Source organism: Nicotiana sylvestris, chromosome 2 (assembly GCF_000393655.2).
Source record: "Nicotiana sylvestris chromosome 2, ASM39365v2, whole genome shotgun sequence".
Taxonomy (NCBI): Eukaryota; Viridiplantae; Streptophyta; class Magnoliopsida; order Solanales; family Solanaceae; genus Nicotiana; species Nicotiana sylvestris.
The window spans coordinates 21,672,974-21,745,062 of record NC_091058.1 but is presented as its reverse complement, the minus strand read 5'-3'; the positions used below and the strand labels follow the sequence as shown (position 1 = coordinate 21,745,062).

Genomic DNA, 72,089 nt, shown 5'->3' with positions numbered 1-72,089 from the left:
AATCCCGAATCGAGGAAAAGAATGACTCTGTTAACAGTCTGCGAACCAGAAATCTGGATAAGGAATTCTGTTAACCTGGGAGAAGGTGTTAGGCATTCCCAAGTTCCGTGGTTCTAGCACGGTCGCTCAACTGTCATATTTGGCTTAAATATCTGATTTTATACAATTATGAACTTATGTGCAAATTTTAACTTTTAGCCACTTTTATTATTATAAGTTTTTTTTAAGGGTGTGAACATCGTTTAAAACATGTCTTTGGATTGCGTCACATGAAATGCACCCGCAATCTGGAACACATCTTATTCAATGTTTTGGGATTTGGATTTGGTCGCATGAAATGCACACCCGAGTTTAAAAAGGTAAAATTATTAGAATGCGTGCCTAAAACGACTAGCGCGTGGTTATTTTTGGAAAAAGCCGTGAATTTCGCTAAGCGGCCGATCCCGAATTCTAAGTAATTAATACATACATTTATGAGAGCCCCGCAATCTATACGTTTTACTAGGCGAGACTTATTTCATTTTTTTTTTAAAAAAACAATCCTAAAATGACTACATTTTTCTATTAAAATTAGTTTCTAAAATAAAGAAAGAAAATCCTAATTAATTAGGAGCTTTCAAAAATTAAGAAAACGTAACATACTAATTGCTAGATTAAGACAAATATTAATGGAAAGGAATTTTACTAAATAAAAAAAAACAAATTTTAAATCATAAATAAAATAAGAAATTCGACAACTAATATTCAAAAGAAATCAAATATAGCTAGATCGAAACTCGCATTGTTATATAAAAAAAACTATTGGAATTAATTATTCACAACCATTTGAAACTAGATTTAACCATAATTACTAAAGCTTATTAGAAAGTTTATTAAACTTAAACATTATCTAGTCTTGTTTGGCTTTAACTAAATTTAACTATCCATTCATGATTGACCTACTGTTGACCATATTAAAACCTTCATAGCTAGTGAATTAACCCATTTTTGCCAAGTTGATTCACTAAAGACCAACTTATGTTATTTTTCTCTTATTCCAATTATTAAACAGTAATACATGAAATAGCCTAAATACAATCAGTAAAAGAAACGAAGAAAAAGCAAAATTAAAACTTCAAAGTTCCATTCTTCATATATTCATGCTTTCACATTTTTGAGCTTGCAATAGCTAGTATTACAGTCATGTACCTGGTATTTGAATAGAAGGAAAGGAAGAATAGGATCAGCAGCAGTAGAAACAGCGCATCAACAACAAACAACCAGCAGTCAGAAAACCCAGCAGTAGACTTGAAAACCAAACAGAAATTCCAGCAACCCCTCAATAAAGCAATTACAAAGGACCAACAGTTAACTCAAGAAGCCAATTGAAAATCCCGGAAGCAAACCGGAGGCAGAGATCACACTCAGGAATACACGGAAATAGTATTCGGATATTTTAGGAATCTTCTTCCTCAAGATTAAAAGTATGTTCTTATCTCCTCTTTAGTTCTGAAATTTTTCTTTTCCAAAATTCTCCCTTTTTTAAGTGTCAAATGAGTCATCCTTTTATACAAAAACAAGACCCCTTTTACCTCTTTCCCTTTTTTTTTACTTTATTAACCCAATATTCTTCCACTATGTGCACCCTTTAACTTTTTATTATTACATACACTTTTACTTTAATAAAAGTAGTCAACATGTGCCCCCATGTTCCCTCCTTTTGAAAAGTAGTCAAAGTGGGTCACCATGTTCCCTCTTTTTGAAAAGAAGACATCATTACCAACCTTTTCCTTTTTGCTTTTATCATTATATTTGGTCCCCACCATAATTAAATAATCTGTAATTGGTTAATTCCCGTTTTACCCCCTAAAACTACTGTTACGCTCCGATTCAAAAATCTGTTCAACTTAAAAATTATTTAAGAACCTAAAATTAAATTACCAGCTATAACCAATCCTTAATCCAGTTCAATCAACGAATTCAAACTTAAACTATGAACAACAAATCAACAATCGGAATTATTTTGACTGAACGATATTCTTAACAACACATATATTTGCAGATTTAACAATATTAACAAATTGAACACAACCAACAAGTAGATTTGAATTTCTAAATTCAATAACCAATTAATCTTTAAACTAAATCCAACAACATTACAACCAAGATGAATATTCAAATTAAATCAAGCATTTAAAACATAAATTCACATTAAATCACTCGATAAAGAACGAACTTCAACCAAAATATGAACACGAATTTAATCTAAACTAATCAACAAAAGACGGATGATTCGAGCGATTAAACTAAATCCAACAATATTAAAATTAAACTAACAATTCCTTTTTTTTTATAAATTTAAACTAAAATTAAACTAACAATTTCTCTTATATTAAAATTAAACTAACAGTTTCAATTTGAATCTAACAACATTAAAATTAAACTAACAATTTTTATTTACAAAAAAAAAACATATGAAACAAACTGAAAAGTAATTAATTAAATTTCAATTAAAAATTAAACCAATAAAACACATGAACAAAACAAGAATCAAACATTTATCGATTTTAGATCCGGGAATATCAAAACAAAAATACGGACAAAATAAAACTCAAACCCACTAACCGGCTCGAAGCGACGACGAACTCGAACGGAAACAAATCTGTCCGGAAACAATTATTGCACCAAAATCACTCGAATCTGCCCGGAAACTTAAACAATGGACGAAGCTCGATGGAGGGGTGTTTGGCGATGACGTGAACTGAAGCAGCAGCAGCCCGCGAAGGAGAAGAAGAAGCAGGGACCAACAGTGACGCGACCATGGCAGCATCAACTCGACGGAGAAGAAGCAACGAGCTGGAGTTTGTGATCGCAGCCATGGCCGCGAGGCGAAACAGTGACGCTGTTGTTGCGTGCGACGGGCAGCAGTTCGCGAAGCTTGGAGAAAAAGAAGCAGCGACCAACAGGGAGAAGCTGAGACGCTGCCATGGCTGGGTGCGACGGGCAGCAGTCCGCGAAGGAGAAGAAGAAGCAGCGAGCAACGTGAACTTGAAGAAACAACCATGGATCTTGAAGAAGAAGCAACATCAACCACGATCTTGAAGAAGAAGAAGCACGGGCAGCAACAATGGAGGTTGAAGAATGGCCAGCAGCGATGGCGGACTGGGGTTCGAGGGTTGTTGACGATGAGGGCTGTGTGTGTGTATGTGTTGCTATGTGTGCGCGTTGCTGTGTGCATTACTGTGTTGCTGTGTGCGTGTGTGAAGGTGAGCAGCCATGGTTGGCTAGGGCAGCCATTGATGACTTGTTTGGAGCTTGAAGAAGAAGAAAGAAAAAGAGGGGGGGGGGTGGCGGATGGGGTAGTGTTTTAGGTTTAGTTTTTTTTTGTTTTGTTTTGTGAAATGTAAGATAGGGGGGGTATTGGGTATTTAGGTTATGGACTGGGTCGACCCGGTTTGAAATGGACCGAGTCATAGGGGAAGGTTGGAGCATTTTTGGGCTTGTGGTTTAAAATTGAAGAAGTGGCCCAATCCGATTTTTCTTTGTATTTTTGCTCTCTTTTCTTTTGCTTCCTAATTAATAAAACTAAAATTCTAAAATAACTTATAAACTAAATTAACCTATAAAAAATACTAATTAATTCCAAATAACTATTATCGCATATTTAAATAGCAATTAACGATAAAATCTCACAATTTAGACGTTAAATGCTAAAAATGCAATGTACATTATTATTATTATTTTTTCTTCTGATTTTCTCATTTTGTAAAACAAACTCAAATAAATACTAAATGAAAATGCGACATATTTTATATTTTTATTAATTTAAACAAATAAACATTCACAGACAAAAATACAAATAATTATACAAAAATACCACAAAAATACAAACATTATACACAAAGGAAAATTGTTTTATTTTGAATTTTTGGGAGTGATTCTCATATAGGGCGAAAATCACGTGCTCACAGTGGCAGGTCTATGTAGACATCTTATATAAGGTCACCTTGCAAGAATGCATTGTTGGCATCCATTTGATAGATGTTCCATCCTTCAGAAGCTGCTAAATTGATGACAGTCCTGATTATAACCATCTTGGCAACAAGAGAGAATGTCTCATGATAATCTAGAGCTTTTTGTTGTGTGTAGTCCTTTGCAACCAATCTAGCTTTGAATCTGTCTATCTCCCCATTAGCTTTGTAGTTTATCTTGTAAACCCATTTTGAGCCTATTGGTTTCTTTCTTGATGGCAAGTCAACTATTTCCCATATATTATTTTCCTCAAAAGCATGTATCTCTTGTTTCATGACATCAACCCATCTGTCATCTTGTGATGCTTCTCTAAAGGAAGAAGGTTCAATATTGTTGGAGAATTCTGTCAAATAAGACTGATAATGAGCTGGTAGATGCTAATATTGAACATGATTAGTGATAGAGTGAGTAAGACCCCTGGAAGGAGTCCAACCAGTGACATAATCCTTGTGCCATATAGGAGGCTTAACTCCTCTAGTAGACCTCCTTGCAGCTACAAACTCTGAACTTGTGACAAGTTATTCATGTAATTCTTCATGCATAGGCACTTCAACTGATGAGGCTCCATTTTCCATTTCTAATTCTAACTTTAAACTTGCTTCATTTTTCACCCCAGCATCCAAATCATGACCAATGTTATCTCCTGTAGTTGCATGACTATTGTCACCTGCTGTAGTGTCAGTGTCTTCTTCTTCAACTTGGGCAAGTTCCTCACTAGGGACTGTGTCAGATTCTTCTTGAAGTGATTGACCTTCATGCACATGCTGAGTTGGCTTCCAAACACGGAAGTTTCGTTTTAAAACAAGTGATGACCCAAATTCTCTACCTCTAAAACAATCGTTCGTCCTCGAACGGACAAAAGAAGGAAGTACCTGAGTCGGGGAAAAGATGGGGATAACGGCTTCGCATATCAGACTCGGACTCCCAGGTCGATGCCTCAAGAGGCTGACCTCTCCACTGAACACGAACAGAAGGAAAACTCTTTGATCTCAATTGACGAACTTGCCGGTCTAGAATAGCCACCGGCTCCTCCTCTTAAGACAAGTCCTTGTCCAACTGGACAGTGCTGAAATCTAACACGTGGGATGTACCGCCGTGATATTTACGGAGCATGGACACATGAAATACTAGATGCACAGATGATAAGCTCGACGGCAATGCAAGTCTATAAGCCACCTCTCCCACTCGACCAAGAATCTCAAACGGGCCAATGAACCTAGGGCTAAGCTTGCCCTTCTTCCCAAATCTCATCACGCCCTTCATAGGCGACACTCGGAGCAATACCCGCTCTCCAACCATAAAAGCCACATCTCGAACCTTGCTGTCTGCATAACTCTTTTGTCTGGACTAAGCTGCACGAAGCCTATCCTGAATAATCCTGACCTTGTCTAAAGCCTCCCAAACTAGATCCGTACCCAACAATCGAGCCTCTCCCGGCTCAAACCATCCAACTGGAGATCGACACTGCCTACCATATAAAGCCTCATAAGGAGCCATCTAGATACTCGACTGATAACTGTTGTTGTAGGAAAACTCTGCTAAAGGCAAAAACTGATCCCACGAGCCTCCAAAGTCAATGACACAAGCTCGGAGCATATCCTCCAAAATCTGAATAGTCCGCTCGGACTGCCCGTCCATCTGAGGATGAAATGCTATACTCAACTCAACCTGGGTGCCCAACTCTCGCTGAACTGCTCTCCAGAAATGCGAGGTAAACTGTGTACCTCAGTTTGAAATGATAGATACAGGCACACCATGAAGACGAACAATCTCCCGGACATAGATTCAGCTAGCCTCTCGGATGAATAGAAGACCGCCACAGGAATGAAATGTGCTGACTTGGTCAGCCAATCAACAAAGACCCATACTACGTCGAACTTCCTTCGAGTCTGTGGGAGTACAACAACGAAATCCATAGTGATCCGCTCCCACTTCCACTCGGGAAGCTCAATCCTCTGAAATAAACCACCAGGCCTTTAATGCTCGTATTTAACCTGCTGACAATTCAAACACCGAGCCACATATGCAACGATATCCTTCTTCATTCTCTGCCACCAATAATGCTGCCGCAAATCTTGATACATCTTTGCGGCGCCTGGATGAATAGAGTACCATGAGCTATGGGCCTCCTCTAAAATCAACTCTCGGAGCCCATCCACATTAGGCACACAAACTCGACCCTGCAATCTCAAAACTCCATTGTCATCTAAGGTAACCTGCTTGGCACCTCCGTGCTGCACCATATCTCTAAGGACACATAAATGGGGATCATCATACTGCCGATCGCGGATACACTCCAATAAGGAAGAACGAGGGACCGTGCAGGCCAATATACGACTAGGCTCAGAAATATCCAACCTCACAAACTGATTGGCCAAAGCCTGAACGTCCAAAGCAAGCGGTCTCTCACCGACCGGAATATAAGCAAGACTGCCCATACTGGCTGACTTCCTACTCAAGGCATCAGCCACCACATTGGCCTTTCCCGGGTGATCTAAGATAGTGATATCATAATCCTTCAACAACTCCAACCACCTCATCTGCCTCAAATTTAGCTCCTTTTTCTTGAACAAATACTGAAGACTCTTGTGATCCGTGAACACCTCACATGCCACGCCATACAGATAATGCCTCCAACTCTTCAATGCGTGAACTATGGCTGCCAACTCTAAATCATGAACTGGATAGTTCTTCTCATGAATCTTCAACTGCCGCGAAGCATATACAATGACCTTGCCATCCTGCATCAACACTGCACCAAGCCCAATACGAAAGGCGTCACAATAAACTGTATAAGGCCCTGGACCTGTGGGCAAAACCAACACCGGTGCCGTAGTCAGAGCTGTCTTGAGCTTCTGAAAGCTCACCTCACACTCGTCTGACCATCTGAATTGGGCACCCTTTTGGGTCAACCTGGTCATCGGGGCTACGATAGATGAGAATCCCTCTACGAATCGACGATAGTAGCCTGCCAGTCCTACGAAACTCCGAATCTCTATAGCTGATGTTGGTCTAGACCAGTTCTTGACTGCCTCAATCTTTTTCGGATCAACCTGAATGCTCTCTACTGACACAATATAACCCAGGAATGCAACTGAACTCAACCAGAACTCACACTTCGAGAATTTAGCATATAACTGACAATCCCTCAAGGTCTGAAGAACCACTCTAAGATGCTGCTCGTGCACCTCCCGACTGCGGGAATATATCAAAATATCATCAATGAAGACTATCACGGACGAGTTCAAATAAGTTCTGAACACTTGGTTCATCAAATCCATAAAAGCTGCTGGGGCATTGGTCAACCCAAATGACATGACCAGGAACTCATAATGCCCGTACCGAGTGCGGAAAGCTGTCTTAGGGACATCGGATGCCCTAATACTTAACTGATGGTAGCCAGATCTCAAATCAATCTTCAAAAACACCTTGGCACCCTAAAGCTGATCAAACAAATCATCGATCCTCGGAAATGGATACTTATTCTTGATTGTAACTTTGTTTAATTGCCAGTAATCAATACACATTCTCATTGATCCGTCCTTCTTCTTAACAAACAACACCGGCGCACCCCAAGGCAAAACACTCAGCCTAATGAAACCCTTCTCAAGTAAGTCTTGCAACTGCTCCTTCAACTCTTTCAATTCAGGCGGGGCCATACGATACGATGGGATAGAAATGGGCTGAGTGCCCAGAGCCCAATCAATGCAAAAATCAATATCCCTGTCGGGTGGCATACTCGGCAAGTCTGAAAAGAATACCTTAGGAAACTCATGAACAACGGGCACAAAATCAAAAGAGGGAACCTAAGCACTAGAATCACGAACATATGCCAAATAGGCCAAACACCCCTTCTCGACCATATGTCGGGCCTTCACATACGAGATAACACTGCTGGTAGAATGACCAAGAGTGCCTCTCCACTCTAAACGGGGCAAATCCGGTAAGGCTAAGGTCACCGTCTTGGCATGACAGTCCAAGATAGCATGGTAAGGTGATAACCAGTCCATCCTCAATATAACATCGAAATCGACCATGTCTAGAAGCAACAAATCCACACGAGTCTCAAGACCCCCAATCACCATAATACAAGAACGCTGGACTCGATCTACCATAATAGAATCACCCACCGGTGTAGACACATAAACAGGAATACTCAATGAATCACTAGGCATGACCAGATATGGTGCAAAATAAGATGACACATACGAGTAGGTAGATCCTGGATCAAATAACACTGAAGCATCTCTATCACAAACTAGAATAATACTTGTAATGACCGCATCTGAAGCCTCAGCCTCCTGGCTAGAATGGCGTAACATCAGGGCTAGGCCCCACCACCCTGAACTATATCTTTGGGATGGCCTGCAGCTGGCTGGCCTCCACCTATGGCTCCTAAGCTCCACCTCTAGTACCTCTACCTCCACCTCTAGCACCTCTACCCCCACCTCTAGCTGGCTGGGCGGGCTGTGGAACACTTGGTGCCTGTACCATAGCACAAGAACCCTGATGCTGAGAGCTACTCAGTGCTTGAGGGAAAAACCTGGCAATGTGACCCGGATCACCACACGTGTAACAAGCCCTCGGCTGCTGAGTCTGCTGGCCCTGGAGACCTGAATGACCACCCCGAAAACTTTGAAGCGGCAGTGCACTTATAGGAGTAGGTGGTGCACTGTAGGACTGCTGATCGTAATACTGCATCTGGGACCACGACCATCGAAAGTACCGTCAGAAACCTGGAGCGCTGACTGAAAGGGCCTAAGAGGATGACCTCTACCATACGAGTCTCGACCTTCGGATGAGTTACCACTGAATCGGCCTGAATGATGGGGCCTCTTGTCTGACCCATGACCGCCTCCCTGTGACAGAACCATCTCAACTCTATGGGCCACATTGGCCGCCTCCTAAAAAGTAATCTCACTCCTAGCCTCTCTAGCCATCTGAAGATGAATCGGCTGAATAATACCATCAATAAACCTCCTCACCCTCTCTCACTCAGTGGGGAGTATAATGAGAGCATGGCGAGCTAAGTCGATGAACCTGGTCTCATACTGGGTAATAGTAATGGAACCTTGCTGGAGGCGCTCAAAATGCCTCCGATAGGCCTCTCTTTGAGTAACGGGGAGAAACTTCTCCAGGAACAACACTGTAAACTACTCCCAAGTCAAGGCTGGCGATCCGGCTGGTCTCACTAAGCAATAATCCCCCCACCAAGTCTTGGCGGATCCAAACAATCAAAATGTTGCAAAATCAACCCCATTGGTCTCAATAATACCCATGTTCCTGAGAACCTCGTGGCAGCTATCTAGATAATCCTGGGAATCCTCAGTAGATGCACCGCTAAAAGTAGAAGTGAAGAGCTTGGTGAACCTATCCAATCTCCACAAAGCATCGGCGGACATAGCCACTCCATCACCGGTCTGAGCTACCACACCCGAATGTACTGCTCAAACTAGCTGAACCGCTAGAGTCTGAATCTGAGGAGCTACCTGCTCCGGAGTGCGAGTAGCAGGAGTCTGGTCCCCTCCCCCAGCCTGAGAGACAGCTGGTGCTATAGGAAGCAAGCCTGCCCCGGTGACACTCTCCATGAGGCCCACTAATCGGACCAGAGCATCCTGAAGAATTGGGGTAGCAATAAACCCCTCTGGGCCTGAGATGGGCCCACCGGGACTGCTAGAGCTAGAACCTCCTCATCAAAATCAACCTGAGGCTTCGTCACTGGGGCTGCTGCTCAGGGCTGAGATCTGGCCCCACCTCGGCCTCTAGCACGGCCTCGGCCTAGCCCTCTGCCCCTCATGGGAACTGCTGCTGGGGGCTCGAGCTGCTGAGCGGAGGATGAGGAAGCGCGTGTTCTCGCCATCTGCAAAACAACAGAGTAGAAGTTCAATTAGCATTGAGAAATAAAACCGCACGACAGGAAAGAATGAATGTGAAGTTTTTCCTAACTCTGTAGCCCCTGAGGGATAAATACAAACGTCTCTGTACCGATCCTTCAGACTCTACTAAGCTTGTCTGTGAACTGTAAGACCTATGTAACCTAGAGCTCTGATACCAACTTGTCACGACCCGAATTTCCCACCCTCAAGAGTCGTGATGACGCCTACTAATGGGAGCTAGGCAAGCCAAACCTTAACTAATTACTACACTTCCTTTTTTTTTGCTTCCTATTAACAAACACAAGTCGATAATATGATAAAAGCAGAATTTTAAATAAATAAGCGTAAGTCAACAATTATATATCTTAAGGCTACGTCTATTATAACTTTTAAAACCTCAAATACCCCAAAACCTGGTGTTACAGTGTCACAGACTGTCTAAGAGTTACTACATACAAGGTCTGAAGAAATACAATACACTATTTCTAAACAAAAGGAAATGAAACAAGAAATTGAGATAGAGGGAGACGTCAGGGCCTGCGGACGCCTGCAGGTATACCTTGGGTCTCCGGGTGGACTGAAGGAAGCACTCCAACTATCGTTCGAAAGCTGCTCCTGGATCTGCACACAGTGCAGAGTGTAGTATCAGCACAACTGACCCCATGTGCTGGTAAGTGTCTAGCCTAACTTCGGCGAAGTAGTGACGAGGCTAGGACCAGACTACCAAATAAACCTGTGCAATTCATATATCTATATGCAGAAGAAAAGAAATACATAAATAACCAGTCAACGTGGGAGGGGGAAACATGCTGTGAGGGAGATATTAGCTTTGAATAGAAAGGCATCAGGTAAGGAAAGAAACAACATAACTGGAATATCAACAAGGAAGCAGAAATCAACAATTTGCACGGCATCACCCTTCGTGCTTTTACTCTCAACCTCACCAAAGCAGTTATATAATAAAAATATGCACGACATCACCCTTCGTGCTTTTACTCTCGTCCTTACCAAAACAATCATATAATCAAAATGTGCACGGCATCACCCTTCGTGCTTTTACTCTCTTTCCTCACTATATAATCAATAGATTCGGCACGGAATGGAACGTTGTGCGACACGACATCACCCTTTGTGCTTTATACTCTTTCCTCACAATAACAAACATGGCACGACATCACCCTTCGTGCTTTAACACTCTTCCTCACCCAAAAAACAATCACAAGCAAAGGGGAAAGGGAATAAACAAAATAGTAATAGAGATCCCGGCAAAGGAACAACAGTTAAACAATTAAATCCTGGCAAGGGAACAACAATTAAACAATTAAATCCCGACAAGGGAACAACAAATAAATCAACAATAGCCCGGCAAGGATGACAACATAATGATCTCATCTCTTTCTCAATTTTTACTTCAAAATTCACTTCACAACTCGAGCCAATGCTCTAGTGGTTCGATTATCACTTATACTTTCACAACTCATTTCATAACTCGAGCCAATTCTCCTCAATGTTCATAGGTCACAATTCTTTCCACAAACTTTATACAACAATTAGAAATCTTCACCAAGGCATGAATAATACAACGAACTCATGAAAATCACAATATAAGACTCACGGTCATGCTTGACACCAATATATATATACTCGTCACCATGCCTATACGTCGTACTCGACAAGAAGCAAATAGCAAATAGGACACAACTCCTAATCCCTCAAGCTAAGGTTAGACCAAACACTTACCTCGATGCCTCGAACACAACTCAAGTTTCAATTGTAGCTTTACCCCTTGATTCCACCACCAATTCACTCGTATCTAGCCACAAGTTACTTAATTACATCAATAAGTGCTAAATGAATCAATTCTAATGCATGAAAATAGGTTTTATAAAGATTTTCCCAAAAAGTCAAAAATCGACCCCGGGCCCGCTTGGTCCAAACCCGAAATTCAGACCTAAACCCGATTACCCATTCTCCCACGAGCTCAAATATGTAATTTGTTTTGAAATCGAACCCCAATAGAGGTCCAAATCCTTATTTTTTTGAAAAACCTAGGTCCTACCCAAAACACCCAATTTCCCCCATGAAAATAATTGATTTGAAGTTGAAATCATGTTAAAAAATGTTAATGATTAAAGAAAACTAGTTAAAAATGACTTACAATTGATTTGGAGAAGAAATGTTGTTTGAAAAATCGCCTCTTATGTTTTTGGGGTTTTGAAAAATGAAAATAACTGGAAATCCCGTCTATTTATACCCCTCTCAGACCCTCCCCGCGGACCGCATAAAAAGGACTGCGGCTGCGGAGCTTCACCGCGGACCGCAAGAAATCGAGCGCGGCCGCGGAGTCTTGGCCTTGCTCACCATAGACCGCATATAACCCACCGCGGTCGCGGAGCTCCCACCGCGGCCGCGAAGTTTCCACCGCAGATCGCGAGACCTGACTTCAGAGACCTGCAACCTCTCTTAATCTGCAACTTTTTCCTAAGTTCAAAACTTGCCGAAACACACTCGAGCCCTCGGGGCCCCTAACCAAATACACGTACTAACTCAACAACATCATACGAACTTATCTGTGCGATCAAATCGCCAAAATAACCTCAATAACAATGAATCAAACCTCAAAATCAAGAATTTTTTCTCAAACTTCATCAAGTATCAAATTTAGCAATTTAGGTCCGAATCACGTCAAACGACGTCCGTTTTCAACCAAACTATACAGAAATGACTTAAACCATATGTAAGACCTGTACTTGGCACCATAACCAATATACGGGCCCGATACCATCTCTTTCTAATCAAACTTTATTTCAAATTTCCTTAAAAATTTTCAGAAAATAATTTCCTTTAAAAATTCATTTCTCGGGCTGGGGATCTCGAAATTTGATTCCGGGCATACGCCCAAGTCCCATATTTTCCTACGGACCCTCCGAGACTGTCAAATCATGGATCTAGGCCCGTTTATCCAAAATGTTGACCGAAGTCAAATGTTTTCATTTTACAGTCAAAACTTATCATTTTTCACAAAATTTCATATTTAAGCTTTCCGGCTACGCGTCCGGAATGCGTACGCAAATCGAGGTGACTCTAAATGAGGTTTTCAAGGACTCAGTACACGAAAATTTTGTTTTAAAATAAGTGATGACCTTTTGGGTCCTCACTGTATATTGATTTTTATGGCATTCCGAAAAAATCTATTAACGTATTTCTCATGTATTTCATGCATTTATACATGTACATTAACTCATGACCAGATGGCGTTATATACGAGTATATATGTATATTATATGGATATGGGAAAAGGTTATGGCGTTATATACGCACCACCACCTGATTAGCTGGTATACATTGATGATTTGCCCATAGTGGCCGAGATGATATGATGGGGTGCCCTCAGAGGCCTGATGATGTTATGTACGTACAAAGCTATGCATTACATGACATTTTTGTGCATATTCATGGTTTTATAAATATTTCATGATTTACAGAGCTATTCAGACTTACAGGTTGAGTCTTTTACTCCATGTTTCTTCCATGCTCTTTACATATTTATTTACATGCCTTATATACTCAGTACATTATTTGTACTGACATCCTTTTGTTGGGGACACTGCATTCATGCCTGCAGGTATAGATATCAGTTTGACGAGCCCTCATAGTAGACGAGATTGGCATTCAACGAATGATCGGTAAGACTCCACCTCATTCGGAGTGCAGCCAAGTCTATGAGTCATCGTGTTAGAGTTTTACTACAGACTTATGGGTAGGCCAGTACCCTGTCCCATTTGATGTCAATTATTCTTAGATGATTTGTAGACATAGGTTCATTTTTTACAATATGTCAGAGGCCTTGACGACCCATATGTATTCATGTTTTAAGAAAAATGATTCAGTGATACAGTGTTTTTCCACTTACAGTTGTACATTACGAGTTATGGCCATGCTGGCCCATTATAGTTAAGAAAAAAAGAGTTGTAGAGTGGTTTTCTCGATCCAGTGCGACACCGGGTGCCAGCTACGCCTCACCAGGTTTGGGGCATGACAAAGTGGTATCAGAGCGGGTCGTGTCCTAGGGAGTCTACAAAGTTATGCCTAGTAGAGTCTCACTTATGGATGTATTGCGCGCCACTTTACCAGATCATTGTTGCTTCCTCTGATTAGTATATCATCAACATATACAAGAATTATCACTATGTGCCTGCCATCTCCCCTTTTTGTGAACATGGAATGATTATAGGAACTTTGAGAGTATCCAGCATTGAGCAATGCATTAGACAACTTGATATTCCATTGTCTTGATGCCTGCTTAAATCTATATAGTGATTTCAGCAACTTGCACACTTTGGACTTCTCCTGCCTATGGAATCCCTGTGGCAGGTTCATGTAGACATCTTCTATGAGGTCACCTTGCATGAATGCATTGTTGACATCCATTTGATAGAGGTTCCATCCTTCAGAAGCTACTAAACTGATGATAGTCCTGACTCTAACCATCTTGGCAATAGGAAATAATGTCTCATGATAATCTAGACTTTCCTGTTGTGTGTAGCCCTTTGCAACCAATCTAGCTTTGAATCTGTCTATCTCCCCATTAGCTTTATATTTTATCTTGTGAACCCATTTTGAGCCTATTGGTTTCTTTCTTGATGGAAAGTCAACTATCTCCCATGTATTATTTTCCTCGAGAGCATGTATCTCTTGTTTCATGGCATCAACCCATCTGTCATCTTGTGATGCTTCTCTAAAGGAAGAAGGTTCAATATTGTTGGAAAATTCTGTCAAAGAAGACTGATAATGAGCTGGTAGATGCTTATATTGTACATGATTAGTGATAGAGTGAGTAAGACCCTTGGAAGGAGTCCAACTAGTGACATAATCCTTGTGCCATATAGGAGGCTTAAATCCTCTAGTGGACCTCCTTGCAACTACAGACTCTAAACTTGTGACAGGTTGTTCATGTAATTCTTTATGCATAGGCACTTCAGCTGAAGAGGCTCCATTTTCCATTTCTGATTCTAACTCTAAACTTGCTTCATTATCCATCCCAGCATCCAAATCATGACCAATTTTATCTGCTGTAGTTGCATAACTATTGTCACCTGCTGTAGTATCAGTGTCTTCTTCTTCAACCTGGGCAAGTTCCTCACTAGGGACTGTGTCAGATTCTTCTTGGAGTGATTGACCTTCATGCACATGCTGAGTTGGTTGTACTGTACACTCAGTATGATTTATAGGTGATAAAAGGAACAGATCTTTAGGAGGCTCTCCTGATTGCTTAAAAAGGAATGTCTTCTCTCTGAAACTAACATCCCTGCTAACCAGAAAAGTCTTGGAATCTAAATCAAACAACCTATAACCCTTTTGAGTTTCTAAATATCCTATCAACACAGTTCTCCTTGCTCTAGGTGACAATTTATCTCCTTTGGGTAGAGTGCTTGTATAACATAAACATTCAAATAGTCTCAAGTGGTCTATCTTAGAAGGCTTCCCATACAACACTTCATAAGGTGATTTACCCTTTAATACTCTAGTAGGCAGTTTGTTAATAGTGTAGTCTGCAGTCTTGACACAGTCTTCCCAAAATCATTTTGGTATCCCACTCTGAAACATTACTGCCCTGGCCACCTCTATGTTTGTAAGATAACAATTCATTACATTTTGCATTATAGAACTCAGTTCCATTATCAGATCTTAGAACCTTAATACTTGTTTCGAACTGATTCTTTATTAGCAACAAATATTATCTTAGTACAGTAATCACCTTGCACTTTGAATTCATTAGGCAAATCCAAGTGTATCTACTGTAGTCATTAACTAATGTAGCAAAATAATGCTTTCTATCATAAGTGGAATTCTTATACGAACCCTGAACATCAATATGCACAAGCAGAAAACTGTAACTAGATGTGCTGCTACTAGTAGGAAATTTTAGTCTACTTTGCTTGGCTAATGGACAGATTTGACAGTCTTCTTGTACTTTCTGATTCACTTTGTTCATCAAGTCTGGTAAATGATGCATTACATTGGTGATGCATGCCCTAACCTATGATGCCATAGTGTTGTATCTACAGATTCCTTTTGTATTGAAACTGCTGCTACTACTCTCTCCCTTTTCAGTATATATAGACCATTGTTGTCCTTACCAATCCCCAGTACCTTGCCATTGAAGAGTCCTTGAAAGACTACAAAATCAGGGTAGAAACAAGCTGAACAACACAGTTCTTTAGTCAACTTTGACACTGAAAGCAAGTTGAACTTAAAGTCTGGAACATGAAGAACATTAGTAATTCTTTGTGTTTCCATTACTATTGCATCTCTTGTATATGTAATCTCTGATCTAGAATCTGTAGGAATTTGTACTCCATCATTGCTACCTTTATCTATCTCCTTAATTATTTCTAGAATGTCTTTGCAAAAAGTAATGTGATGTGAGGCTCCATATGATTGTGCATTGGATAGTAAAGATATGATTGTGCATTGGATAGTAAAGATACAGTACCTGCCAGATTTGCAGAACCATCTGAACTTGAAGTATTGTCACCAGCTGAAGATATTGTCAGCATATTCACCAATTGTTTATATTGATCTTCTGTGAAAAAATTCCCCTGCTAATATTGATTCTTCACACTCACACCCTCATATGTATTTGCCATATTAGCATGTGGTTTCCCCTGGATTGAATTGCCCTTTCTTCTTACTTTTGAAATCTGGTGGATAGCCTATGATTTTGTAACAATTCTCCTTCAAATAACCTTTGTATCCGCAATAATCACAGATCAGTCCTGGCCTCTTATTCTTAAAAGCCTGAGCTTTTCTTACTAACATTGTTAAAAGATCTCTATTGACCTCTACTACACCAAATTTTCTTTGACTTTCCTCTTGCATCACTATTGAATAGGCTTGATTAACATTTAGCACTGGCCTCTTCAACAAAACATCTCTCCTAACATGACTATAGCTTTCATTCAATTCCATTAGGATTGCAATAGCCTTTGTCTTATTAGGTGATCCACATAAGTCCTTGATTCTTCATAATCACACGAAGGCAGAGGTGCTAATATATCTAATTCATCCCAGAAATCCTTTAATTTTAAAAAATAGCTAGTTACAGAATCAGTACCTTGCCTTAGGGTTGCAATTTTTGTCCAAAGCTGATAAATTCTGGTCAAGTCACATTTGTAAAATCCTTCCTTGAATTCATCCCAGACTTTCTTCGCACTTGAAGCATACATAATACTTGGCACCAATTCTGTTGAAACAGTGCTGCTCAACCACGATAACACCACCGCGTTGTATCTCTCCTACCGTGTTGCCAAATCTCCTCGAAATGAGCTTTTAAGGCATGTTCCATCCACAAAATCTAATTTGTTCTTCACCAGCAAAGCAACTTGCATCAATCTACTCCACAGGGCATAATTTTCTGGCCCTGTGAGTTTGAGCAAGATAAGTGCAGTTCCTGGTCCATCTGAATCCTTTAGGAAAAGTGGATGATTGTGAGAAAGATTCCCGATTTCATCATCCGCCATTATTAAGCTCAGCTGTTCTTCGATGCTTCAAAAAACTTGAGAATTACTGCTGATCCAGCAATCGCTGCACTGATACCATGTTAGAATGTTGAATTACTGGGAATTTGATCTAAATCTAATACACGCAATGATCAATGTAAGCTTATGAACTAGAGAGAGGAACTAGAAAGAAGGAGGAGAGGAATTTCATTTCTTTATGAGTTTGTTAGAATGAAAGAAGAATAGAGAGATTTGGAGGAGGTGCACTATTATAACCAACACATGTGCACCTCTTAACTAACTAACAACTTTCACTCCTTAAAGTTTATACAATTATATTTTGGTCCATACTACTCTTCTAATCTCAATAGCTCCATGTACTAATATAAATATGAAGAGATGTAATTCTAGAGGGGAATCGAATATTTTTGTAAGGAGTATCATTGACATTCTCTGTGAAGATTCTCTCTTTATCGAATACATACAAAGCCTAACTTTGCACATCTTTTCTTTTATCCTTCTCTTCCGATCTAAGAAGAATCAGAATATTCAACTCCTTATTATCATCTATAATTTGTTGGATTCATGGACTATTTGGTATCTGGTCCCAAAAGGAAAGACCGATTAGCATAGCCTCTATTTATTTTACCACTTGTATTTGGGCCTATTGTAATTACGGAACTGGCCCACTTATGTTTAGTAGTTAGTCTTTCTAGACTTTATATTGCATTAGTTATGTGTATATTGGGCTGTATATAATAAGCAGGGTCAACCTGGCTCACACCATCAGGATCATTTTATCCAATTCAGTTCTAGAAAGATCCTCCTTTATCTCTTCCTCTTTCACATGAACCACAATACATTTTTCCAAAATCCCGATCGATTCTTCCATGTTTTCATGTTATCAGAGCGAGATTCTGGTCCATCTCGTCCCCCTCTATCTTCCAATGTTACCTTCATCCAGTTTCATTGAGGATTTTGATTTGTATGGGTAGCGATTTGGAGTCTACATACTGTTTTCTTCGGCGGTTTTCCTGTTCATTTTGATTCATCTGAGTGTTTTCTGACCTTGTGTTCCTCATTCATTTACTTATGGAGGTTTTATCTACAAATTCGTGTAGTCATCATTAAGCTCGAGATTTCTAAGGTTTTACGACTTCATCCTATTTCATCAATCATGGTTGTTGTGTTGCAGTGAAGCATTGTTTGGTTGCTGTGAGTTGTGGTTTTGAAGGTTGTTCTTCCGATTGCGAAGAATCCGGTAACTCTGTATATCTCCCCTCTTTTCATGAGATTCTTCGGATAAGTTTTCATTGTTGAATGTTATAGTAGCTATGGGATCTACTGATTTTGATGTGACTAGTGCATCTGGCACACTTGAGTTTGTTCCCAAACCCTCTAGTCCTTTATTTGTACAGTCTTCAGATGTTCCAGGTGTTTCACTTGTACCAGTCCCTTTCTCTGGGACAAATTTTGGGGGTTGGAAAAGGACTATAATTGTTTCGTTGTATGCTAGGAAAAAATTACGTTTGTTGATGGTAGTTTGCCTAAACCTCCTAATAATTCCATCGAGTCTAAAAAGTGGGACAAATGTAATAATATGGTAATTTCATGGTTAACAAGTTCTTTATCTCCTGATATTGCGGATAATGTCTAGTATTCTGAAACAACTGAAGAAATATGGAGATAGTTAAATAAAAGATATGGGACAGTAAATGGAAGTAAAGCCTTTGAAATTAAGAAAGAACTTTCTTCGACCTGTCAAGGTTTCCCTAGATATTGCCTCGTACTTTAACAAATTAAAGAAATTGTGGGATAAAGTGAGAGTTGTTCGTAAAAATCATGGAAATCATTGCATTTGTGGTGCAAAGGAAGGTATTCTCAAAGAGGAGTAAGAGGATAGACTTCATCAGTTTCTCATGGGGCTGAATGAAGTCTATGTTAGTGTCAGGAGCAACTTGCTCATGATGCAACCACCTCCAACACTGGACAGTGCATATAACATCCTTCTTCAAGATGAAATGCAGAGGCAGATCAATTCTAACTCTTAATTTGGTCCTGATTTAGTTGCTTTCATTGCCAAAATCAATCTCAACCATCAGTCCAATCCCAACACAAATTATAGGCCTCCTGGTTCCATCACTCAGAGACAGTACGTCCAAAGAGTGAACTTTGATCAAGCGACACTTAATTGATAAGTTCTTCAAGCTTCATGGTTTCCCTCCTGATTTCAAATTTACCAAAGGAAAGAAAATTACAGCAAATGCGACTATTGGAACAGATTTTTCTTCTGATGATTGTATAAATTCTTTTTCTCTTCCTGTTGCTGGAACTACCAACAATGATTCACAAGGTTCATTAGTACCTGGTTTAACCAAGAACCAATATTCTCAGCTAATGGCCTTTCTACAATATTCTCATGCCTCTGATTCTACACCATCTCAGTTTGACCTCATGGCTTCTGTCAATTTTGCTGGTAATGTGCTCATTCCCAAAGTAGTGACTTGTTCTCTAGCTTTAATATTGAGTCAGTCCTCACCCAATAAATGGATTATTGATTTTGGAGTATCTGATCACATGACTTACAACAATGATCTTCTAACCAATATCACACCTTTGCCTATTCTTTACCTTGTCACACTTCCTAATGGATATAAAGTTAAAGTTACTTGTACTGAGTCTTTATATCCTTCTATTATTCTTCTAGATGTTCTTTACATTCCCTCTTTTAAACATAATCTAATTTCTGTGAACAAACTTGTTTTGTTATTGACATGCATTCCACAGTTTTGTTCTGACTCTTGCTTGCTACAAGGCCCTTCTCTGAAGATGCCTCTGGAGCTTGGTAAGCAAGAGGATGGGCTTTACAAGTTTACCTGTACTATTGCCTTTTTATTCTTCAGCTCAAAATGTTTTTACTATTGCCTACTACATGTAGCTTTCCATCTTTACCTCTTATTATTATTGGTCCTAGTTCTAGTTCTAGTTCATTGTGTAATTCTAGTTCTTCTCAAAATGCTTTGTCTCAATCTATTCCATCTTGTAATGAAGCTGAATTGAATAAAATGGACATTATTTGGCACCAAAGACTTGCACATATTCTTTTTGTTATAATGAAGGTCATTTCTGCTATATCTTCCTCTTTATCTTTCAAACAACATTTTCCTTGTGAAATATGTCCTATGGCTAGACAAACCAGACTCCCTTTCCCTGATAGTTCCATTCATCGTACTCATCCCTTTCAACTCATACATGTGGATACTTGGGGGACTCTACCATACTCCTACACATTCTGGTTCTAGATATTTCCTAAGCATAGTTGATGATTTCTCTAGATCTACTTGGACTTATTTAATGGGTTCTAAAAGTAATGCCTTTTCTTTGATTATAACTTTTGTGGCCATGGTCAAAAATCAATTCCATATTACTATTCGAAAGAATTATAAGAAAATACACATGACTTCATACCATAACAAAAAATGGCCCATATTTTTAAGTTTTATCACATCTAGCTCACACTGTACATATTTTGAAAGCACTAGCAAATTCAAAATCTGTGTTCTTACAACCATTGCTTCTAAAAGCTATGGAGTTAAATTTGTGTTTTCACAACTATTGCTTTCACTCTCTCTTTTTATCACATCTTCTACATATGCTTCAAGGGACCGTGTATTTTCTGCTTCTCCTCTTGTTCACCTACTTGCAATGTAAGAAAATTGAAGAGTAGAAGTCCACCATTGAAGACCATTCAAAGTTTTGTTTTTGAAAATGAGTTTTTTTGAATTTGTTAGTTGTTTGGATTAGGTGTTCTTCCAATTGTTTGAAAATATCAAAAGGAGTTCAAAATTTAAATTTGAAGTGATTTGCAGTAGATTTGAGCAAGATTTGAGTTAAATTTCAGAAAAAACGCAAGGAAGAAGATGAAGTTAGTTTTTTTTGTATAATTATGTATAATCTTGTATAATAGTGTATATGAGTGTAGAAACACACCTTATACACTATTATATACTTTTATACACCTTTATACAAGCGTTTGTAGATGAACTTCTTCCATGATTTTCAGTTGCAATTCTTGTTCAAAACCAGTTCAAATCTCTATTAAATGACTTCAAATTTTATATACAACCTCCTTATATTATTTCTAACAAGTCTTTATAACACCCACTCCAAATTTCTCACAAAATCAAATTCGGAATTTAAACCTATATATTTAAGCTTGTTAAAAAGCTAATTTTTAACCTTCCAAATAAATTTGGTTTGTTGATTTAATATTTAAGTCACAGTTACTGATTCGAAAATAATTTAAAATCTTGAGGAATCTTCTTTAAAAATTAAATAGTAATTTTGAGAACCTATTGGAGTTGGATGTTGAATCTTAGCCTTTTGGGCTAGTTGATTGTAAATTGAAATATGGGCTATAAAATTGAAAAGTAAGGAGCCCAGTTATTCTAATGTGAAATTTTCCCTTACTATTCAAACAATTAGGAGTAACAATGCCCTAGAATTTGGGGTAGTCATTCTGCCATTTCCTATTTCTCTAACAAATGTAGTATTCATCAAACTACTTGTCCCCATACACCACAACAAAATGGGGTAGTTGAAAGGAAGCATAGAACCTTGCTTGAGGCTTGTAGGTATTTGCTTTTTCAATCGAAAGCTCCTATTAGGGTTTCAGGGGATTGTTTGCTCACGCAACCTATATCATCAACAGACTCTCATCTAGGCTCCTCCACAGTAAATCACCTTTTGAAGTCCTTTACAATAAAACTCCTCCTTATTCTCACTTAAAAACCTTTGGATGTCTGGCTTATGCTACTGTACCTATTCCTCATAGGGACAAGTTGAGAAGCAGAATGATAACATGTGTCTTCCTTGGTTATCTCTTTTCCAAGAAGGGTTACAAACTTTACAACCTAGAAACCAAGCAGTTTTTTGTGTCCAGGGATGTGGTTTTCCATGAAGAAGTCTTCCTCTTCTCTTCTTCCTCCCATGTTTTCCAAACTCCTATTTCATTCCCACCACTTTCACCTCCTTCTGATTCCTTCCCTTTTCCTCCTTCCACTCATAATTATGTTCCTCTCACTTATGTTCCTACTTCTCCTATGCCTGCTTCACCTCCTTCTCCTACCCCTGATTCACCCTCTCTTCCCTCTGACCCTATTCCTTCTCTTGTGCCTGATTTAACTTTTTCACCTATACCCTCTAATCCTACTCCTCCTGTTATTCCTTCTCATGTTCCTACAACAGCTGCTCCTATTGCTGGTCCTCTCGGAAGTTCTGGCAGAACTCATCATCTTCCTCCCCACTTGTCTGACTATGTTTGCCATTTTCCCCCTTCCTTGTCTTGCATCACTACTCTGACTCCTCCTGTCAGCTGCACCTATACCAGCTTGGCAAGATGCTATGAGGAAAGAATTTGAGGCCCTAGAGGCCAATCACTGTTACGACCCCAACCCCGGTCATTATGGCGCCCAATACACTGCTAGGCAAGCCTGACCAACTAACAACCCTTTCTGCTTTCTTATAAAAATCATTATCAGCTAACACAGTTAAATTGCTAAATTACTCCAACAAGAGTTTAAGACAACGAGTTAAATATGTGGAAATTCAGATGATAATACTACTACATAGCCCATACAGATCTGGTGTCACAAGTCTCGAGCCTCTAGTACAAGTTTAACAACCTAATACATGTCCATCTAGGCAATACTAATTAATAACAAGGATAGAAGGGAGAGATCAGGGCTGTGGACGCCATACAGCTACCTCGATGCTCCCGGATATGCGCTGCTCAACTGAAATAATCCTCACTCAGCCTCAGATACACCGGGATCTGCACGCAAGGTGCAAGGAGTAATGTGAGTACTCCGACCCAGTGAGTAATAAGCATAAATAATGACTGAGAATAAGAAATCACGAAAAACACAGAGTAATATATACTGCGGCAGTTTAAAAACAAGTAATATGAGAGTAATAGACCAATGGAAGCGAAATGTAGAAATACTACAACAAATAAGCAGTTAAGTGGCAGACATATAAAGAGAAATCAACACATAGAACGGTACCCTATAGTACCCGCTACGACGTGCAGCCCGCTCCATTTATTTATCGTCGACGGCGCTCACTGGGGGTGTGCAGACTCCGGGAGGGGCCCCTTGCGGCCCAGGCGCAATATCATGCCATCTCATGGCATCAAATCTAGGCCCTCGGCCTCATATCAATATCAGTATAACATTGCTACGGCGCGCAGCCCGATCCCATAGTATCCTCACATCTGGCCCTTGGCCGTACTCAGTCCAGAAATCATATAAGCCCCTCGGCCAATAGTAAAATAGTAGTTCTCAGCCCAAAACATCATTTAATATATCTTTTAGTTTCAAAAATCGAGTAAAAGTGGCTGAGTGTTAAGACAGTAGAAAACGGTACAACTGAGTTCAAGTAGTAAGTCAAACAGTGAGGAAATTGTAAATAAACTCCCCGGAGGGTTCAAAGAATTGGCAAGAAGCCCAAATATGACAATCAGTCCAAATAATGATGATAACAAATAAGCTTTAATCAAATACGCAGTAGAAGCATCACTCGGGACGGACCAAGTCACAATCCCCAATAGTAAACGACTCGCGCTCATCATCAAGCGCGTGTCTCACCTCAATATAGCACTACGATGTGCGAATCCGGGATTTCAAACCCTCAGGACATCATTTACATTCATTACTCACCTCGAACCGGCAAAATCTATAGCTAACGATGCCTTTGTCCCTCAAATCGGCCTCCACGTGCGTCGAATCTATCCAAAATCAGAACGAATACGTCACAATATGCTAAGGTAACAAAGCCCAAGCGAAAACAATCAACAAAGGGCACTATTCCCGAAATTACTAAAACCCGAGCCCCGGGCCCACATCTCGAAATTTGACCAAATTCACGAAACTAGAATCCTAATACTCTCACGAGTCTAACCATACCAAAATTATCCAATTCCGATACCATTTGGTCCCTCAAATCATCGTTTTACATTTTTGAAAGGTTTCACAATTTCCTTCCCAAATTCCATCCCAAATTACGAATTAAATGATGAATTCAGTGATAGATTCATGTACTCTAGCCAAATCTGAGTTAAAATCACTTACCCCGATGAATTTCTTGAAAAACCTTCGAAAAATCGCCAAAATCCGAGCTCTCTAGGTCAAAATATTAAATAAAACCCAAAATCTCGTATTTATAGAGTACCCCTCAGATTTCAGCCACCGCGGGCCGCGTCAAATCGACCGTGGTCCGCGCTAGCCAATGCGGTCAGCGCCAAACACAACCGCGGCCGCACAGGCCTTCCTCTACAGTGACAGACTTTAGTGTTTTGGCCATAACATTTTCTACAGATGTCTAAATTGCAATATCTTTACCTTTCTGGAAATTAGACACGAAGGGATACAACTTTTGTTTTTGAATCACCTCAATATTCCTTGTATATGAAAAGCTATGAGCTTCCGAAGTAGGACAAATGGAACGTTTCTTCACCGCGGCCGCGTCCACTTTTGTGCGGTCCGCGCGACGCCTACCGCGACCGCGCCCGCTTTTGTGCAGTCCGCTCGACGCCTACCGCGGCCGCTTTTGTGCGGTCTGCACTGCACTCACCGCAGGCGCACTTATTATTGTGCGGACCGCGTGGGTGAGTTCTGGGGCCTGCAACCCTCCTGGACCTGTTGCAACTATGATTTTCGGCCTAAAACATCCCTGAACCTACCCGGGACCCCCGAAACTTCAAACTAATTGTACCAACACATCCCATGACATCGTTCAATCTTGTTCAACATTTCGGAACGCTTCCAACAACATCAAATCACCAATTTAACATAGGATTCAAGCCTAAGAACTCCAAGAACTCTTAAATTATGCTTTCGATCAAAAGGTCTATCAAATATTGTCCGAATGATCTGAAATTTTGCAGACACATCCCAAATGACACAACGAAGCTACTGCAACTCTCGGAATTCCATTCCGACCCCTATATCAAAATCTCGCCTATCAACCGGAATTTGCCAAAATAACAATATCGCAAATTCAAGCCTAAATATTCTCTACAACTCCAAAACCCATTTCGATCGCGCTCCTAAGTCACAAATCACCTCCCAAAGTTAACCGAACCATCGGAACTCACATCCGAGCCCTCTAACATATAAGTCAACATCAGATTGACTTTTCCAACTTAAGCCTTCTTAAAAGAGACTAAGTGTCTCCTTTATTACCAAAATCCTCTCCGAACTCAAACTAATCTACCCGATCAAATAAAACACGGATACGAAGCATAAAGAAGCTGAAATGGGGGAAAACGGAGCGGTAACTCATGAGACGACTGGCTGGGTCGTCACATCCTCCCCAACTTAAACAAACGTTCGTCCTCGAACGAGTCAAGAAACATACCTGAAGCCTTGAATAGGTGAGGATATCTGCTCCGCATATCCCGCTCGGTCTGCCAGGTAGCCTCCTCCACGTGCCGACCTCTCCACTGCACTTTCACTAAAGCTACATCCTTTGACCTCAACTTCCGAACCTGACGACCCAAAATAGCCACTAGCTCCACATCATAGGTCAAATCATCGTCCAACTGAACCGTGCTGAAGTCCAAAACATGAGACAGATCCCTAATATACTTCCGGAGCATAGAAACATGAAATACCGGATGCACGCTAGACAAGCTGGGTGGCAAAGCAAGCTCATAAGCCACCTCCCCAATCCTCCGAAGCACCTCAAAAGGCCCAATGAACTGAGGACTCAACTTGCCTTTCTTCCCAAACCTCATAACACCCTTCATGGGCGAAACCTTCAGCAAGACCTTCTCACCGACCATGTAGGACACATCTCGAACCTTCCGGTCTGCATAACTCTTCTGACGCGACTGCGCTGTACGAAGCCTCTCCTGAATCACCTTCACCTTCTCTAAGGCATCCTGAACCAAATCTGTCCCCAATAGTCTAGCCTCGCCGGGCTCGAACCAACCAACCGGAGATCTACACCGCCTCCCATACAAAGCCTCATATGGAGCCATCTGAATACTCGACTGGTAGCTGTTGTTGTAAGCAAACTCTGCAAGTGGCAAAACGCATCCCATGAACCTCCAAAATCAATAACACAAGCACGCAACATGTCCTCCAATATCTGGATAGTACGCTCGGACTGTCCGTCCGTCTGAGGATGAAATGCTGTGCTCAACTCCACCTAAGTACCCAACTCTCTCTGCACGGCTCTCCAAAACTGCGAAGTAAACTGAGTACCTCTATCTGAGATGATGGAGACCGGAACACCATGCAACCGAACAATCTCCCAAATATAAATCCCTGCCAACCGCTCTGAAGAATAGGTAGTACACACAGGAATGAAGTGTGCAGACTTGGTCAGCCGATCCACAATCACCCAAATAGCATCAAACCTCTTCAAAGTCCGTGGAAGTCCAACAACAAAGTCCATAGTAATCTTCTCCCACTTCCACTCGGGAATAACCATCTGCTGAAGCAAGCCACCCGGTCTCTGATGCTCATATTTCACCTGCTGACAATTGAGACACCGAGCTACATATCTCATGATATCTTTCTTCATTCTTCTCCACCAATAGTGCTGCCTCGAATCCTGATAGATCTTCGCGGCACCCAGATGAATGGAATACCGCGAGATATGGGCCTCCTCCAGAATCAACTCTCTAAGCCCATCCACATTGGGCACACAAATCCGGCCCTGCATCCTCAACACATCATCATCACCGATGGTCACATATCTGGCATCATCATGCTGAACTCTGTCCTTAAGGACAAGCAAATGTGGATCATCATACTGGCGCTCTCTGATGCGATCATATAAGGAAGACTGAGAAACCACACAAGCCAACATCCGACTAGGCTCCGAAATATCTAGTCTCACAAACCGATTGGCCAAGGCCTAAACATCAACTACAAGGGGTCTATCCCCAACTAGAATATATGCCAAATTCCCCATACTCACTGCCTTTCGGCTCAAAGCATCGGCCACCACATTGGCCTTCCCCGGGTGATACAATATGGTAATATCATAATCCTTAAGCAACTCTAACCATCTTCGCTGCCTCAAATTAAGATCCTTTTGCTTGAACAAATGCTGAAGACTGCGGTGATCAGTGAACACCTCACAAGATACGCCATACAAGTAATGCCTCCAAATCTTCAATGCATGGACTATGGAAGCCAACTCCAAATTATGAACGAGGTAGTTCTTCTCATGGGGCTTCAACTAACGAGAAGCATAAGCAATAACGCTACCCTCCTGCATCAACATACAACCAATCCCAACTCTCGAAGCATCACAATACACAATATATGAACCTAAAGCTGATGGCAAAATCAACACTGAAGTTGTAGTCAAAGCAGTATTGAGCTTCTGAAAGCTCTCCTCACACTCGTCCGACCATACAAATGAAATACCCTTATGAGTCCACTTGGTCAAGGGTGCTGCGATAGATGAAAATCCCTGAACAAACCGGTGATAATAGCCTGCCAAACCGAGAAAGCTACGAATCTCTGTGGCTGAGGACGGTCTAGGCCAACTCTGAACCGCCTTTATCTTCTTTGGATCAACCTGAATACCCTCGCTGGACACCATATGCCCCAAGAAAGCCACTGAACTGAGCCAAAACTCACACTTGGAGAATTTTGCATAAAGCTTCTCCTCTCTCAATCTCTGCAACACAACTTCCAAATGCTCCGCGTGCTCCTCCTGACTACGCGAATAAACCAGAATATCATCAATGAAGACTATGACGAATGAATCAAGATAAGGCCGGAACACGTTGTTCATCAAATGCATGAATACTGCTGGGGTATTGGTTAGCCCGAAAGACATAACAAGAAACTCATAATGACCATATCTGGTCCTGAAAGTAGTCTTAAGAATATTCGAATCCCCGATCTTCAACTGGTGATAGCCTCAACGGAGATCAATCTTAGAGAACACTCTCGCTCCCTGAAGCTGGTCAAATAAATCATCAATGCGAGGCAAAAGATACTTGTTCTTAATTGTTACCTTGTTCAATTGCCTGTAATCAATGCACATTCTCATTTTGACATCCTTCTTCTTCACAAACAGAACCGGTGCACCCCACGGTGACACACTAGGCCGAATGAAACCCTTATCTAGGAGTTCCTGAAGCTGCTCCTTCAATTCTTTCAATTCTGCTGGTGCCATCCGATACGGTGGAATAGAAATAGGCTGAGTGCCCGGCACCAGGTCAATACCAAAATCAATATCCCTGTCAGGTGGCATGCCCGACAGGTTTGCAGGAAAACTATCGGGAAAATCCCTCACAACTGGAACAGAATCAATGCTAGGAATCTCAACTCCAACATCTCTCATGAACGCTAGATATGAAAAAAAACCCTTTCCAACCATACGCTGGGCCTTCAAGAAAGAGATCACTCTAACATAATCAGTCAAGCCACGCCACTTGATCCGCGGTACACCCGGCATAGCCAAAGTTACTGTCTTAGCATGACAGTCTAGAATAGCATGATACGGAGATAACCAATCCATGCTCAAAATAACATCAAATTCCACCATGCTCAATAGCAATAGATCGACTCGGGTCTCCAGACCCCCAATAGTCTCAACACATGACCAGTGCACATGGTTCACAACAACAGTATCGCCCAATGGGGTATACACATGAATAGGTAAAGCAAGAAATTCCCGGGGCATACCCAAATAATGAGCAAAATATGAGGACACATAAGAATAAGTAGAACCGGGATCAAATAATATAGAGGCATCTCTGTGGCAGACTAAAACAATACCTGTAATGACAGCGTCTGAAGCAATAACATCTGTCCTACCTGGAATAACATAGAAACGAGCTTGGCCACTGCCGGATCGACCTTCCCCTCTGGGGCGACCCTTGGCTTCCTGACCTCCACCCTAGCTGGCTGGGCGGGTGGTGAAGTAACTAGAGCAGAAGTTGAGGGCTGACCATTCTGCTGAGGCTGACCATCACGAAGTCGAGGGCACTGCCTCCTCATAAGTCCAAACTTTCCGCACTCATAACAACTACCCGATGCTGGAGATGGGGACTAAAGGGAACCCCTCGCACCGGAGTGACTACCTGATGCACTCGATGCAGAAGAACCCTGAGCTGATGGGGCATGAGACGAACTCTGAGCTGGAAGGGCACTGAGTGAAGGCTGGCCCTACTGTGACCCATGATGACCACGACCGGAAGATGCCCCACGATACTCTGGACGGGCTGAATGAGCTGGCCTGAAAGAACAACCTCTACCATGCTGGAATTGGCCTCTCGAAGGAGCACCACTGTAACTGCCCGATCCTCGAGGCCTCTTGGCCTCCCCCTCCTCTCGCTCCCGATGAAGAATCATCTCAATATCACGAGCGATATCAACCACCTCTTCGAACGTAGCACCCAATACTCTCTCTAGTCATCAGAATACGAAAATGGCAGTTAAGGCCATCCATAAATCACCTGATCCTCTCACGATCTGTCGGAATCATCCAAATGGCATGACGAGCCAACTTAGAAAACCTCATCTCATACTGGTCATGGTCATACCCCCTGCATCAACCACTCAAACTGCCTACGCAGCTCCTCTCTGTGGGACTGCGGTATATACTTCTCTAAGAAGAGAGCGGAGAACTGCTACCAAGAAAGGGGTGCTACACCAACCGGCCTATGCCTCTCAAAATCCTCCCACCAAGTAAAGGCAGCCCCCGAGAACTGAAAGGTGGTAAATGCCGCACCACTAGACTCAAGAATCCCTATCGTACGGAGCATCCGCTGGCACTTGTCAAGAAAACCTTGGGCATCCTCACCCTCAACACCACTAAACGACGGAGGCTGGAGCCTACCAAACCTCTCAAGACGACGCTGCTCATCGTCCGGCATAGCTGGTACTACGAACTCCTGAACTGGTACAACCGACTGAGTTGGAGGTGCCCCCGACATCTGTAGTCCCTGCATTACCTACTCAGGTGTGCGAGCAGCGGGGGTCTGATTGCCTCCCCCGGCCTGTGATGTAGCTGCTGCTATAGTGGCTGAAACTGCCTGAGCCAGGCCAGTGCAAACTGATAAGATCTGTGCCAAGGCCTCCTGAAGACCTGGAACCATGATAGGCATAGCTGGTGCCTAAACTGGTGCTGCTGGAGCATCCATAGCTGGAGCCTGATCCGGAGCTGGGGCAGCTGGTGGGTCAACAGGTCTTGCCCTTGCTGCTCTGCCTCTGCCACGTCCACGGCCTCTGGTGGTCTCAATGGGTGGCACTGGTGGTCGTCCACCTCGTTCGGTAGCACGAGTCCTCGCCATCTGCGAGAGAATGGATTAACAAAAGTTTAGCATTCAGATCAACAAGTTTGCACGACATTAGTTTCAAGAATATGAAGTTTTTCCTAAAGGTTCTGCAGACTCTCGAGGATAAATACAGACGTCTCCGTACCGATCCGTGAGACTCTACTAAACCGGCTCATGACTCGCCAGACCAAGTAACCTAGGCTCTGGTACCAACTTGTCACGACCCCAACCCCGGTCGTGATGGCGCCCAACACACTGCTAGGCAAGCCTGACCAACTAGCAACCCTTTCTGCTTTCTTATAAAAATCATTATCAGCTAACACAGTTAAATTGCTAAATTACTCCAATAAGAGTTTAAGACAACGAGTTAAATATGTGGAAATTCAGATGATAATACCACTACATAGCCCATACAGATCTGGTGTCACAAGTCTCGAGCCTCTAGTACAAGTTTAACAACCTAATACATGTCCATCTAGAGAATACTAATTAATAACAAGGATAGAAGGGAGAGATTAGGGCTGCAGATGCCATGCAGCTACCTCGATGCTCCCGGATATGCGCTGCTCAACTAAAATAATCCTCACTCAGCCTCAGATGCACCAGGATCTGCACGCAAGGTGCAGGGAATAATGTGAGTACTCCGACCCAGTGAGTAATAAGGATAAATAATGATTGAGAATAAGAAATCACGGAAAACACAGAGTAATCTATACTGCGACAGTTTAAAAACAAGTAATATGAGAGTAATAGACCAATGGAAGCGAAATGTAGAAATACTACAACAAATAAGCATTTAAGTGACAGACATATAAAGAGAAATCAACACATAGAACGGTACCCTATAGTACCCGCTGCGACGTGCAGCCCGCTCCATTTATTTATCGTCGACGACGCTCACTGGGGGTGTGCAAACTCCGGGAGGGGCCCCTTGCGGCCCAAGCGCAATATCAAGCCATCTCGTGGCATCAAATCTAGGCACTCGGCATCATATCAATATCAGTATAACACTGCTGCGGCGCGCAACCCGATCCCATAGTATCCTCACATCTGGCCCTTGGCCGTACTCAGTCCAGAAATCAAATAAGCCCCTCGGGCAATAGTAAAATAGTAGTTCTCAACCCAAAACATCATTTAATATATCTTTTAGTTTCAAAAATCGAGTAAAAGTGGTTGAGTTGTAAGACAGTAGAAAACGGTACGACTGAGTTCAAGTAGTAAGTCAAACAGTGAGGAAATAGTAAATAAACTCCTCAAAGGGTTCAAAGAATTGGCAAGAAGCCCAAATATGACAATCAGTCCAAATAATGATGATAACAAATAAGCTTTAATCAAATACGCAATAGAAGCATCACTCGGGACGGACCAAGTCACAATCCCCAATAGTAAACGACCCGCGCTCATCTTCAAGCGCGTGTCTCACCTCAATATAGCACTACGATGTGTGAATACGGGGTTTCAAACCCTCAGGACATCATTTACATTCATTACTCATCTCAAACCGGCGAAATCTCTAGCTCGTGACGCCTTTGCCCCTCAAATCGGCCTCCACGTGCATCGAATCTATCAAAAATCAGAACGAATACATTACAATATGCTAAGGGAACAAAGCCCAAGCAAAAATAATCAACAAAGGACACTATTCCCGAAATTACCAAAACCCGAGCCCCGGGCCCACATCTCGAAATTTGACCAAATTCACGAAACTAGAATCCTAATACTCTCACGAGTCTAACCATACCAAAATTATCCAATTTCGATACCATTTGGTCCCTCAAATCATCGTTTTACATTTTTGAAAGGTTTCACAATTTCTTTCCCAAATTCCATCCCAAATCACGAATTAAATGATAAATTCAGTGATATATTCATGCACTCTAGCCAAATCTGAGTTAAAATCACTTACCCCGATGAATTTCTTGAAAAACCTTCAAAACATCGCCTAAATCTGAGCTCTCTAGGTCAAAATATTAAATAAAACGTAAAACCTCATATTTATAGAGTACCCCTCAGATTTCAGCCACCGCGAGCAGCATCAAATCGACTGCGGTCCGCGCTAGCCACTGCGGTCCGCGCAAACACAACCACGGCCGCACAGGCCTTCCTCTGCAGTGACATGCTTTAGTATTTTGGCCATAATATTTGCTACAGATGTCCAAATTGCGCTATCATTACCTTTCTGGAAACTTGACACAAAGGGCTACAATTTTGATTTTGAATCACCTCAAAATTCCTTATAGATCAAAAGATATGAGCTTCCGAAGTAGGACCAGCGGAACATTTCTTCACCACGGCCGCGCCCGCTTTTGTGCGGTCCGCGCGACGCCTACCGCGCCCGCTTTTGTGCGGTCCGCGCGACGCCTACCGCGGCCGCGCCCGCTTTTGTGCAGTCCGCGCGATGCCTACCGCGTCCGCGCCCTCTTTTGTGCGGTCCGCGCGATGCCTACCGTGTTCGCGCCGGATTTTGTGCGGTACGCGTGATGCCTACCGCGTTCGTGCCCGCTTTTGTGCAGTCCGCACTGCACTCACTGCGGGCGCACTTATTTTTGTGCGGACCGCGTGGGTGAGTTCTAGGGCCTGCAACTCTCCTGGACCTGCTGCAACTATGATTTTCGGCCTACAACATCCCGGAACCTACCCGGGACCCCCGAAACTTCAAAATAATTGTACCAACACATCCCATGACATCGTTCAAATTTGTTCAACATTTCGGAATGCTTCCAACAACATCAAATCACCAATTTAACATAGGATTCAATCCTAAGAACTCCAAGAACTCTTAAATTATGCTTTCGATCAAAAGGTCTACCGAATCTTGTCTGAATGACCTGAAATTTTGCACACACATCCCAAATGACACAACGAAGCTACTGCAACTCTCGGAATTCCATTCCGACCACTATATCAAAATCTCGCCTATCAACTGGAATTTGCCTAAATATCAATTGCGCCAATTCAAGCCTAAATCTTCTCTACAACTCCAAAACCCATTCCGATCGCGCTCTTAAGTCATAAATCACCTCCTGAAGCTAACTGAACCATATAAACTCACATCCGAGCCTTCTAACACATAAGTCAACATCCGGTTGACTTTTCTAACTTAAGCCTTCTTAAAAGAGACTAAGTGTCTCCCTTCTTACCAAAATCCTCTCCGAATTCAAACTTATCAACCCGATCACATAAAACATGGATACGAAGCATAAAGAAGCTGAAATGGGGAAAAACGGAGCAGTAACTCATGAGACGACTAGCCGGGTCGTCACAATCACACTTGGAGCATTGTTGTATTTCTTAGTGGGAAGAAGCCTATAAGGTGTAAGTGGGTCTACGAGATTAAGTATAAGGCTGATGGCACTATTGAAATGTATAAAGCTAGGCTTGTTATTAGGGGTGACACCCAGGTTGTTCCCTTTTGTAAAGATGTCCATTGTTAAGTGTCTAGTGGCTGTTGCAGTTAAGAATGAATGGTCTTTGTTTCAATTAGATGTTAAGAATGCCTTTCTATATGGTGATTTGGAAGAGGAAGTATATATAAAGCTTCCTCCTGGTCTTTCTGTCACTACTGCCTCTTCTTCTTATTCTTCTTCTTCTTTTTCTTTTTCTCCTTCTCCTTCTTCTTCTTCTCCTCCTCCTCCTCCTTCTGCTTCTTCTTCTTCTTCTTCTTCTTCTTCTTCTTCTTCTTCTTCTTCTTCTTCTTCTTCTTCTTCTTCTTCTTCTTCTTCTTCTTCTTCTTATTCTTCTTCTTCTTCTTCTTCTTCTTATTCTTCTTCTTCTTCTTCTTCTTCTTCTTCTTCTTCTTCTTCTTATTCTCACTTGGTTTGTCATTTACAAAAATCTCTCTCATGGAAATGGTATGCTAAGCTCTCTCAAACCTTATACTCTAGAGGTTATACTGATTCCCTTAATGATTACACCCTGTTCATCAAGGGTTCTCCTAGTCATATGGTTATCCTTGCTATCTATGTTGATGATATAATATTAACGGGAGATGATCTTGCTGAAATCACAGCTTTGAAGTCATTTCTGGATGCGCAGTTCAAAATCAAGGATCTGGGCGCTCTTCATTATTTCTTGGGGATTGAGGTTTCTTCTTTACCTGGTGGTGTACTCCTCAATCAAAAGAAATTTGTATTTAATCTTTTGCGGGAATTTGATTGTCTAGAGATTGCTTTTGTTGTTTGCCCTTTGGACTTAAACTCTAAACTGAAGACTGATTGTGGTGATCTGTTGGCTCAACCTGAGAGTTATAGAAGTCTAGTTGGGAAGTTGTTATTTCTCACCTACACTAGTCCTGATATTTGTTTTGGGGTGCAACATCTCAGTCAGTTTCTTCAATCTCCAAGAGTCCCTCATATGGATGCTGCTCTGCATATGTTGCGGTACCTTAAGGGAACTCATGATCTTGGCCTATTATACTCTTACTCCTCTGATTTCACCATTTTAGCATATTCAGATAGTGACTGGGCAGCCTTCCCGGACACCAGGGGATCTGTTACTAAATTCTGTGTATTTCTGGGTGATAGCTTAATTTCTTGGAAGTCTAAGAAGCAGCATGTTATGTCTCTTTCTTCTGTTGAGGCTGAATATAGAGCTCTCAGCAAGGTAGTGACTGAATTGACTTGGCTTACGCGGGTTCTAGCTGATTTGGGTGTACAGGTTTCTCATCCTATTTTTGTATTTTGTGACAACCAAGCAGCTATTCATATTGCCAAAAATCCTATTTTCCATGAGCAGACAAAGCATATTGAGGTCGATTGTCACTTTGTTCGAGGGAAGCTTTCTGATGGTTTCATTCAACTTTCTCATGTTTCCACTTCAAAGCAGCTTGCTGATGTTCTCACTAAACCTTTAACTGGGCTGCTTCATCACCAGTTTCTTCTCAAGTTGCAGGTATTATCTCCCTCCAACTTGAAGGGGGTGTTGGACTCATGGACTATTTGGCATCTGGGCCCAAAAGAAAAGACTGATTAGCATAGCCTCTATTTATTTTACCACTTATATTTAGGCCTATTATAATTGCGGAATTGTCCCAGTTATGTTCAATAGTTAGTCTTTCTAGACTTTATATTGCATTAGTTATGTGTATATTGGGTTGTATATAATAAGCATGGTCAACCCAGCTCACCCCATCGGGGTAATTTTATCATATTCAGCTCTAGAAAGATCACTACTAGAAAATGGCAAATTTCTGACGGCCAAAATGGTCGAAATTCGGTCAAAAATCACGTATTTCCGACTACTTTCCGACCGAAATTGGTCGGTCAAAAAAATATTGGCCGGAAAACAATTTCCGACCGAATCTGTCGGTGATTTCCTACCAAAGTGGTCGCAAATTTTAAAAAGGTCAGGCAACCAAATAATTCACGTTTCCAACTAAAGTGGTCAGAATTTACCGACTGAATCGGTTGTAATAAACAAGTAAAATTAATAATTAAAAATTAAATTTTATTTAATTTTCGATGGGATCCGTCGAAAACTATTGAATATTAATTTTTTTGTTGAATTTCTGACCAAATCAGTCGGAAATTAATAACTAAAAATTAAATTTTATTTAATTTCCAACGGAATCCGTTGAAAATTTCTAAATATTATCTTTTTTACATTTCCGAGCGAATCAGTCGAAAATCTGAGAATTTATGGTTAAATCTGGGGAGCTGTCCGACCGTTTCCGTTAGAATTCAGTCAGAATTTTGTATAAAACTGGGCAGAATTCTGCCCAATTTCGAGCTACACCACCTGTCAAACTATCACAAACAAAAAATACCAACCAACAATACATTAACAACAATCTAAACCAACGATACATTAATATAATAATACGAACCAATAATATATTAACACAATCAAAATTAACAATGCATTAACAAATTCTAAACCAACAATGCCAACCATTAACACAACTTAAACCAACAATACCAACCTTTAAACATAACAATTTTGGGCATAAAAACATCCAAATAGTAGCCCACATTCAAGTTTAAAAGCAATACATAAAGTTGTCTCTCACAATCAAGTTTACCAATCAACCAAAACATCACAACTAAACCACTACACATCAGATTCAGTTTGTTCATCCTCATCATCAGATAAATCATGCCCATGTTTACGCATGAATTTCTGCATCTTAACAAATGTTCCGTATTGGAAGTTCAATTGTTGCTTCAATTCATGAATTTCGTTTCTCATATCTTCCATTTGTTCTTGATTTTGAGGAGAAGTAGAATTCGCTAAGAGTGGGTTTGGATGACCTATAGGTCGATGTACTCCTAGTCCATAGACTCTGCTTTTGTTTGCTCCACCCACTGCCTCTATCCACAATGAAGCCATATCATCAGGTGTTGGTTGAGTTGAAGGAGGCTGAGTTTGTTACCATTCTTCCAACCTTTTATGATATTCTTCTTGAAATAAAAACATAACTATTATGTAAACAAACTAATATTAATAAACCATAAATAGTTATGAAGTTAGAATTTTACATATGTGTCTGATGCACGCGTCTCCACCCAGTGTTCTCTTGTACCATCCTTCTTCTTTTTCTTATGCAACTCCTCAAAGACCTCAGCGTGACTCATATCTCGCCCTTTTTCCTTTTTTCTTTATAAGAAAAAGTATGAGTTAGACTTTACAAACGTAAAATTCTATATGTAAAACTAAGAATTTTTTATAAATAATTACCATTATTAGTTTATGAGCCTCAAAAGTAATCGAACCTCCTATGTGCAACGAGCCACCTTATTTAGAGGCACATTTTATCTTTGCTTGTTCACTCTTTGCCTTCCATTCTGGGGTATTCCATTTCTCAAGAAGTTTATCCCAAACATCTTCTCTTAACCAGTCCGACATTTTACCGGAATTCCGAGCAGCACACATAGTATCCTTAATCCTTATAGCAGCTTTCTTCTCGAAAATACTATTTATTGCATTTTGACGCTGAGGATGTCATGTACACCTTGTCTGTAATATAAAAAAATAACATTAGATGAACAGATTATTTTTTCTTCTTAGATTTCATCTTTTCCTTCCCCTTAGATGTCATATCTGTAATATAATCATAATAAAATACAAAACAAAAAATAGAACAAGTGACAGTAAATATAAAATAATTAAATGACTAACGAAATAAATAAACAACCTAACAAGTCGTAAAAATATAAAATAACTTTGCAACATAATAGATAATTAAAAGAATAACATAAAATGTTTAACATGTCATAAAAAACCATACAACAATTTTGCAAAATATTAAATGATTAAAGGAAGAAAAACCTAAAAAAGAATAACAAGTTAATCTTCATCGCTATCTTCATAGTAATCATCTAAGTCTTCATCATCGCGTGTTTCACTTTCATCTAGTAATTCTTCCTCATCACTTGTTTCATGTTCAAGACCTCTATTTTCGTCCTCATTTGTAGCAAGGATAGAAGGATCATATTCTTCATATATCCCTTCATTATGCTGCAATTTATGTGCTAATTCATCATCCACTATTGATTCAACATTTGAAATGTCATTCTGGTATGCCACATCTAATGCATCTTCGACTACCACTCTACCTACGGGCTTTGTTTTCAAAACTACCCGCCATGCAGATTTATTCTTGCTCAAAGGATAAGGAGCATAATACACTTGTTTCACCTTTTGTGCAATGATAATAGGATCATAAAGTCTATATTGCCCCGTGTGTTTAATTTCAACTATGTTGTATTGAGCATGCACCTTTGTACCTCTATTCGGTGTTGGATCATACCATTTACATCGAAAGAGTACCAACTTTTTCTTCGGCCAACCTACAACATATTTCAATTTCAAAATTTCTTGAAGCACATCATAGTAATCAACATCTCCATCACCTTTCACCCACACCCCACTATTGTTGGTTTTCTTTCCATTAGACCATTCTTCTGTATGAAACTTGTACCCATTGACCACGTATTTAGACATCGTTCTTACTCTAGGGTCAGGTCCCCAAGCTATATCACATAAAAATGGGTCATTAATGCCATTAGCTGGATCATAAACCTATATATATATAATTGAATATAACTTAGAATTTTAAAAAAATATATAATTAATTACATATAATAAAAATCATGTTAAATAATAAGTAATACTTACAAATTCTTTGAACCACTCTGAAAACTTGGGATAAACAACATCTTGCCCATATGTACCTACAAAGTAACTGCCATTATAATATTTATTAATTAAATCAGTGGTATATTTAATATTAAAGTCTGTAATATATACGAATATATACTTACCTATAATAAGGTTGGACCTTAGGGCAATTTTACAATACATGTGTTGTAGCTATGGCTGTCCAACGGGACGGGACGTCTCGCGTCCCGTCCCGTCCCGCTTCAAGTTAAATGGGATGGGCCAATGTTAAACGGGACACGGGATGGGACGGGACGACCATTTCGTCCCGTTTGTCCCGTCTCGTTTCGTCCCGTCTCGTCCCGTCCTGCGTCTCGTCCAGTCCCGTCCAGTCCCGTCCCGCTAGTTTTTTTTTAAAAAAAATTAGTCGTTGGACAACGGCTTAAATTGCAAAAATAGCTGTTGCCAACGGTCCAAACAGCCCCTACCCCCCCGAAACACCCCCTAACCCCCCAAACTTTTAATATAACCCCTAAGTTTATTAAATTACACTTTGGCCCTATTTTCTACTATAAATTCCCTCCATTCTTCTTCATTTTTTGCCACAAAAAATCAATCTTCTCTCTCAAATCTCTTACATTCTAATATTCTATCTATATTCTATATTATTCTCTCAATTTTGTTACTATCAAGTATCAACTATGAACTATCAAGTATCAAGTGATAACTTTCAAGTTTCAACTTTCAAGTAGTTGGGCAAATTTTTTTGTGCAACTTTCAAGCTTCAAATTAATTCGTCAAGTATTTGGAGCAATATTTTGGGCAATTTCTTCAAGTTTCAATATTTAATCACGGTGCACTCGTTCCATCTCCTAATTTTAATATATTATTTTTGCGTATCATTTTAGTGCTTAATTTTTGTGTTTACTTTACGTGTTATATTTTCGTATTTCATTTGTGTGTTTAATATTTGTGTTAGCTTTTTAATTTAATTTCGTATTTAAATTATGGCACCTAAAAATGTATTTGGTATTTAAAAAAAAAAGCAGTAAAAAAAATAGTAAAGATGAAAGTAGTAGTAATCCTAATCCTAACCCTTCTCCTAGACCTAGAATTAGAAAGCATATTGATGAAATGACTCATGTTGATGAAACTTCATTTTCCCAACCCCCCACATTTTATGATGTTCATGTCGGAGAACAATTAGATCATGAAACTTTACAAAGACAATTTGGCAATGATATTTTTTTTGAGGATGAAGAAAATGAGGAAGAAGAATTAGATGAAACACCCACTAGTCCCGCAACACAAGCTCCAACTCAGAGTCAATCTCAGTCTGGAGCTTTACCCCCTGTACTCTCTGTAAGGGGTAAGCCTAAGGCTGAACGTCCCAAAACATCACTTGTATGGAAATTTTTTAAACATGATAAAGTCAATCATCGTGCTATATGTGAAAAATGTAAGCAAGTATTTGCACACACAACAAGTGGTGGGACGGGGGGTTTAAGTAGACACTTAATAAGGGATCACAAATCTTTATGGATACAAGCTAACATAGAAGCCGGAAAAATTATAGATCCTACCATCAGTACTGACACTCCTAGTGGATCTGGTTCTAATCAAATTCAACAACAACTTGACCCTGCTTCTGGTCATGTTTTACGCAAATATAACAAAGATAGAGATCGTGAGAACTTAGCAAAAATGGTGGTTGTCTGTGACTTACTTTTTACTTTCGCTTCTCACCCTGCTTTTGTGCATTACATACAAGAAACTTATAACCCTGTTTTTCAAGGTTTTCTTAAGACCACGTTAGAAATAATGTTTTTAAATTTCAAACCGAATATCTTCAGTATATTCGTTGTGTATTTTTTCACTTAGATTGTAAAGTGTCTATCACATCTGATATATGTCGTAGTCCTAATGGTTGTGATTATTATACTGTTACATTTCATTGGGTTGATCATCACTGGAACTTGCAAAAACGTATTATTGATTATAAATTTGTTGATTGAAAACACACTGGAGCATATATTGCAACTACTGTTCTACAAATACTTGATTTTTATGGACTCATTAATAAAGTTTTAACTATCACATTAGATAATGCTTCTTCTAACACAACCGCAGCAAATAACTTAAAATCTAGACTTTGTCCAATTAATCCAACAATTTTTCATGTTAGATGTGCATGCCATATTTTTAACTTGGTTGTAAAAGATGGTCTTAATTTATTTTCTGATGCTTGTAGTAAAATACAACATGCTTGTGGCTATATTTTTCGTGCTCATAAACAAAGTAGAATTCATGAATTTGCTCAACAATGTGCTAGTGCTAACCTTCCATTATAAAAGTTCCAAAAGATGTTTGTACTAGGTGGAATTTTACTTATGATATGCTTAAAGTTGCTTATGATTATCAGGTGCCTATCTAAAAAGTATTTAATATGCATAATGCTCACCCTATTGATCAAATTGTTGATTCTGATTGGGATGAGATCAGAGAGTTTACTAAATTTTAATTTTTTTTTATTATGCTACAAAACAATTTTCTGGTATATATTATCCTACTGTTACACAAATATTATGGTATATTTGTGGAATTTCTGTTGTATTTGGTAAGTATAAAACAAATCCAACTTATGTACCGGCCATTAAAGAAATGATTTTAAAATTTAAAAAGTATTTTTTCCCTATTCCCGAAGTTTATTTAATTTCTACTCTACTTAACCCATCTTTAAAACTAAGAGGTGCAAAGGGACTTGTTCGTAAAATTTATGAGAATTTAGAAATTCAAGAAAATGAACAACCATCTCTCGAAAACTGCCAAGCTAGCATATATTCTTATGCTAGATCAATGTTTGATAAATATAAATCTATGGATACAACTGGTTGTGAAATTACTCCTTCTACTTCTAAGTCTAGAGCAGAAGTTTTATGGAAAGATATGAATGATATAGCAGGTTTTGATTCCTCTATTGATGATGAACTTGATTCTTATCTTAATCAAGGATTGGAAAATATTAAAGACGAAGAAGGCAAGGAACAACTTTTGTCATGGTGGAGGGAGCGTGACAAGGCTTTTCCAACACTTTCAATTATGGTCCGAGATATCTTGGCTATTCAAGCATCATCAGTAGCATCGGAGAGTGCTTTTAGCGCGGCAAGATTTCAAATTGGAGATCATAGACATTCATTAGCGGAGGACAATCTAGAGATTTCCGTATTATTCAGAGATTGGATTAATGCAGAAAGAAGAAATCTTGGTTTTGAAAATTTAACCACTAGGGAAGAAGAAGAATACAATGAGATACTAACCACTGGGAGCGATGATGACATGGAGCTCATGGAACATCAATCAACATTGCCAATTCCAGCAGAATGTCCGAGAGATGTTATTGATAAGTTACAAAGAAGATATATAGGAGCTTACAAATATTAGTATGATAATTTGTAATAGGCTAGTAAGAGGCTAGTTCAAACAGAACCCTTTCTAGAAGGTGGCTGCGTAGATTAGGTGCTCTTCAAAAGAATTATATTTGTATTTGAGATTTGAAAGTTCTTTTAATAAAATAAAAGGCTCTAAGCGTTGAATTTTATTTATGAATTGTCTTAGTTACTTAATAGTTAATACTTTGAAATTATATTAAATAAATTATTACTCTATTATAAATTTATAATTACTAGAATATTTCATTACAAGTCTTTTGTTTTAATATTTTATAATTCTTTACTTAGTTTTCTAATTTTCATTTTAACATAATAACATTTAAGTTTATTAAATAAGTCAAAAATCTAGCCGTTGCAAACTTTAAAAGCATAGTAAATTTAAAAAAACTAGACGTTTTTTTTTTAAAAAAAATACACTTAAGGCCCACGAACCCGTCCCGTCCCGTCCCATCCCGTTTGTTAGCGGGACGGGATGGGACGAACGTTTCGTCCCGTCCTGCCTCCATCCCGCTTAAATGTCGTCCCATCCCCTTAATTTGGTCCCGTACCGTCCCATCCCGTCCCTTGGACAGCCATAGTTGTAGCTTACTTTAGCTCCATCTTAGACAACCTTCGTTTTGGTCTATTGTTTGGACCTCCTTTACCTGGTTGATTAAAAATGGAAAATGATGGTGCCAAAGGATCGATTTCGCCTCCATCGTCATGCCGATTCGGTCTATTTCTCAAACATGGCACATCATGTTCAAAATAGTATGAACATAAATAAGATGTTTCTTTAGCCATATATGCCTCGCATATCGAACCTTCAATTCTTGATCTATTTTTTATGGTCCGTTTACATTTGCCAATAGTCCTGCATAGCGTTGGTTTTAGACCAACCAATTTTTAAAGCAAATACAAAAGGTAAATGATTAAATTTTATTACCTCTCGAAGGGATACATCCATCTACATTGAACTGGCCCTCCAAGTCGTGCCTCTTGTTCAAGGTGAATTGGAAGATGTTCCATTACATAAAAAAAACCAAGAGGGAAAATTTTTGCCAGCTTGTTTAAAGTTAAGATAATGTTACTCTCCATATAAATTAAGTTCTCCACCCTCAATGTGCTAGAACACAAATACTTGAAAAAACAACTTACCTCTGTAATCGGTTTCCATATTCAATCAGGCAATGCATTGAACGCAATAGGAATCAACGCTTCCATGAAAATATGACAATCATGGCTTTTCATTGACGCCAACTTCCTTTCTTTCATGTCAACACACCTGGATAAATTTAATGCGTACCCATCAGGCATCCTCAAATTATTAACCCAACTATAAATCTTTCTTCTCTCATCCAAGGTGAACGTGTAACTGGCTTTGGGCTTCTGAATCTTTTTGTTAAAGTATGTCAGATACAACTCACTTCGCCTACAATATTCCTTTAAGTCCATCCTGGCCTTCAAGTTATCTTTGGTCTTATTAGTAACATCCATAATAGTGTTAAACAAGTTGTCAAAAAAATTCTTCTCGATATGCATGACGTCTAGATTATGCTGAAGAAGATTGTGCTTCCAATAAGGTAATTCCCAAAATATGCTCTGTTTAGTCCAGTTGTGTGTGACACCATAACCTAGTATCTTAGATGGTGTAGACTCTGTTACTTTAGGCATATCCTTTACTCTGTTCCAAATTTCTTCTGAACACAAGCAGGCAGGTGGCTCCTCAAAATCAGTTCGGTTCTTCATAAATGCACTTGTATTTCGCCTAAATTCATGATTCATTGGCAAGAATATACGGTGGCAGTCGAACCATGTATTTTTACCTCCATATTTCAAAGTAAATGCTTTAGTGTCTTCCGTACAACAAGGGCAAGTTAACTTTCCAGCAGTCGACCACCCGGACAACATTCCATAAGCAGGAAAATTATTTATAGTCCACATCAAAGCAGCATGCAATCTGAAGTTTTGTTTGGTTGATATATCATATGTTTCCACACCTTGATGTCGTAATAATTGTAACTCATCAGTCAAAGGCTGCAAGTATACATCAATCAAACTTTTCGGATTGTGTAGACCTGGAACAATACAAGTTAGGAATAGATATGGACTTGTCATACACAACTCAGGCGGAAGATTATACGGAGTAACGAACACTGGCCAACATGAATATGGTGCAGCAGAGACTGCAAATGGAGTAAATCCATCTGCGTATAATCTCAACCTAATGTTTCTTGGTTTACTGGCAAACTCGGGGAACACCCTATCAAAATGCTTCCACGCTTCTCCATCTGACGGATGTCAGAGTATACCAGGTGGCCTTCTATGTTCGTAGTGCCATCTTATATGAGGAGTAGAGCTCATTGATGCATACAACCTCTTTAACCTAGATATAAGAGGTAAGTAATGCATCACTTTAACTGGAACTTTCTTTTTTGTATTGGCATTAGTGACTTCCTTAAAACGAGGTTGATTACAAAATTTACAGTTCTCTAGAGATGTGTCATCATTATAAAATAACATGCAACCTTTCTCACAACAATCAATTCTCTCTGATGAAAGACCCAACTTAGAAACTAATTTTTTAGCAGTGTAGAAATCTTTTGGTAAGTCAATGTTACTCGGATTAAGTTCATTCATAAGCCCAATAATAGAATCCATGACCGCTTGGAAAATAGAACTATCTGATTTAATACTTAGCAATCTAACCGCAATAGACAACTTGGAATGTACCGAGCCTTCATACAATGGACGATTAGCTTCTAGTAATTGTTCATAGAAATGCTTAGCCTCATCATTTGGTTCGGATTGAACCCCATAAAACATCCCAAAAGCATCCCTTATCATTTTATTGTATCGAGAATTTTCAACATTATGCTCCGCAATGGGGTTACCCTCACCACCAAAAGAATTATGAAAGTTAGCATCATCTAAACTAGCATGATTCTCCCTATGAGCAGTCCATATATGATAATTTTCTACAAACCCTTTCTTGTAGAGATGGACTTTAACTTCGTATGATTTCAATAACTTAAAACATTTATATTTCACACAAGGACACCTAATCCTTCCTCCAATAAGAAAATCATCAAGTGTTTGAGCCTTAGCAATAAATTCAGCAACCCCTGATGGGGTTTCATCCCTCAACCCCGCACGATTAGGATGATTCCTATTATACATCCATCTATGATGCACAAATTCCATCTACACAAATAGAAATCTATAAATGAGATATTTAAAGTAAATTGATTTATTTAAACTAGTTATTTAACACTCAAAATCTCACATTAATCCCTATTCTAAATAATATAAGTCTTTAAATATACTAATTAAATTTGAATAGCTTCTTAAATGTTCATATAATTCAAATTAATTAATGATTTCTCAACAAACAAAATAGTCGCAGCTAACAATTATTTAAACTATTTCAACATATAAAAAAGTTAAAGAATTCAAAAAGAATAAAACTATGGAGTTGTCATGCACATATGGTAATCTTTCTCTTCTTGTGGCTAATTCATAATTTAGAAACAAGGAAAATATAGTCCACTCTAAAGTCTAAAAGGCTAAACTAACTTCAATTATTTATTGTAAGAAGCCATTTTTTTAAATACCTGAAAGCTTTTTCAATCAACACATACAAAATATCACCAAAAGCATCTATCCTTACCAAACGCAATCTAAATACAACCTTCAAATGAATACAATTAGCTACCCTCTTATCTTTATTGGATTTATTTTTTGGTATTATTTTTTCCATTTAATTCATCACCATACAAGCAACTACTAATAATAGCCAAAAAAGAATAAACACACACACACACACACTGAGCTCTTAAGAAAATAAAATCTTAATTGTTTAATGTTCAAATTTTGAGATATTTTTTTAATAATCAAATGTTTATATTCTTATATATGTATATTTGTTAATGTTCTAAAAGATAATAAAATAACTTTTGTTGGACAAAATTACTAAATTGCAGAGAAGGTAACCTCTTATCGACCAGAGTGATAAAAGGAATAGTATTTATCACAGAAGAAATTATGAAGTAGCTGCAGACATGAATGGATAAAATGATAGGTTACAAGTACCTTGGGCATAAGTACTTTACTTTATGTTTTGATGATCTAACGAACTTACCATCCATAACCAGATAAGGAACCTGTTATACATTTACAAGACCTTGAGATTACAAAGTTCTAGGTTGGGATCCAGCCCTTGGAAAAGCAAGGTGAATGTTATTACTGAATCAAAGGACTTGTAGGAGCTGACCATAGAATAGCTGGATGGAAATCTGAAGACCTACGACATGAAGAGGAAGATAGACAGCGAAAGAAGAGAACCAAAGAAAGAAAAGAACCTGGTACTCAAAGCTGATAACAATGACTCAAGTGAGGAAGTGTGGAAGGAACAGCTGAGGGAACAGGTCCCTACCAGTTCCTGAGGAGACTGTATGAAGTCAACTCTCCAGCAGGAAAGTTGTTGCATGCACACGCTATTGTACAGGAACAGTGCAATAAGTCAACTTTCTGTGGAAGCCTTTTTACCTACCTTGCTTACATCATTGTAAGTGATGTCACACATGTATAAATATAATCAAGGAAGGTAAAATAACTTACTTCATGAGAGAACCAGATGTAGGACCTAAAGCATGCCTTGTACAATCATTCAAGTTAATCGACTCAAGGTAATCTGGGCAGTGTACCCTTAGATTCACAAGAACCAGATTAGGGACCTGATCCCTTGGTGTTCCCCTGACAGAAGTATAAGTCAACTGTATAGTTGGAAAGCAACTGCAGAAAGTGACTACCTGCAACTTTACACGCAACAGTGTAGCAGACAGTGCAACAGTCACTTCCCATTGAGAAGAGGCATGTACTAACCAAGATTTGACATCACTAAGGTGATGTCTTTTGTAGTATAAACCTGGTGCAAGGCACAAGACATTCTTCTCAACACTTGAAAAATCAGAAAAGGAAATATTCTCTCAAGTGCCAGCAAACACCTCTCTCAAGAACAAAGCTCCTGCAACCTCAAGGACCGGATCCAAGATTGAAGATATCTTAAGTCCTTAGGTTTGTTGAGACTTTGTTATATGTTCTTCATTGTAACTCCTATCTTGCTTTCTTAGAAGCTATTTTTAGGAAACCCAAAATTCGTAAACTCTCCAGTTTATGTTATAACTAGGTGTAGTCATAAGTTAAAGTCTTTGTAACTAGAGAGTTACAAAGTGGCTTGTAATAGTGTAATTACAAGTTAGAGTAAGTAAAAGCCTTTGTAACTATAGAGTGACAAAGTGGCTTGTGGTGAGAGCATCACAAGTTAGTTAAAGTTTTTGTAACTAGGGAGTCACAAAGTGGCTTGTGGTAAGAGTACCACAAGTTATTTGAGTTGAATTCTTTGTAATAGAGTCATTACAAAGTGGCTTGTAATAGGTGTTTAGAAGTTAGTGAAGTTGAAATCCTACAAGTGTAGGTCATGGTTTTTGTCCCCTTGAGTCGGGGTTTTTTCAAGTAAAAATCTTCTGTGTTCTTTATCTACTACCGAGCTACTATGGGAACAATTAGAGAACCTGATTCTCTATACAGTAGGAACTTATCTTGTGTCTAATTTACATATTGGTTTAGTAGTTAGCACTATGGAAACTGATATAGGACCAGATCGCTATACAGTTTGGTTAATCAGTATTTTCAGTGGAAACTCATAGAGAACCCGGTTCTTTATACAGTCTGGTGGACGCTTAGTTTCTAACAATTTGTATCAGAGCAGGTTCTTTCTAAAAGGTTAATACCTATAAAGGATCTACATGGCTGCTCCACCAAACTTCGACGAAAGTCAATCAACCAATAAACCACAAAGATTTCAGAAGGTGGGTCATAAAAATGGTGGGATCACAAAGAAAGGAAGTTCCAGCAAGAATTTCAAAGGAAATGTCTGTTGTCACAAGTGCAGAAAACCAGGGCATTTCATCAAAGAGTGCCCACTTCTGAAACAAGAGCATTACAAACACAACTCTGATAAAGTAGCAAAAAGGAACCCGATTCTTAACAAACAATTCAGGCAAAAAAGTGCTTGTGAAGTAAGCTCTTGCTGCATGGGGAGACTCCTCCAGCGAATCAGAAGAGGAACCAGATACATGAAGGAGCTCCATGATGACAGTGGAAAATGAAGCAAAGGAATATGCTTCGTTATTTGCGTTGATAGCTCAGTCCGATGAGGATGACAATGATGAGGTAAATTTCATTGATGTTCAGAAAAATCTAAAGTCCTACTCTTCAAAGAAATTGATGGCATTAGCAAATGTTCTAATTGATACATATTATAGTTTTGTTAATGATAAAGATTCCCTAATCATAGATCTAGGAGATGCTAAACAATCTAGAGATGATTTGATGGTAGTGGTTGTTGACTTGAAGGAAACCATAGAGAACCTAAGCAAAGAAAAGAATATTCTAGTAGAGAAAATTGTAGCTACTAAGCAATAAAGGGATGATATGGTAGTTTGCATTGTAGATTTAAGGGAACAAGTGGAAGAAGTAACTAGAAAACATAACTTGTTGAAAAAACAAACAAAAAAATGGATGGACAACACTGAGAGAGAGGAAGTGGCTAGTAAGGCTCAACTTGAGCTTGAGAGTGAGCTTAAGAAAGTTAAAACAAATCTTGTTGCTGAGCTTGAAAAGAATAGACAACTTCGGGAGGATTTAAAAAGGGCTAAAAATAATCTTGATAAGTCACTTAAATGGACCCGGTCTTCTGATGTAATAACGTCTATGTACAGGAGTAATGGTGGAAATAGGCAAGGCATCGGGTTCCAAAAGGCTAAAACCTCCTATAATCCCCAGAGGAAGTATGTAACTGTGGCTGATAATAGGTTGTGCTCTCAATATGGTCAAACTGGTCATTACAAGGACTCGTGTGAAGTTAAAATTAAGTCTTTATAGAAAAACAAAGTTTTTATTGAAAAGAGGCATACTGATGAGGAACCTGGTTCCCTGAAAAGAAAATATGTGTTGGCTGCATGGGCAAAAAGAAGTTTGATCCGCTCGTTCTATCATTACAAGGGACCCAAGCTGGCTTGGGTTCCTAAGTCTAATCATTGATTTAATGTACATAGAACAGTGAAAGGGAGCAGTCAATAATGGTACATGGATAGGGACTGCTCGAAACTCATGACTGGAAGTACAAATGATTTTCTTTCACTGAAGGCCCTGCAAGGAGGGAGTATATCCTTTGAAAATGGCAAGAAGGGATACATTCTAGGAGGTGGAAGGATAGGGAAGTCTCTTTTCCACTTTATTGAACATGCGTACTTCGTGAAGAGGTTGAAGTATATCTTGCTGGGTTTTTCCCAAATTTGTGACAAGGAGATCTTAGCTGTCTGAGTGCTATTAATGATAATGCTCAGCTATGGCACAAAAGGCTGGGTCATGCAAGTTTCACTCTACTGAACAAATTAGTCAAGAAGGACCTAATTCGTGGCCTGTTCAAGTCAAATTTCAAGAAACACAGAGTGTGTGATGCATGTACTAAGGGAAATATCTAATGTTTCAAATGGCAAGGCTGATATGATGAGCCAGATGAAGGAGGCAAGTGAAGACAATGTCACATCCTCTTCCACTTCTCAAGAGGAACCTGGTACCCTAATTACTACCACTGAAGCTGAAGAAAGAGTTGGAGATGCAGTGCAAGGCACTCCACAAGTAACAGATCAAGGAGTGCAGGGAAATACATTGCGATGCAAGAGGAACTACATCAATTTAAAAGAAACAAGGTATGGCACCTGGTACCTAGACCCTTAGACAGAACCATCATAGAGACCAGGTGGGTATTCAGGAATAAGCTGGATGAACATGGAAATACTACAAGGAACAAAGCAAGTCTTGTTGTCCAAGTATACAATCAGGGGGAATGGATCGATTATGACGAGACTTTTTCCCCAGTAGCTCGCATGGAAGCTACTAGGATCCTCATTTCCTTTGCTTCACATATGGAATTCACCCTATTCCAAATGGATGTGAAGAGTGTCTTCCTAAATGATTCTCTCAAGGAAGAAGTCTATATCAAGTTATCTCCAGGCTTTTGAACGTCATGTACATATTGAACATGTATTCAAATTGGATAAGGCACTGTACAGATTGAATCAGGCCCCTAGAGCTGGTACGAGAGACTATCCAAGTTTCTCTTAGAAAATGGCTTCACAAGAGGAAAGATTGTCAATACATTATCTTTGAAGAAAAGGGGAAGGAACCTGCTCATTGTTTAGATTTATGTGGATGACATCAAATTTGGAGCTATAACTGACTCATTATGTGAAGAATTTGCTAAACTAATGGGAAGTGAGTTTGAAATGAGTATGATGAGGGAACTGAATATCTTCCTGGGTCTTCAAGTGAAGTAGTCCATAAAGGGAACGTGTATCAGTCAGCAGAAAAGTATCAAAGAACTCTTGAAAAGGTTTAATATGGAAGCATCAAAGGGGAATCATTGGATCTCTACTCTACCTTACTGCCAACAGGTCAAACATTGTATTTAGTGTGGGATATGTGCAAGGTTCCAATCAAATTCTAAGGAATCTCATCTGAAAGTTGCTAAGAGAATTCTGAGATATTTTAAGGGGACATCGAACCTGGTTCTGTACTATCCTTCAGGTGACAATTTCAACCTTATTGGTTATGCTGACACTGATTATGCAGGCTATCTGGTGGACAGGAAAAGCACAGCTAGAATGGCTAATTTCCTTGGATCATGTTTTATCTCATGGGGTACAAGGAAACAAAACTCCGTAGCTCTATCAATAGTTGAAGCAGAATATGTTGCAGTTGCCTCGTGCTGTGCTCAATCACTATAGATCAAGCAACATCTTGAAGACTTTGGTGTATTTATAGCTTGAACCTGGTACAACACAAGAGGACAAAGCACATTCATGTGCAACATCACTCCTTGAGGGATAATATTGAAAAGGTTCCGATTTGTATGAAGTTCTGGAAGACGGAGGACCAGGCAGCAAACATCTTCACCAAGGCACTGAGCAAGGAACATTTTGAAAGAAATCGTCTGGAGTTGGGGTTGATCAAGCTCAACTAAGGACCTGGTGTGATGACCCAAAAGGCTCATCACTTGCTTTTAAATTGAATTCTGTGTTTCTGAGGCCTTGAAAACCTCATTTAGCATCACCTCAATTTGTGTGCGCAGTCCGAGTACGTAACCGGAAAGATTATATGTGAAAATCTGTGAAAAATGATAAATTTTGACTATAAAATGAATAAATTTGACTTTGGTCAACGTTTTGGGTAAACTGATCCGAACCCGTGATTTGACAATCCCGGAGGGTCCGGAAGAAAATATGAGACTTGGGCGTATGCTCAGAATCGAATTCCGAGGTCCCAAACCCAAGAAATAAATTTTTAAAGAAAAATTATTTTCTAAAATTGTTTAAAGGAATTTGAAATAAATTTTTATTAGAACATGTTGGTATCGGGCCCGTGTTTTGGTTCTGGTGCCCGGTACATGTCTTATATGTGGTCTAAGATAACTCTGTGAAGTTTGGTAAGAAACGGAATCCGTTTGACGTGATTCGGACCTTAAATGCAAAGTTTGATGCTTTAAGAAGTTTTGAAATATTTCATTGATTTTGAGGTTTAATTCGTTGTTATTGAGGTTATTTTGGTGATTTGATCGTACGGATAAGTTCGTATGATGTTATTGAGTTAGTACATATGTTTGATTTTGAGCCTCGAGGGCTCGAGTGTGTTTCAGATTGGTTTTAGAAGGTTTTTGGAACTCAAAAATTGTAGGTTTTTTCAGTTTATGGTGTGCTAATACTTTCTTCTTCGCGTTTGCGGGAGGACCCTCGTGAACGCGATGTGTTATTTGTGCTGAAGGAAAATTCCTTCTTCGCGAACGCGTAACCCAGGTCGCGAACGGAAAGCATTGGGGGGTCTTCCCTTCGCGAACGCGAGCCTTGTATCGCGAACATGAAGGCTTATAGCCTGGGCAGGGGGAGGGGTACTATACCCTACGCGAACGCGATCACCTGGACATGAACGCGAAGGCTCGAGGAGTTACTGCTCCGCGAATGCGAGCCCACTTGCGCGAATGCGAAGGTCTCTCAGGCCTGACTCATCGCGAACGGGATGAGCCTGTCGCGAACGCGAAGACCATTTTCGCCCAGTTATTTTAAGTTTTAAAAACAGAACACATTACGGGATTTCCACAATTTTTCATAAACTTTATCTTCTCCACACCTCTTGGGCGATTTTTGAAGAACTTCTTCACCATAACCTCTTTGGTAAGTAATCTTTGACTTGTTTTCTTCCATTTTTATCAACACCCACTAGATTTCTAGGCCTAAAACATGTGATTAAGGGTAGAAAATTAGGGATTTGGGTTGAGTTAGGGTTTTTTGATTATTTGGGAATTTGACCTTGTTTTGGGGTCGGATTTGAAAAAAAATTATATATTCGGGCTCGTGGGTGAATGGGTGATCGGGTTTTCATCCGAACCTCATATTTTTGACCAAGCAAGCCCGGGGTCGATTTTTGGATTTTTGGGAAGAATGATTAGAAAGCTATAATTAAGTATTGTAATTGGATTGTTTAGCATTTATTGATGTTATTAAGTCGATTGTGTCTAGATAAAATTGATTTGGAGCCGAATTCGAAAGGAAAGATGGTGTTTGAGGATTGAGTTGGCCGTGAAAGTTCGAGGTAAGTGTTTGGCCTAACCTTAGCTTGAGGGATTAGGAATTGAGTCCTATTTGCTATGTGGTAATTGTTGAGTACGACGTATAGGCATGGTGACGAGTATCTATACGTTGGTGTCTAGCATGATCGTGAGTCTTTATATTGTGATTATCATGACTTCGTTGTATCTTTCATGCCTTGGTGATGGTTTCTATTTGTTGTATAATGTTTGTGGAAAGAATTGTGACCTATGAACATTGAGGAGCGTTGGCTCAAGTTGTATGACAAATTGTGAAAGTATAAGTGACAATTGATCTTTTAGAGCATTGGCTTGAGTTGTGAAATGAGTTGTGAAGGTATACGTGATAATTGATGTCACAACCCAATCCTCAAACCCGGTCGTGATGGCACCTCTCGTGAAGACAAGGCCAGCCAGACCAAAACGGAACACCTCTTTTAAATGGTTAATCATCATAAACAGTAATAACATATAATATAATATTCATAAATTGCGAAACTTTAACGATAACAACATTGTAAACCATCCCGACACAGCCCAAACCGGGGTGTCATAAGTCATGAGCTACTACAGAATCTGCAATAGGTCTACAAAGTACGGAATCTGATACAACAGTTTAAAGAAAACATAAATGATAGAGGATAAGAGAGACAAAGGGCTGCGAACGTCAACAACTACCTTGTAACTCCAAATCACTGCCTATCCTGGAAGAAATCAGTGCTCAGGTGCGGACTCTACTATACCTGAATCTGCACACACGGTGCAGGGAGTAATGTGAGTACTCTGACTCGGTGAGTAATAATAATAAATAAAGACTGAAGGCAAGAAATCACGTAAAAACACAAGGCATTCCATACTGAAGCAGTAAAATCACTTTAAACAGTAAAACAATGAGAAATCAAGTGAAAATCCCTTTATCCAACAAGTAAAGCAAGTAGTTTACAAGTGAGTAACAAAAATGATAGAAATGTAAATAGCCCCTCGGGCAAAACATGTACAATAAACCGCCCCTCGAGCATAATATCAACAGAACCAACCCCTCGGGCTCAATATCAGAACAATGCCAGCCCCTCGGGCTCAAAATCAGAACAGTAACAGCCCTCGGGCTCACTCTTAGAATAGTATCAACCCCTCGGGCTACCTCACAATCACTCATATCAGCCCCTTGGATATAGTATCAATCACTCAGAATAATGGGTACCCGCGCTCACTGTGGTTGTGCAGACTCCGGAGGGGCCCCTTATGGCCCAAGCGCTATATCAAGCCACCTCGTGGCATCATCACTCGGCCTCACATCAATCAGCACTCGACCTCACATCACTCAAGCCACCTCGTGGCATATAAAGTATCTCAGGCCCTCAGCCTCATATCACTCAGCATATCCTCACATATGGCCCTCGGCCTTACTCAGTCCAAAAATCATCACAAGCCCCTTGGGCATTAGTAAAACAGTAGTTCTCAGCCCAAAACATGATGTAGAAATATCATTTAAGTTTCAAATCTGAGTAAAAGTGGATGAGTTTGTAAGACAGTAGATATCAACAGGACTGAGTTCAAATAATAAGTCAAGCAGTGAGGAAACAGTGATAAAAATCCCCGAAGGGTTCAAATAGTTGGCACGAAGCCCAAATATGGCAATCAGCCCAAATCATGATGATAACAAATGAATTTCAGTCAAATACGCGGTAAAATCATCAATCGGGACGGACCAAGTCACAATCCCCTGTGGTAAAAGACCTCACGCTCATCATCCAGCGCGTGTCTCACATCAATATAGCACTACGATGTGCAAATCCGGGGTTTCAAACCCTCAGGACATCATTTACAATCATTACTCACCTCGAACCGGCTAATTCTCTAGCTCGCGATGCCTTTGCCCCTCGAATTGGCCTTGACGCGTGTCGAATCTTTCCAAAATCAGAACGAATACATCACAATATGCCAAGGGAACAAAACCCAAGCGAAAACATTCGGAATATATCAAAAATCCCGAAATTAGCAAAAACCCGAGCCCCGGGCCCATGTCTCGGAATCGGGTAAAATTTACATTTTTAGAATCCTCATACCCTCATGAGTCTAACCATACTAAAATTATCCAATTACGATACCATTTGGTCCTTCAAATAATGATTTTACATTTTTGCAAGGTTTCACAATTTTGCTTCCCAAATTCTATCCCAAATCACGAATTAAATGATGAATTCAGTGATAGATTCATGTATTCTAGCCAAATCTGAGTTAAAATCACTTACCCCGATGAATTTCTTGAAAAACCTTCGAAATATTGCCAAAATCCGAGCTCTCTAGGTCAAAATATTAAATAAAACCCAAAACCTCGTATTTATAGAGTACCCCTCAGATTTTAGCCTCCGCGGGCTGCACCAAATCGACCGCGGTCCGCGCAAGACAGTGCGGTCCGCGCAAAAACAACCGCGGCCGCACAGGCCTCCCTCTGCAGTGACATGCTTTAGTATTTTGCCATAACTTTTTCTACATATGTCCAAATTGCAATATCTTTACCTTTCTAGAAACTAGACACGAAGGGCTTCTTTTGTTTTTGAATCTCCTCAAAGTTCCTTGTCGATCAAAAGATATGAGCTTCCAAAGTTGGACCAGCGGGAAGGTTCTTCACCGCGGCCGTGCCCCCTTTTATGTTGTCCGCACGACACCTACCGCGGCCGCGGCCGCTTTTGTGCGGTCCGCACAGCACTCACCGCGGGTGCACTCATTTTTGTGCGGACTGCGTGGGTGAGTTCCAGGGCCTGCAACCCTTCTGAACCTGCTACGACTATGATTTTCGCACTAAAACATCTCGGAACCTACCCGGAACCCCCGGAACTTCAAACCAATCATACCAACACATCCCACGACATCGTTCAAACTTGCTCAAAGCTTCGGAAAGCTCACAACAACATCAAATCACCAATTTAACATAGGATTCAAGCCTAAGAACTCTTAAATTATGCTTTCGATCAAAAAGTCTATCAAATCTTCGTCCGAATGACCTGAAATTTTGCACAAACATCCCAAATGATACAACGAAGCTACTACAACTCTCAGCATTCCATTCCGACCCCTATATCAAAATCTCGCCTATCAACTGGAATTTGCCAAAATATCAATTTCGCCAATTCAAGCCTAAATCTTCTTTACGACTCCAAAACCCATTCCGATCGCGCTCCTAAGTCACAAATCACCTCCCGAAGCTAACAGAACCATCGGAACTCACATCCGAGCTCTCTAACACATAAGTCAACATCCGGTTGATTTTTCAAACTTAAGCCTTCTTAAAAGAGACTAAGTGTCTCATTTCTTACCAGAATCCTCCCCGAACTTAACTAATCAACCTGATCACATAAAACACGGATAACGAAGCGTAAAGAAGCTGAAATGGGGAAAACCGAGCGGTAATTCATGAGACGACTGGCCGGGTCATCACATCCTCCCCAACTTAAACAAATGTTCATCCTCAAACGAGTCAAGAAACATACCTGAAGCCTCGAATAGGTGAGGATATCTGCTCTGCATCTCCCGCTCGGTCTCCTAGGTAGCCTCCTCCACGGGCCGACCTCTCCACTGCACTTTCACTGAAGCTATACCCTTTGACCTCAACTTCCGAACCTGACGACCCAAAATAGTTACTGGCTCCACATCAAAGGTCAAATCATCATCCAACTGAACCGTGCTGAAGTCCAAAACATGAGACGAATCCCAATATACTTTCGGAGCATAGAAATATGAAATACTGGATGCACACTCGAAAAGCTGGGTGGCAAAACAAGCTCATAAGCCACCTCCCAAATCCTTCGAAGCACCTCAAAAGGCCCAATGAACCGAGGACTCAATTTTCCTTTCTTACCAAATCTCATAACACCCTTCATGGGCAAAACCTTCAACAAGACCTTCTCACCCACCATATAGGACACATCCCCAAACCTTTCGGTCTGCATAACTCTTATAACGTGACTGCGTTGTACGAAGACTCTCCTGAATCACCTTCACCTTCTCTAAGGCATCCTGAACCAAATCTGTCCCTAATAACCTAGCTTGACCGGGCTTGAACCAACCAACTGGAGATCTACACCGCCTCCCGTACAAAGTCTCATACGGAGCCATCTGAATACTCGACTGGTAGTTGTTGTTGTAGGCAAACTCTGCAAGTGGCAAAAGCTCATCCCATGAACCTCCAAAATCAATGACACAAGCATGCAACATGTCCTCCAATATCTGAATAGTACGCTCGGACTGTCCGTCCGTATGAGGATGAAATGTTGTGCTTAACTCTACCTGAGTACCCAACTCTCTCTGCATGGCTCTCCAAAACTGCAAAGTAAACTGAGTACCTCTATCTGAGATGATGGAAATCAGAACACCATGTAACCAAACAATCTCCCGGATATAAATCCCTGCCAACCGCTCTGACGAATAGGTGGTACACACAGGAATGAAGTGCGTGGACTTGGTCAGTCGATCCACAATCACCCAAATAGCATCGAACTTCTTCAAAGTACGAGGAAGACCACTCACAAAATCCATAGTGACTCTCTCCCACTTCCACTCGGGAATAACCATATGCTGGAGCAAGCCACCCGGTCTCTAATGCTCATATTTCACCTGCTGACAGTTGAGACACCGAGCTCCAAATCCCACAATATCTTTCTTCATTCTCCTCCACCAATAGTGTTGCCTCAAATCCTGATACATATTTACGGCACCCGGATGAATAGAATACCACAAGCTATGGGCCTCCTTTAGAATCAACTCTCTGAGACCATCCACATTGGGCATACAGATCCGGCGTTGCATCCTCAATACACCATCACCGCCTATAGTCACATCTCTGGTGTCATCATGCTGAACTCTGTCCTTAAGGACAAGCATATGCGGATCATCATACTAGCGCTCTCTGATGCGATCATGTAAGGAAGATCGAGAAACCACACAAGCCAACACTCGGCTAGGCTCCGAAATATCTAATCTCACAAACCGATTGGCCAAAGCCTGAACATCAACTGCAAGGGGTCTCTCCCCAACTGGAATATATGCCAAACTTCCCATACTCACTGCCTTTCAGCTCAAAGCATCGGCCACTACATTGGCCTTTCCCGGATGATACAGAATAGTAATATCATAATCCTTTCGCAACTCTAGCCACCTCCACTGCCTCAAATTAAGATTATTTTGCTTGAACAAATGCTGAAGACTGCGATGATCAGTGAATACCTTACAAGATACGCCGTACAAGTAGTGCCTCCAAATCTCCAATACATGAACTATAGCAGCCAACTCCAAATTATGAACCGGGTAGTTCTTCTCATGGGGCTTCAACTGACGAGAAGCATAAGCAGTAACTCTACCCTCCTGCATCAATACACAACCAATCCCAACTCTCAAAGCATCACAATACACGGTATATGAACCTGAAGCTGATGGCAAAACCAATACTGGGGCTGTGGTCAAGGTTGTCTTGAGTTTCTGAAAGCTCTCCTCACACTCGTCCGACCATATAAATGGAACACCCTTTTGAGTCAACTTGGTCAAGGGCGATGCCATAGATGAGAATCCCTGAACAAACCGGCGATAATAGCCTGCCAACCCAAGAAAGCTACGAATCTCTGTGGCTGAAGACGGTCTGGGCCAACTCTAAACCGCCTCTATCTTCTTCGGATCAACCTGAATACCCTCGCTGGACACCACGTGCCCCAAGAAAGCCATTATACTGAGCCAAAACTCACACTTGGAGAATTTTGCATAAAGCTTCTCCTCCCTCAATCTCTGCAACACAACTCTCAAATGCTCCGCGTGCTCCTCCAGACTAAGCGAGTACACCAGAATATCATCAATGAATACAATAACGAATGAATCCAGATAAGGCCGAAATACACTGTTCATCAAATGCATGAACGTTGTTGGGGCATTGGTTAGCCCGAAAGACATGACAAGAAACTCGTAATGACCATATCTAGTCCTGAAAGCAGTCTTAAGAATATCTGAATCCTTAATCTTCAACTGGTGATAACCCGAACGGAGATCAATCTTGGAGAACACCCTCGCTCCCTAAAGCTAATCAAATAAATCATCATGCGAGGCAAATGATACTTGTTCTTAAGTGTTACTTTCATCAATTGCCTATAATCAATGCACATTCTCATCGTGCCATCCCTCTTCTTCATAAACAAAACCGGTGCACCCCAAGAGGACACACTAGGCCGAATGAACCCCTTATCTAGGAGTTCCTGAAGTTGTTCTTTCAATTCCTTCAACTCTGCTGGTGCCATACGCTATGGCGGAATAGCAATGGGCTAAGTGCCCGGCACCAGGTCAATACCAAAATCAATATCCCTATCTGGTGGCATGCCTGGCAGGTCTGCAAGAAACACATTGGGAAAATCCTTCACAACTGGGACAGAATCGATACTAGGAGTCTCAGCTCCAACATCCCTCACAACTGCTAGATATGAAAGACAACCCTTCCCAACCATACGTTGGACCTTTAAGAAGGATATCACTCTACTAGGAACATAATCAGTCACACCACGCCACTCGATCCGCGGTACACCCCGCATAGCCAAAGTGACTGTCTTAGCATGACAGTCTAGAATAGCACGACACGGAGATAGCCAATCCATGCCCAAAATAACATCAAAATCCACCATGCTCAATATCAATAGATCTACTCGGGTCTCCAGACCCCCAATAGTCACCACACATGGCCGGTACATACGGTCTACAACCACAGTATCGCCCACAAGGGTAGATACATGAACAGGTAATGCAAGAAACTCATGGGGCATACCCAAATAACGAGCAAAGTATGATGACATATAAGAAAAGGTGGAACCGGGATCAAATAATATAGAGGCATCTCTGTGGCAGACTGAAACAATACCTGTAATGACAACATCTGAAGCAATGGCGTCGGGTCTGCCTGAGAGTGCATAGAAATGGACCTGACCGCCCCCTGATTGACCTCCCCCTCTGGGGCAGCCCCTGGCTTCCTGACCTCTACCCCTAGCTGGCTGGTCGGGTGATGAAGTAACTGGAGCAGAAGTCGAGGGCTGACCCCTCTGTTGGGACGAACTAGCAACACGACGAGGACACTGCCTCCACACATGCCCAAACTCTCTACACTCAAAACAACTCCCAGGTGCTGGAGAAGGGGACTAAAGGGAACCCCTCGCACCGGAGTGACCAACTGATGCACTAGGCATAGAAGAACCCTGAGCCAACGGGGCACGAGATGAACTCTGAGCTAGGAGGGCACTGAGTAATGACTGGCCCCGCTGAGATCCATGATGATCATGACCCGAAGATGCCCCGCGATACTCTGGACTGGCTGACTGAGCAGGCCTGAAATAAAGATATCTACCATGCTGGAACTGGCCCCTCGAAGGAGCACCACTATAACTGCCAGATCCTCGAGGCCTCTTGGCCTCCCTCTCCTCTCGATCCTGACGGCGAACCGTCTTAATCTCACGAGCGATATCGACCACCTCCTCGAACGTAGCACCCAATACCCTCTATCGGGTCATAAGAATACGGAGATGATAGTTAAGGCCATCAACAAATCTCCTGATCCTCTCACAATCTGTCGGAACCATCCAAATGGCATGATGAGCCAACTCAGAAAACCTCAACTCATACTATGACACAGTCATATCCCCCTGTCGCAACCACACAACTGTCTATGTAGCTCCTCTCTGTGGGACTACGGTACATACTTCTCCAAGAAGAGAGTGGATAACTACTACCAAGTAAGGGGAGCTGCTCCAACCGGCCTACGCCTCTCATACGCCTCCCAACATGTGAAGGCAGCCCCAGTAAACTGAAAGGTGGTAAATGCCACACCACTAGTCTCAAGAATCCCTATTGTACGGAGCATCCGCTGACACTTATCAAGAAAACCCTGGGCATCCTTGCCCTCGGCACCACTGAATGACAGAGGCTGGAGTCTACCAAACCTCTTAAGACGACGCTGCTCATCATCTGGCATAACTGGCACAACAAACTCCTGAGCTGGTGCAACTGGCAGAGCTGGAGGTGCCCCCGGTGTCTGCAGTCCCTGCACTACCTGCTCAGGTGTGCGAGCAGCATGGGTTTGATTGCCTCTCCCGGCCTGTGAAGTAGCTGCTGTTGTAGTGGCTGAAACTACCTGAGTCAGGCTAGTGCAAACTAATAAGATCTGTGCCAAGGACTCCTGAAGATCCGGAATCACGATGGGCACAGTTGGTGCTTGAACTGGTACTGTTGGAGTATCCATAGCTGGAGCCTGATCCGGAGTCGGGGCAGCTGGTGGATCAACAGGTGCTGCCCTCGCTGCTCTGCCTCTGCCACGTCCACGACTGCGTCCACGGCCTCTGGTGGCCTCAATGGGTGGCATTAGTGGTCGTCCACCTCGTTCCGTAGCGCGAGTCCTCGCCATCTGTGAGAGAATCGAATAATAGAAGTTTAGCACTTGGATTAACAAGTTCGCACGACATGAGTTTCAAGAATATGAAGTTTTTCCTAAAGGTTCTACAGCTTCTCGAGGATAAATACAGACGTCTCCGTACCGATCCGCGAGACTCTACTAAACCTGCTCATGACCCGTGAGACCTAAGTAACCTAGGCTCTGATACCAACTTGTCACGACCCAATCCTCGAACCCGGTCATGATGACGCCTCTCGTGAAGACAAGGCCAGCCAGACCAAAATGTAACAACTTTTTTAAACAGTTAATATCATAAACAGTAATAACATATGATATAATATTCATAAATTGTGAAACTTTAGCGATAACAACACCGGAAACCATCCCGACACAGCCCAAACCGGGGTGTCACAAGTCATGAGCTACTACAGAATCTGCAATAGGTCTACAAAGTACGGAATCCGATACAATAGTCTGAAGAAAACATAAATGATAGAGGAAAAGAGAGACAAGGGGCTGCGGACGTCAACAGCTACCTCGTAACTCCAAATCACTGCCTAGCTTGGAAGGAATCAGCGCTCAGGTGCGGACTCTACTATGCCTGAATCTGCACACACGGTGCAGGGAGTAATGTGAGTACTCTGACTTAGTGAGTAATAATAATAAATAAAGATTGAAGGCAAGAAATCACGTAAAAACACAAGGCATTCCATACTGAAGCAGTAAAATCACTTTAAACAGTAAAACAGTGAGAAATCAAGTGAAAATCCCTTTTTACAACAAGTAAAGCAAGTAGTTTACAAGTGAGTAACAAAAATGATAGAAATGTAAACAGCCCCTCGGGCAAAACATGTACAACAAACCGCCCCTCGAGCATAATATCAACAGAACCAACCCCTTGGGCTAAATATCAGAACAGTGCCAGCCCCTCGGGCTCAAAATTAGAACAGTAACAGCCCTTCGGGCTCACTCTTAGAATAGTATCAACCCCTCGAACTACCTCACAATCACTCATATCAGCCCCTTGGACATAGTATCAATCACTTAGAATAATGGGTACCCGCGCTCACTGTGGTTGTGCAGACTCCGGAGGGGCCCCTTACGGCCCAAGCGCTATATCAAGCCACCTCGTGGAATCATCATTCGGCACTCGGCCTTACATCAATCGGCACTCGACCTCACATCACTCAAGCCACCTCGTGGCATATAAAGTATCTCAAGCCCTCGGCCTCATATCACTCAGCATATCCTCACATATGGCCCCCGGCCTCACTCAGTCCAAAAATCATCATAAGCCCCTTGGGCATTAGTAAAACAGTAGTTCTCAGCCCAAAACATGATGTAGAAATATCATTTAAGTTTCAAATCTGAGTAAAAGTGGCTGAGTTTGTAAAACGGTAGATATCAACAGGACTGAGTTCAAATAATAAGTCAAGCAGTGAGGAAACAGTGGTAAAAATCCACGAAAGGTTCAAATAGTTGACACGAATCCCAAATATGGCAATCAACCCAAATCATGATGATAACAAATGAATTTCAGTCAAATACGCGATAAAATTATCAATCGGGACGGACCAAGTCACAATCCCCTGTGGTAAAAGACCCCACCTCATCATCCAGCACGTGTCTCACATCAATATAGCACTACGATGTGCAAATCCGGGGTTTCAAACCCTCAGGACATCATTTACAATCATTGCTCACCTCGAATCGGCTAATTCTCTAGCTCGCGATGCCTTTGCCCCTCAAATTGGCCTCGACGCGCGTCGAATCTATCCAAAATCAGAACGAATACATCACAATATGCCAAGGGAACAAAACCCAGGCAAAATATTCGAGAAATATCAAAAATCCCGAAATTAGCAAAAACCCGAGCCCCAAGCCCACGTCTCGGAATCAGGTAAATTTTACATTTTCAGAATCCTCATACCCTCACAAGTCTAACCATACCAAAATTATCCAATTCCGATACCATTTGGTCCTTCAAATAATCATTTTTACATTTTTGCAAGGTTTCACAATTTTGCTTCCCAAATTTTATCCAAATCACGAATTAAATGATGAATACAGTGATAGATTCATGTATTCTAGCCAAATCTGAGTTAAAATCACTTACCCCGATGAATTTCTTGAAAAACTTTCGAAAAATTGCCAAAATCCGAGCTCTCTAGGTCAAAATATTAAATAAAACCCAAAACCTCATATTTATAGAGTACCCATCAGATTTCAGCCTCCGCGGGCTGCACCAAATCGATCGCGGTCCGCACAAGCCAGTGCGGTCCGTGCAAAAACAACCGCGGCTACACAGGCCTTCCTCTGTAGTGACATGCTTTAGTATTTTGGATATAACCTTTTCTACAGATGTCTAAATTGCAATATCTTTTCCTTTCTGGAAACTAGACACGAAGGGTTACAACTTATGTTTTTGAATCACATCAAAATTCCTTGTAGATCAAAAGATATGAGCTTCCGAAGTTGAACCAGCGGGAAATGTTCTTCACCGCGGCCGCGGCCCCTTTTGTGCGGTCCGCGCGACACCTACCACGACCGCGCCCGCTTTTGTGCGGTCCGTACAGCACTCACCGCGGGTGCACTCATTTTTGTGCGGACAGCGTGGGTGAGTTCTTGGGCCTGCAACCCTTCTGAACCTGCTACAGCTATGATTTTCGCACTAAAACATCCCGGAACCCCCAGAACTTCAAACCAATCATACCAACACATCCCACGACATCGTTCAAACTTGCTCAAAACTTCAGAATGCTCACAACAACATCAAATCACCAATTTAACATAAGATTCAAGCCTAAGAACTCCAAGAACTCTTAAATTATGCTTTCAATCAAAAAGTCTATCAAATTTTCGTCCGTATGACCTGAAATTTTGCACACACGTCCAAAATGATACAACGAAGCTATTGCAACTCTCTGAATTCCATTCCGACCCATATATCAAAATCTCTCCTATCAACTGGAATTGCCAAAATATCAATTTCGCCAATTCAGGCCTAAATCTTCTCTACGACTCCAAAACCCATTCCGATCGCACTCCTAAGTCACAAATCACCTCCCAAAGCTAACCAAACCATCGGAACTCACATCCGAGCCCTCTAACACATAAGTTAATATCCGGTTGACTTTTCCAACTTAAGTCTTCTTAAAAGAGACTAAGTGTCTCATTTCTTACCAGAATCCTCCCCGAACTCAACTAATCAACCCGATCACATAAAACACGGATAACGAAGCATAAAGAAGCTGAAATGGGAAAAACAGAGCAATAATTCATGAGACGACTGGCCGGGTCATCACAATTGAACCTCTAGAGCATTGGCTCGAGTTGTGAAGTGAATCGTGAAATAAAAAATTGAGAAAGAAAAGAGATCATTATGTTGTTACCCTTGCCGGGATATTGTTGATTTAATTGTTATCTACCTTGCCGGGATGTTGATGTTATTGATGTTGTTCCCTTGCTAGGATTTAATTGTTGACTTGTTGCTCCCTTGCTGGGATTCTTATTGAAATTTTCTTTATTTACTTGCTTTGTGACTGTTGTTTGGGTGAGGAAGAGAGTTAAAGCACGAAGGGTGATGTCGTGCATTGTTTGTTTTATGAGGAAAGAGTGTAAAGCACGAAGGGTGATGCCGTGCGGCACGATGTACTATTCCGTGCCTATCAAATTGATTTCATGGTGAGGAAAGAGTGTAAAGCATGAAGGGTGATGTCGTGCCGCACAATGTACCATTCTGTGCCTATTGTACTGATTCTTATGGTGAGGACAAGAGTAAAAGCACGAAGGGTGATGTCGTGCACTAGTCCTTGATTTTCCCTGATTTTTGCTGATAATTGAGTTATGTTGTCCTTTATGTTTGTTTATTGATTTCCTGTTGTTACTTGATTTTATTTCGAGGTTATAAATTCTCTTACCCTATTTGCCTTGTGATTATTGTTTGGGTGAGGAAGAGCGTAAAGCACGAAGGGTGATGCCGTGTATTGTTTTGATTAGAGAGTGTTAAAGCACGAAGGGTAATGTCGTGTATTGTTTTGGTGAGAGAGAGTAAAAGCACGAAGGGTGATTCCGTACACTTGTGTTTGATTTTCTAATTTTTATTGATAACTGTGTTACGGTTTCTCTACACTAAATTGTTGGTAACCTATTGATACTTGTTGTACCCCGCAACATGATTTCCTCTTCTTATTTTCAATTGACTGTGGTGATCCTCATATTTATTTGTTGCTCTTCTGTTACTACTCGATGTTTCCACGCAACATGTTTTCCCCCTCCCATACTTGACTGTATATGACTGTTTCTTTCTGCACTTCTTTTCCGCTGTATATAGTTAAATTGCACAGGTTTATTCGGTAGTCTGGTCCTAGCCTCGTCACTACTTCGCCGAGGTTAGGCTAGGCACTTACCAGCATATGGGGTCGGTTGTGCTGATACTACACTCTGCACTCTTTTGTGCATCTCCCCGTGTTGTAGACTTCACACTACAGTGGGATTGCTAATTCTTGCTCATCAGGCGACTCGAGGTAGTCCTGTAGGCGTACGCAGGCCTTGATGTCTCCTTCTAACTACTTTCCGGTTTCTACATATATTTCCAGAGACAATGTTGTATTTAATTCATTCATACCTTTATTGTAGAATTCTTAGACCGTCTGTAAAACTATGATGCCAGTTCTGGGTTGTCGAGGTTCAAACAGTTGTATTAGATATTCATAGATAGCTTATTATTTTTCTTCTGCTTATGTTAAATTCTACGGTTTAAATGTTATTACTTCGAAATTGTTAATGGATATAAAATGGGTAAAAAGGGCAAATCGTTCACGTAATTATCTTGCCTAGCTCACAGTAGTAGGCGCCATCACGACTACCGAGGATGGAAAATCCGGGTCATGACACTTGGTCCCTCAATGATTGACTATGTTAAGAAGGAAAGGTACAATGCTAAAAGTGTTTTCCGGCGACATCTAACTCAAATCTATACTATTACAGGTATACACACGTGGTAGTTTTAGGATAAAAACAAGTAAGAGTGACATTGCACTTCTAGGAGTCTTTGCTCAAAAGTTTCAAAAATCGTCAAAGAACCTGGTTCCTGTGACTCAGGTTAGTAGTTTCTCCAATACTTATATGCCTTTTTAAGCTGCTGAAGTGTCATGTCATTAATTTATTTCTGCCTTTCTCCTGCCCCTCCTCCTAACTTTTGAATTCCAAAATGTTAAACCTTTTCTGAACTGACCCGTTGCCCCAAAAAAGGCACTTCTTTATCTTACACCCAACTAAAACCAATTCTTTTCTTCAAAACCAAAATCAACCTTGTCTAAAAAAAATTCTTCTCCCCAAAAATGTCAGAAGTAAACCTAACTCTATCACCTTCCAAAATTCTAACTCTATCTAAATCAAACCTCTAAGAAGTCTTTGGTAGATTTTGATGAGAGTTTAACTGAAAGGGAACGGGGTAGATCTTATATTCTAGAGCGTGAGGCTAAAATTATTTTTGGGTTTGTAGAAGCCTAAAGGATGGAGGAATTGGTGAATGTGCCGAAAAAGAGGGGAACTGAATGAGGGACCCAGTCCCTAAAATCCTTCTTAGGATGTTAATTCTAATGATGATCTTTTTCTCTTGGGTTCTGTGCTTAAATGAACCTCTGATCCAGTAAAAAAGATTGAGAAAAGTAGGCTAATTGATGATGAAGTGGTGTAACCTGCTGATAAGGTGATTGTGGAAGAGAGGATGAAGTGAAAAAATCTCCATTTTTGAAAAAACAATGAAGAAAAGAAAGTTGGCTGAGAAATATGCAACAGATGACAAGGGTGAACAGATTGAGAAGAGAAAGAGGGAGACATGGCAGCTCAAGGGTAGAAAGGGTAGTGTAAGTGAGGAACTTGGTTCCTTACAGAAGCAAAAGGTTGAGTTATCAAGTTTGGGGAGGTAGAAGACTCTAAAGTCTCAAAAAGTGCTGTTAGGTAGAGTGTTGACTCTGAAATTGCTAAAAAATGGAGGAACTTCTTGACATTGGTGAGTTCGAAAAATAGAATCACCTCTTTGTTCCTCCAAGACCCAACATTTATGAAGAAGAAGTAAAAAGTTCTATGTTTTATGTGACACTCTGATGTTATATGTGCATGGGATTGAGTTTGTTCTTGATGAGAAGAAGCTTGGGAGATTTTTGGTGATCTGATTGATGGTTTAGCCTACTAAGATAGGTTGAGCACCAGGTCCTCGTAGACCCTCGGTAGAATAGAATACTAAGTTGAAGGGTGAGAATGAAAGATTGAGAAAACAAGTAGAGCAGATGATCATTGATCAAAGGAGAGTAAATGAACGAATGGACAAGCTCATCAAGGCCTTAGCCCCTTACTTTTCCTCTTGCCCAGTGATCCATGTCTTTCACTCCTTCCAAATTCCCTTGGATTCTTATCTTCTTTTGATCCCTATATTTGATGACCTCGGTACTTTAGTTGTTTAAATTGTCATATTATGTATTGTTGAAACTACTGTGCTTTTACTATAATTACTCTACTATGGGCAATCGCTCTATTTTGTGCAATGACATTCACTTGTTGTTCTTGTTATTGTTTATGTTGTGTTGCCCAAGTGGCATGAGTTAATGTTGCTGAACTTCTTTTTTGCTGTGCCTCTTCTGTTCTTCTTTTCGATGATGCCAAAAGGGGGAAGTTATAGAGGTGTCAACTTGGGTAAGGAAAAAAAATCAAATTCATGTGTTGTGTTATGCATGAAAGATAGCTTTGCTTAGCAGGGGAAAAGTTGCTGATAATATGTTAATTATAGGTCTAATCCGCATGGAAACATGTGAGGAATCTGGTTCTCAATTTGAATATTAATTTTGGATTTGTCATCATCAAAAAGGGGGAAATTGCTCTAAGTTACACTATGTCAGGTTTTGATGATGACAAACCTTCTCAACAAACTGGGTATGGACCAGATGTGATCAGTACACGTAAGGAATCTGATTCTCAAGGGGAATAATTATGGGTTTCTCATTCATCAAAAAGGGAAAAATTGATAAGTTATGGTACTTTGAGTTTTGATGATTTGCCAAACAGTCTTAAGTAACCAGTTGCGATCATCTCCTTAGGTTTGGTTCTCTTGGGGAATATGGCTGATTCATAGGGGGAACAATGTGGAGATCTGGTTCTCAGGGGGAATATCAATTCTAAGTTTGTCATCATCAAAAAGGGAAATATTTATAGGTTACAAATACCTTGGGCATAAGTACTTTACTTTGTGTTTTGATGATCTAACAAACTTACCATCCAGAACCAGATAAGGAACCTGTTACACATTTACAAGACCTTGAGATCACAAAGTTCCAGGTTGGGATCCAGCCCTTGGGAAAGCAAGGTGAATGCTATTACTGAATCAAAGGACTTGTAGGAGCTGACCATAGAAGATCTGGTCGGAAATCTGAAGACCTACGAGATGAAGAGGAAGATAGACAGTGAAAGAAGAGAACCAAAAAAAGAAAAGAACATGGTACTCAAAGCTGATAGCAATGACTCAAGTGAGGAAGAGTGGAAGGAACAGCTGAGGGAACAGGTCCCTACCAGTTCCCGAGGAAATTGTATGAAGTCAACTCTCCAGCGGGAAAGTTGCTGTCTGCACACGCTATTGTACAGGAACAGTACAACAAGTCAACTTTCTGTGGAAGGCTTTTTACCTACCTTGATTACATCATTGTAAGTGATGTCACACACGTATAAATACAATCAAGGAAGGTAAATAACTTACTTCATGAGAGAACCAGATGAAGGACCTGAAGCATGCCTGCTACAATCATTCAAGTTAATCGACTCAAGATAATCTGGGCAGTGTGCCCTTAGATTCACAAGAACCAGATTAGGGACCTAATCTCTTGTTGTTCCCCTAACAGAAGTATAAGTCAAATGTACAGTTGGAAAGCAATTGCAAAAAGTGACTTCCTGCAACTGTACACACAACAGTGCAGTAGACAGTGCAACAATCACTTCCCATTGAGAAGAGGCATGTACTAACCAAAATTTGACATCACTAAGGTGATGTCTTTTGTAGTATAAACCTAGTGCAAGGCACAAGACATTCTTCTCAACACTTGAAAAATCAGAAAAGGAAATATTCTCTCAAGTGCCAGCAAAAACCTCTCTCAAGAACAAAGTTGTTGCAACCTCAAGGACCGGATCCAAGATTGAAGATATCTTAAGTCCTTAGGTTTGTTGAGTCTTTGTTATATGTTCTTCATTGTAACTCCTATCTTGCTTTCTTGGAAGCTATTTTTAGGAAACCCTAAATCCGTAAACTCTCCAGTTTGTGTTGTGACTAGGTGTAGTCATAAATTAAAGTCTTTGTAACTAGAGAGTTATAAAGTGGCTTGTAATAGTGTTATTACAAGTTAGAGTAAGTAAAAGCCTTCGTAACTTTTGAGTGACAAAGTGGCTTGTGGTGAGAGCATCACAAGTTACATAAAGTCTTTGTAACTAGGGAGTCACAAAGTGGCTTGTGGTAAGAGTACCACAAGTTAGTTGAGTTGAATTCTTTGTAATAGAGTCATTACAAAGTGGCTTGTAATAGTTGTTTATAATTTAGTGAAGTTGAAAGCCTACAAATGTAGGTCGTGGTTTTTGTCCCCTTGAGTTGGGATTTTTCCACGTAAAAATCCTCTGTGTTCTTTATCTACTGCCGAGCTACTGTGGGAACAATTAGAGAACCTGATTCTCTATACACTAGGAACTTATCCCGTGTCTAATTACATACTGGTTCAGTAGTTAGCATTGTGGACACTGATATAGGACCGAATCGCTATACAATTTGGTTCATCAGTATTTTTAGTGAAAACTTATAGAGAACCTGGTTCTCTATACAGTCTGGTGGACGCTTAGTTTCTAACAAGACAATAATCTATCCCCTCAACCAATGTGAGGCATACTAATATATTTAAAATGCTCTTAACGTTTACTCCCATAATCCTAATAATCTATTCCCTCAACCAATATGAGACATACTAATATATAAATGCTTTTCAATTTATATCCCCATAATCCTAAACTGAACGCCATTTTTGTAGTGAATATTGAGGATTAATTTACTCTATATAGGAGGGCATTCAAAGGAACTAGAGTATTTAACACTAAATAAAATGGAATTTCACGCGGTTGAGAACAATTTTAAAATGACTAGAAAAAATTCAGTAAGAGATAATTGGATTGACTATCAAATTAAACTATTGAGTGGAATATACTATAATTTACCAACTCCACAACAAAGATTTTGGTGGATCAATAAAGCATTCATCAAAGGTGAAAATTTGAGCTCATAATAAAAAAATACCAGCAAAATTCAATCTAGAATTGTAAGCTATTTAACCAAAACGACCAAAAAAAGAAGAAGACTAGCAAGAGAAATACAAGCAAGACGTAAAAAATGAACTCTTAATTTTCTTATTTGTACTAATTAGACAGGAAAAAAATTAGAGACAGACAAATGTGATGTGATTTAATAAAAATTTTAAACAACCAAAGAAAACTTACCTGGCAGTGGAGACGGAGCTTCAGCGGGTTGGTGGCAATGGAGGCAGAGTCTCGATGGAGCTTCAGTGGCGCCGGCGAGTGCCGCTGGTTGGTGGAAGCGGTGGGTTTGGGTAAGGGAAGTTTGAGTGAGAGAAAGAAGAAAAGAGGGAAAGGAAAAGAAAGATGTTCGTTGGTAGGATTTTTAAAAAACCTTTCCGACTGATTCAGTCGGTAATTTGGTCAAAGCAGTCAACCTCGTTTTACTAAAAAATTTCGACCGAATCGGTCGCTTTTTTTTTAGAAAAAGTTATTTCCCACTGAATTGGTCGCTAACAGTGGTGCGGAATTTTCCGCCAAAATTTACGACAGATATAGACGGAATATTAGTCGTAACTGTTATTAAAAATTGAAAAATAAATTTTTATGTATTTTCCGACTACTTTTTTTCGTCGGAAATTGGATGTTTTAGTAGTGGATCCTCCCTTCTCTCTTCTCTTTCACATGAACCCTAATACATTTTCCCAAAATTCCGATCGATTCTTCCATATTTTCATCATTGTTAGAAAGATCGGTAGAAAATCTCTCCCTTGTCTGATGATCTTTGTCTCATTTATTACCAAAATGTTATTTACTGCCATTTATTGCTACCTTTTACATTTCCAAGCCATGATTGTTCCATTATTGTTCTAATTTACTCCCCTCTAATAGCATACATTAAATATTCGTCATAAAAGTACTAGATCTGTTATTGAATATTAATATTGACTTTGATTAACCCTCCTTTTCTATAGATTTAATTGTATAAAACCATAGATGTTATTTTTGGGTTATACACTTATCAAGAAATGGCGACAAGAAAACACGATTTACCAAACATCGAATAATTTGCTTAAACAGAGAATAATTGCAACGAAAAGAGGATTTAATTTAGGAAGTGGTACGAAGATATATTCATTCTTCCGAAAAAGAAGAGTAAAATTTACTTAGTCACTTACTCTGTGTGATGACCCAAAATGTCATCTTTAAATTAAATAATCATCTCGGTATTTTAAGACCTTAAAAGTAGTATAAATAATTCTTCGACTTCCGTGCGCAGTCTGTACAATTTTCCAGAAGGTTTTTATGTGAAAAAATGGATTAAATTGTGAATTAGAGCTTTAAAACTCAACTGAGTTGACTTCGGTCAACATTTCGAGCAAACGAACTCGGATAAAAGTTTTGACCATTCCGGTAGTTCCGTATCGTAA

At 40.4% G+C, this 72,089-nt stretch overlaps 1 protein-coding gene across 1 annotated transcript; it reads left to right on the top strand.

Annotated features, from left to right (window-relative positions):
• The first annotated feature begins 34,121 nt into the window (after positions 1 to 34,121).
• On the top strand, positions 34,122 to 35,672 carry LOC138883462 (uncharacterized mitochondrial protein AtMg00810-like). Its single transcript, XM_070164152.1, has 2 exons — positions 34,122 to 34,226; positions 34,629 to 35,672. The coding sequence occupies exons 1-2, from the start codon at positions 34,122 to 34,124 to the stop codon at positions 35,670 to 35,672; spliced, it is 1,149 nt and encodes a 382-aa protein (XP_070020253.1).
• The last annotated feature ends 36,417 nt before the right edge of the window (positions 35,673 to 72,089 follow it).

What these genes read in the sequence shown, in the direction of transcription:
- LOC138883462 (XM_070164152.1), top strand. Translation starts at nt 34,122, where the DNA reads ATGTCCATTGTTAAGTGTCTAGTGGCTGTTGCAGTTAAGAATGAATGG. An exon ending in ATGGTGATTTGGAAGAGGAA is followed by an intron (nt 34,227 to 34,628) that starts GTATATATAAAG and finishes CTGTTCATCAAG; the next exon opens with GGTTCTCCTAGTCATATGGT.